The 60,948-nt window shown below is 37.4% G+C and overlaps 1 protein-coding gene across 1 annotated transcript; it reads right to left on the bottom strand.

The window, feature by feature from the left end:
* Positions 1 to 19,277: 19,277 nt before the first annotated feature.
* On the bottom strand, positions 19,278 to 22,976 carry LOC122593274 (ketol-acid reductoisomerase, chloroplastic-like). Its single transcript, XM_043765663.1, has 5 exons — positions 22,600 to 22,976; positions 20,812 to 21,480; positions 20,612 to 20,729; positions 19,910 to 20,199; positions 19,278 to 19,827 (listed from the first exon to the last, which is right to left on the bottom strand). Exons 2-5 carry the CDS (start codon positions 21,007 to 21,009, stop codon positions 19,459 to 19,461), a joined length of 975 nt encoding a protein of 324 aa, XP_043621598.1. The 5' UTR covers positions 21,010 to 21,480; positions 22,600 to 22,976; the 3' UTR covers positions 19,278 to 19,458.
* Between the last annotated feature and the right edge of the window lie 37,972 nt (positions 22,977 to 60,948).

Here is a 60,948-nt window from a genome sequence, read left to right as displayed (position 1 = left end):
CTGATGAGGGATATTTCTTAGGATATTCAGCCATTCGCAAAGCCTTCAGAGTTTACAACAAGAGACTGGAAAAGGTTCAAGAGTCAATACATCTCACATTTGATGAAACCAATGAAGCAATCAATAAAAAGCCAATCTTTACTTCTCCCCCAGAAAATCCAATTATCTTTGGTGAATCTGATCCTATCAAAGATTCATCTGAAGATGTTTCCAGTCATCCCGACTTGGAACCAGTGCAATTTGAGAAATCTCCCAGTAATACTTCATTTTATCCATCAATAAGTTTCAAACTACCCTCTGAACTTGTTATTGGATCAGATGTTCATACTACTCCTCCAATATCAGCTTCAATTGATTTTGAGCCAGTAATTCAAGAAATGCCTTTAAATGAAGAATTTCATGATGCAAATCGTGATCTTACAGATTCTGATGAAGACTTTGAAGTTGTCTGGCAAGATCCCTTTCCAGAAAATCAATTGAATTCTTGCACTAATATTGTTGTTCGTCACAATCCTGGTCAATACTCTAAATGGACTAAAGCTCACCTAATCAACCAGATTATTGGTGACTCCAGTAGAGGGGTTCAAACCAGAAGTGCCTCTAGTGAACAATGTTTATATGTCAACTTCTTATCACTGATTGAACCGAAGAAGATTGACGAGGCAATGAATGACCCAAGCTGGGTGATAGCTATGCAAGAAGAGCTTCACCAGTTCGAAAGAAATAGAGTTTGGAATCTGGTTCCTCCTCCAGTTGGCAAGAAAGAACCAATTGGAACCAGATGGGTCTTCAGGAATAAGGTTGATGAAGATGGACACGTGATAAGAAATAAGGCCAGATTAGTGGCACAAGGATATGTCCAGACAGACCTTGACTTTGAAGAATCATTTGCACCAGTAGCAAGGTTAGAAGCCATCAGAATGTTTTTAGCCTTTGCTGCTCATCATAAGTTCAAGGTCTACCAGATGGACGTAAAGAGTGCATTTTTGATTGGAGAGTTAGAAGAAGAAGTTTATCTCAAGCAACCTCCAGGCTTCATTGATGAAAAGCATCCACATTGGTATATCGTCTGGACAAGGCACTATGTGGCCTCATACAAGCCCCTCGAGCTTGGTATGATACTCTGACAAAACACTTATCTGAAAACGGTTTCATAAGAGGTGCAATTGACAATAACTTATTCATTTTTCATGAAAGAGGTAATCTTCTGTTGGTACAAGTTTATGTTGATGATATTATTTTTGGTTCTACTGATGAATCTTTGTGCAAGAAATTTTCAAAAATCATGTCTTCAAAATTTGAAATGAGTTTGATAGGTGAATTAACATTTTTTCTTGGACTCCAGACTAAACAAACCAGTGATGGTATTTTTATTAATCAAGAAAAATATGTTAGAGATATTTTAAGAAAATTCGATATGAATTCTTCACCTTCAAAATCAACCCCAATTTCTGCACCTTTAACAATAGATTCAGACCCTGATGGAAAGCCAGTAAACACCACTGCCTATAGAGACATGATTGGTTCACTAATGTATTTAACTGCCAGTAGACCGGATATAATGTTTGCAACATGTCTTTGTGCTAGATATCAATCTAACCTAAAAGAATCTCATCTGGCGGCTGTAAAGCGCATTCTGAAGTACCTTAAGGGTACTCCCAGTTTGGGTCTTTGGTATCCCAAAGGCTCAGGCTTAGATCTAATGGGTTATTCAGATTCAGATCATGCAGGTTGTAAGATAGACAGGAAATCCACTACTGGTGCAAACTGGTGAGCTGGACCAGTAAGAAGCAAACTTCAGTCTCTTTATGCACTGCTGAAGTAGAATATGTGTCTGCAGCTAGTTGTTGTGCTCTGATACTCTGGATGAAGCACCAGTTGCTTGATTATGGTATTAAGTATTCAAAGACCCCTATTTTTTGTGATAAAACCGGTGCCATTGCTATCTCAAACAATCCAGTCATGCATTCCAAGACGAAACACATTGATGTCAGGTATCATTTTATTCGTGATCATGTAATGAAAAATGGTGTTGAAATCCACTTCATCCCCACTGACAAAATACTTGCTGACATATTTAAAAAACCTTTGGATGAGAAACTTTTCAAAATCTTGTCAGTATGTTGGGAATGTTGAACCCTTAATCTGGAACCAGTAAGTTGAGAAACAATCCAGTTATGAATGCCTTTGTGACACTGTTAGGGTTCTTTGATTCCAGATTTATAAATCTATACCAGTAAAGCTATCGAACGCCTTTGGGATACTATCTTTACATTGATAGATTTATGGATCACCATTCCAGGGGGAAAGACTCAGACCACATTTTTTTTATATATCTAAGTTTCAAGGGAAATTTATTAATTTATTTTCTCACTGGACAAATTTTTCTGGAAAACGTTTCTAGTACCTTGTAAATGTGTCCCTCTCATTAATATTGGATAAGTTGATGTGCATGTTTGAAGTGACTTCAGTCGCTTTGTAAATGTGTCCCTCTCATGTGTTTATATTAGTTGATGTGTGTGTTTGAGGATTACCAGAATGGTCTAATCTGGGTACTTACTGGAGTGTCCCTCCAGTGTACCATCAATGCATATTCTACTGGCCTTATCCACCAGTGAAACTGGAGTGTCCAGTCAACCTCCAGATGCATTAAAATGAGTCTTTGTGTGTCAAGTCATAATATTTTTAATACTTGATGCTAGTGCATGCCAACCAAACAAATTTTTTATCTGGACAGTTACTGTTCACCTTATGTGGCATGACTTTTTCAACTTAAAATGATGGTTTTGTTACCTTGGGAAGACAAAAAGTGCAAGTTGGTAATTTTTGTGGGCTGTCAACCGTCATACATTTATGTGTGATGGGAAACATTAAATGCGGATGTCAAAACCGATCAAAACTATTTTGAAATTTTTAAAACTTACCGGTTTGAATTCCATTTTCTCTTTCCTCTATAAATACCCATACTTATATCACTTTTCAGTTTCATCTCGAAATCATTTACTCCCAAATCTTCAAATTCCTTCATTTATTTCCTTCTTCATTTACTCTCCAATCATCATCATCTCTCTTCTTAAATTTCTTTTATCAACTTTAAATTAATTTAGTTTCACTTTCATTAATTTCAATGGCTCCCAAACCTTCTCTTAAAAATCTTCTAGCTGCTAATTATGCTCCCTCAGACAATGTTAAAAAGGCCAATAACATCTCTCTTTCTGCCGACGCCATTAGAATCAATATGAACAATTGGATGGCCAAACTCTCAACAAATCACTCGTCAACATCTATTATTGGAAGGTTAAATACCTTTTTCCTAAGCAGTCCTTTATATGGTGCCCTAACCTTGAATCCGGGCAAAATGTACCACGATTATTTATGTGAGTTTTGGTATACTGTCGTGTATGTGGAAAGTGATGAATCCATCTACTACACACTTAAACAAGGCACCAAGAGTTTCACCATTACTGTTGATTCTCTCAGAGATGCCCTGAGGATGAACTATTTTGATGAGAATGAGATGCCCATTGAACTTCCTTCTGGCATCAATATCAGGGAAGTATGCAGGCTGATGGGGCATACTGAAATTATAGATGAAAATGGACAACTGCTCAGGAAGGGACTGTATATATGAGCAAACTCACTGACTCTTGGAGATATTTTTTCACTCATCTTGTTGAGTGCTTGGGTGACAGTTCTGGAGGCTTAGACCAGATAAACCAGACGTAGCTCCAGATTGCCTACTGTCTATGGCATGGGTATAGGGTGGATTTTGCCCAAATTTTCTTTAATGATTTGGTAGACAGATTGAAGGTCAAAAGCAGGAAAGCCTTCATTCCCTTCATTCGGTTATTGTCCATTATATTCAGAATGGATTTGAAAAATGAGTATTCAGTAAATACAACTCATTTTTCATTATGTGAATATCTGAGGGACCTCAACCAGTTGACCTCATCTCCTAATGAGGCTGACATTCCATCGGTGATGTTGTATCAATTTAGAATACAAGAAGAAGAAGTAAATGCATCATCACCAGATGGAGAGGCTGTTGGTGAGCCTCCAAACAATGAAAAGAACATTGAAGTTGTTACTGCTGAAAGGGTGCTACCCATTACTCAGGTAGCCCTTTATCCCACCAGGCCAAGGAATAGAACTCGTCTTCTTAGGAGAGACGGAGTTTTGGTGTCATCTCTTCCAGAATCTTTTCAACTGGATTCTGGAGATCTTGTTCAGGAAACTGCCCAAGCAACCACTTCCACAGTTCCTGTAGAAGGAAGTGGTGAAGAAGAAAGATGGTCTGGCTCACCTCTAGTTATACCAGTCTCAACTGCTGGAAGTAGGGACATCGTGGCTGCTGATGGGTTGTTGATTGTTGGAGAAGTTGAGGGGGACCAGGCTGGGCAGATTGACAGAGAGAATCTGGAGCAAGGGGCTCAGATTGACTTGAATAGCGTGGTGGAGAATGTACAAGTAGAGGACCAGGCAGGTGGAACCGGCCCAGATTGTTATATGGTTGATTCTCCACTGTCTGAAGACAATGACTTTTATGTGAACATGAGTTTTCTAGGAGAAGAAGAAGTTGATCGCACCATCCATTCTGTCTCCCAGTCAATTCTTTCAGATATGGCTCCTCCATCTTCTAGAAAATACACTAACACCTCCTCCAGAACAAACAACAACAACACCAACAACTTTTGAATCACCTACTGCACCAAAAACTCAATCCCTTCAAACTTCTGAACCACTGGTAGTCACCCAATCAACTGAAAATATCACAAGGGTGTTGCCAGTATCCTTTATCACCAGAATCACCAATCCTTCCAGTGGTCTCTCCTCTTCTTCTTCAACCGAGGTCCAAGGCCTTTTTGATAAGGTGGCGGACCTGGAGAGATCACTTCAGGCTTCTTCTCAAGTTATTTCTGATTTCAGATCTCTAATTTCTAACAATCTTAAGTCAGAAAAGAAAATGTTTGCTGGAAATGAGAAGATGGTCTTTGAGAAGCTGGATGAACTTGTTGTGGCAACAAATAAAAACTCTGAATCTATACAAGTTGCAGTCCAGGGAATTAAGGAGGATATGGTGACAGCTGTTCAGACTGCCATAAAAGCCGAAGTTGTTCAACCACTGGCAAGTCTGACTGGTGAGGTTCAGAATTTGACCACTAGAATAAGCTCTCTGGAAAGCAGACCAACCCTTGAGAAAAAATCTGTTGTCAGCACCCTCAGTGATGAAGTAGTTAGAAAATTTAGGGGGGATATGCTGAAAGCAATTACTGAAGAAGTTTCTAAAACACTCCTCAGAAATCTTCGTGATGCGTTGTTGCCTGAGGTAATGAAGATGATTGACACCCAGTTGCCTCGCCACTTTCCTCGGGATCTTGAAATTATCAAAAAGGAAGTGATGCAGTTGATGAAAACTATGAATAATATTGCACCAGTGTCTGGTAGAACCTTTGATTCTGCTGACAAACATAAGCTGGACCAGGTGTAGAATCATCTTCAATCTGGAGATGCTTCCAAGGGGGAAAGTCCTGGAAAGGAAAGTGTTGGTGATCTTCAAAAGAAGATTGAAGTCTGGAAGAAGGTGATTGGAAAGGATGTCACTGGTAATGATGCCAGTGGACAGGTTGAAGAAGAGGCTGCTGGTACTGAAGGTAAACCAAACAATGTTGAACTCGAAAGGAAGATTTCTGACTTAAATCATAATTCTTTTCTAAAAGGCATTGAGATTGAGAATCTTGAAAAACAAGTTGAGGAATTTAAAAAGAATATACTTTTCTATCAAGAAAAGTTATATAAAGTTGAACAAAATCCTCTCTTGGATTTCACTGCCTATTTCAACAAGTCAAAAATTGACAAAAAGGATCTTCTTTTCGGGTTGGGATTTGAGAATATCACACCATTACAAAAGGCCAAAAAAGAAATTGAACCTTTGTATGATGAAAAATTCCTTCGACTTGGTATGATACAACAATTTATTCGTCCATTGGATGACGAATTTGAGACTGATGAAGTTGAGAGAATACCAAAACATAAGTTTTTGATTAATTATGATGCAATGAATGCTTCATAATAAACTAAAGAATCTTCAATTTTCAAATTGGAAGAAATTGCATCAAATTTTCAAAACCAAGAATATGTCGGTACTCCACCTAAACCAACTAAAATGTATGTTCCAACCACACTTTTGGAAAAACAAATAAAAGGTTTACATCAAAAGGTGGAATCTCAACAAAAAGTTATTAATCACCTAAAGTCTCAAAGTCCGAATTCAAAGGATAAATATTTTGTTGTTGATACTACGAAAGTTTGTGTGAATGTTTCTACTCAAACTGACCTAAGTGCTTTAGTAGACCATTCTACCCAAACTACTTGTGATTCATCTACAAATACCTCCACTCAGACCTTGACTGATTCTCTTGAATGTATCTGTCAAAATACTGCTACCTTTATAGCTGATGATTATGTGCAATCTGATTTATCTGATGAAGAACTTGCACATAGTTTAGTTTTGATATGGTACTTCTATAGGTTTTTCACATGCAATAATGTTGATGAGTTAGTTGTTCACCCTAAGCTTAGTGCTAGTATAGGTGCTGATACTTCTACTCAATTTTCTTGTGAAACCAAAGATGTGTCAGTTCAAGTTGACCTAATTTCCGAGACTACACATGATGTGAAGTTGGACAAGATTCCTGATTTTTCAAAACTTTCAAAAGAATTTGAAACTAATCAATCTCCATTGAAATTCTCTTTTTCCAAAGATTTCAAAAAAGATGATTTTGATAAATTCATGGAGGGAGAATATGTTTTTAATTCAGAAACTAAGAAAAAGTTTGAATCTACCAAAATCAAAGTTGAAACACAAGAGGAATCTCAAAATCCATTGTCCAAAGCTCCAACTTCATATTACTCAAAGAAACGAGTTAAGTCCAAACTCGTCAAGACTGAACCAAAGACTATTAAGTTAGAACCAAAGATTCCTACCCCCGTTAAACATGTCAAAAAGGAACAAGCTGAGACCCCACCCAGATCAAAGTACACCAAAGTGAAACTTCCGAAAGACTATCCTAATGCTTCTTCATCTAGCTCTAAACCTAGTTCTTTACCTAAGGTGTCTAAGTCTAGCTCAGTTTTGCTAAATAAGGATGCATCTAATGGTACAACTAGATATAGGGATAGATATGGATGGTTCTATCATGATAAACCAAAGAAGCAAGAAGTTTCCTCACCTCCAAAAGACCCTAAAAGGATGAAAGTATTTAAAACCCCACGTTCTAATCTTCTTAGTTTCAATTCAACAGGTGGAAAGAGCATAACTAGTGATGCTAAAAGGGTTGCTAAGACATTAGTACCTAAGTTCACTAGTAATCAAAAGAATGTTGAGAAAAAGAAGAAGAGACGAAGGAGAAAGACTGGTAATAGGAAGAAGGGTGTTCCTATTAATTCAAACAATTCATCTTTGTTAAATAATGTTAAATGTGCCAAGGCAAGGCCTTGTGAGCTTGTAAACAATTTTAATTCCCGTACTCGTGTGGTTGATGTTAATGCTTGTAGACATGTTACTTTTAATTCTCATGTGAATGTTCGTACTTTTTATCCAAATGTGTTTGTTAATGATGTGCTTGTTAATGCTTATGTTGATTCAAAAACATATTTGAATGCATTTCCTAAGTTATATACCTTGCCTGTTTTAACTAACCATCAAGGACCCGTCTTCAAGTGGGTACCTAAAGTCGGTTAAATTTCGTTGATTGCAGGAAATAACCATCTGTGTTTGAAACTCGATTCCGGGTGTTCGAAGCACATGACTGGAAATAAAGCTTTGCTCAAGAATTTTGTTGAACGATTCATGGGGACAGTTCACTTTGGGAACAACAATTTCGCTCCTATCTTAGGTTATGGAGACATTGAACGAAATGGAATTGTCATCAAGAAAGTTCACTATGTTGAAGGATTAAGTCATAACTTGTTCAGTGTTGGACAATTCTGTGACAACAATCTTCAAGTTCTTTTTCGACAATCTCTTTGTAAAGTTCAAACTCTAGATGGAGTTGATATTCTTTGCGGTGATCGTGATGATAATCTTTTTACCGTCAATCTCGATGATAACCAACCAACCGATAATATTTGTCTCATTTCAAAGGCTACATCAAAGAATTCTTGGCTGTGGCATAGAAGGCTTTCTCATCTGAACTTTCAAACCATCAATACTTTGGTCAACAAGCATCTTGTTGAAGGCTTGCCTGACTATAAGTACGAAAGTGAGCATGTTTGTCCTTCTTATGCTGTTGGGAAGATTAAGAGAGCTTCCCATAAACCGAATAAATCTCCAAAATCTTTAGCACCTCTTGATTTGCTTCACATGGATCTCTGTGGGCCGATGAAAGTACAAAGCCTAAATGGGAAGAAATACATCTTGGTTATTGTTGATGATTATTCAAGATATACTTGGTTCAAGTTCCTTGCATCCAAAGATGAAATAACTCAAGTGTTGATCAATTTCATCACTTCTAGTCAAGTAAATCTTCAACTTCCAGTTCGTTACATCCGTTCGGATAACGGTACTGAGTTCAAGAATGCTGTTTTCGATGAATTTTGCAATGCCAAAGGCATTACTCATCAATTCTCAGCAGTTCGCACCCCACAACAAAACGGTGTTGTTGAGAGGAGAAATCGAACGCTAGTGGAAGCAGCATGGACAATGCTTGCTTATTGCAAATTGCCATCCAATATGTGGGCTGAAGCTGTTGACACTGCTTGTCACACTCAGAATCGGTCCATCATCAATCAGCGTTTCGAAAAGACTCCTTATGAGGTTATTAACAAGCGCAAACCCAAAATCAACTACTTTCATATATTTGGGTGTGTTTGTTACACTTTGAATGATCGGGATAATCTTGGAAAATTCGAGAAGAAAAAAGTGATGAAGGTTATTTTGTTGGTTATTCCAAAACATCGATTGCCTACCGCATCTACAATCGCCGAACAAACACAATTCAAGAAACAATGAATGTTTGGTTTGATGAGATGTCGGGCATGATCTTTGAGCAAGAAAGTTTGCTACCAACAAGTAATGATCCAAGTGCTTCAAGTACTTCAACAAGGACTTCTACCTTAGCTTCTAAATTCAAGAAGTTTCCAACTCCAACAAATGATGAATTAGATATTCTTTTTGAAGAATTCTACAATTCAAAACCGATTCATGATGAAGAATCTCAAGTCATCGTTGAACCAATTCAAAACAACGATCCAGTTCCTGACAACAATCATGAATCATCATCAAGTTCTTCTGAGCAAGGAGATTCATCCTCTAGTGATAGTTCCTCATCTTCTTCTAATGATTCTTCTCCACCATCCTCTCCTGATTATTCTTCTCAAGTGAATGTTCAAGAACAACCTTCTCGCATTACTCAGACAACAAATCCTTTGAACACTCCAAATGTGTATGTGCCACTTGACTTTGATCATCCAGCTTATGAGGAAAGAGTTCTACCAAGTTATGATTCCATCTCTCAACAAAACTCAAGTTTTAATGATGGTGATGTTGATCTTCAACAACAAGATCCTCTTCCTCATGCTCACAAGTGGACACGTATGCAGAAATACCATCCTACTGATCAAATAATTGGAGATCCACAAGCCGGAGTAACTACTCGTACTTCAGTTAACGAGTGTCTTGTTGCACTTTCTCTTAGCAATATCGAACCCAAAACAGTCTCTGAAGCTCTTCGTGATCCAGAGTGGGTAAAGGCAATGCAAGATGAACTTGTACAATTTGAAAGACTGAAGGTATGGAGATTAGTTCCAAATCCGAGAAAAGCTGAACCAATCGAAACAAAGTGGATATTCAAAAACAAAAAGGATGAGAATGGAGTGGTAGTAAGGAATAAAGCTCGACTTGTTGCAAAGGGTTATTGCCAACAACCTGGTGTTGACTTCGACGAAACTTTTGCTCCAGTAGCAAGAATGGAGGCCATTCGAATTTTCTTAGCTTATGCCGCATTCTGAAACTTTACTATGTTTCAAATGGATGTGAAGACTGCCTTTTTGAATGGTGATCTCAAAGAAGAAGTTTACGTTGATCAACCAGAAGGTTTTGTTGATCCTCAAAGGCCAAACCATGTCTACAGGTTAGACAAGGCTCTCTATGGTCTTAAGCAAGCACCCCGAGCGTGGTATGATTCCTTAACTACTTTCTAACTAAGAGGTGGCTTTACCAAAGGCACGATTGACCCTACCTTGTTCATTCGCAAATAAGGTAAGCAAGTTCTTCTTGTTCAAATATATGCTAATGACATTATCTTTGGGAGGACCAGTCAAACATTTTGCCGAAACTTTTCATCTCTTATGGTTAATCATTTTGAAATGAGCATGATTGGGGAAATGAATTACTTTTTGGGTCTTCAAATCAAACAATTACCAACTGGTATTTTTATATCACAAGGTAAATACATAAATGACATGTTGAAAAAGTTTGATATGACTTCATGTTCTTCAATTTCTACTCCAATGGCTGCTCGAACAAACATAAATGCTGATAAAAATGGGAAACCATTTGACCAAAAGAGATATCGAAGTATGATTGGTTCGTTGTTGTATCTAACAGCATCTCGCCCAGATATAATGTTTGCAACATGTATGTGTGCTAGGTATCAAGTTGCTCCAAGTGATTTACATTATCAAGCTGTGAAACGAATCTTTCGTTATCTGAAGGGTACACCCAGTTTAGGTCTCTGGTATCCTAGGGATACTGGATTCAATCTAACTGCTTATTCAAATGCAGATCATGCAGGTTGTAAGCTTGATTGCAAGAGCACTTTCGGTGCTTTACAATTTTCAGGTAATAAAATTGTGAGTTGGTCTTCCAAGAAACAGAATTGTGTGTCACTATCAACGGCTGAAGCTGAATATGTGGTTGCGGCTAGTTGTTGTGCTCAAGTTTTATGGATGAAGACACAACTAACTGATTATGGTCTGAAATATGATCTTATCCCTATCTATTGTAACTCTCAGAGTGCCATTGCTATTGTAGTCAACTCAATAAACCACTCTCGATCAAAGCATATTGATGTTAGATATCTTTTTCTCAAAGATCATATTGAGAAAGGTGACATCGAGCTCTACTTTGTGGGAACTGACTATCAACTTGCAAATTTGTTCACAAAACCATTGGATGAGAAGAGGTTTAACTTTCTTATCTCCAAGCTTGGTATGTTAAATCTTGAACCTTAACTCATTTTACCTTTGAAGGAACTCTTGACACATTTCAGAAAATCAAAATACAAAATTTGAAAAGATAAAATCAAATACAAAAATATAAAATTTTCAAAAATAAACAAAAAGATTTTGTTTTTCATAGTGGCTTGCATATACTATGTATGTAACCCGTTCTTCAATGATTTATTTATTTTAGAGTGTTTATACATTCTAAGATCCTGTTTTTATACATATAGATTGATATAAGATAACGAGGAATCGAACGCCTTTGTGTACTTCCAAGTGGTCTTATATGAATATATATGTGTAATAGCAGTTTTGAAAGCAATTAACTGGTATTAATAAAGTCTTTCAAAATAAAGTTTTTCGAACTCTCAATTGTTGATATGAGAAGCGAAGGATCGAACGCCCTTGTTGTACTCCCTAGTTGTCTCATCTTGAACAATTGATTGAGTTAAAATTTGCTTAACTGTTTTATTGCCTCCAACTTGTTGATGTAAGATGCGACGGATTGAACGCCTTGATGTACTCCCTAGCAGTCTTACTATGAACATTGTTGTTGAAGCAAAATTTTGTGTTTCTCAAGTTTTCTGAAAATATCACAACAAAGATTTTACTCATTTTGACTTTAAAAAAACAATTTTTGCTCCACCTTTCTATAGAAACCATTTTGATCTATTCTTGCATAGATTAAGGAGGAGTTTGTGATTTCAAAAACTTCCAAAACTTCAAATGTGTTTCAAACATTTTCATACACACATTTGATTTGATGTTTTTCCAATGATTTTCAATCAAAAGAAGTTCGGTGATTAGTTTGCACATGAGCGATTAAGTTTTTCTCAAAATTTACTCCATGAACTTTATCATCGCCGACGAGTTCTAACCCCAGAGTATGCACTTCTTTCATTAGATAGTGAGGATATTTTGAGTGATGATGTTTTCATGCAAATAGGATGGAGGGAGTAAAGTCGAAAAGTGAGAGGTTAAGGTGATATGTTGAGAGAAAATGGTTAAAAGAAATGATACCCTTCCCTAAATTCTCAAATCGCCGGGTAAAACACGTTTCTATCGGATGTCATTTGTTGATATCTCGATATTGAAGAAGTCTTCATGGACCCAGTGAAGCGATGCACATCTTTACCTAACCACTCAAGTGTTTCTTAACAAATACTTGTTTTATTCTCACGGAGATTTTCACATTTCTATTGACTCTTCATTTGGAAGATGTTGATATTGAAAAAGGGCGACACTCTACTCCAGTCCCCAACTTCATTTGATCACATTGTGTCTAGAGCTATCTTGATTGGTCATTAATTTGATCATTATTCATTTCTTTGGAATACAAAGACAACACACACACTGTGAAGTACCTCACTCGATGGTTTAACCCACAAGTGTAGAATACAACAAGTCAAGTAATCACTAGATAGGACTAGTATGAAAAGTCAAGTAAGAACTAGATTGGACTAGTATTACGATAAATATAAATGCAAAAATATATATAACGTAATACGTACTTAAGTAATATAAAGATAATCAAGTAAAGTAAATGGTGAGACACTATGTAATTTTCAAGTGTATTTTATTTATTGATGTTAAATAAAATACAAGGTTGTTGCGGAACAAGATATTACAAAGTAAGTATCTAAACAACCTATGAATTACAAGTGATCTAATTTTACTAAATAAACTCCTTGATCGAAATACTTAAAGTTGTAAAGTATAACTGTTTAGATCGAGAGTATTTGAGCAAAGGCACCAAATTAAAAAAGTATGTAATTTGGACGAGGAAGTGACTTGGTATTTATAGGCAAAATAAATAAATATAATATTATTTTTGCCGTACAAATATGGTTACATGTATTTTAGGAAATTACTTTAATTCCTTAAATGCATTGATTAAAGTACAAGAATAAAGTCACATGATAGTGACTTGTCTTCTAATTAACCAACCATCTTTACATGCGTGTAAGGATTTTAACAAAGGACAAATAGATTGTCCGGGTAAAGGCATGTAAAGGCAAAAAGTCAATTTCTCGTAATCAGTATTCAGACTTGTAAGGTCTAGAAAACTGATAAGGACTCCAGTCAGAAGATCTGGTAAGTCTTCCAGTGAGCTCCGCTATTTGTCAAACTTCTTTCTTCAGACTTCAATCTTCGACTTCAGTGAGAATGTTCTTCTGTAGAAAGATCTTGACTGGAGTGAAGTCCAGTGAACAAATCTGGTGGAATCCAGATTCCTGTACAAGTAAGTTGTTCACTGGTCTTCACATAATTTCTGGATAAATCTTCAGAAGGCTCCAGTAGTCACGTCTGGAGCAAGTCCAATAAATCTGAACCTAACAAATTCCCCTATTTGTTTAGAAATTATGCAAGGATTTTCAAGCTTTTATCTATACAAGTTTGTGCTTGAAAGATCCTTGAAAAATTTGACTAAGTCTAATTTGAATTACTGGAGAGCCACTTTATAGATCATCAGTGTTCCCAGTTTGTACATATTAACTTCTAGACTTAATTTGATCAAATACTTGTGAGAACATAAAGCATGCAACTTATATTTACAGACATCAACTGGTGACAAGTTATAACTTTATAAAGTAAATACAATTACAAGTAAATGATAAAAGAGTCAGGCCATTCTCTTTTCAATGTGTTTAGATGCTTCTTCAGTGGCCTTTCTCTTGGGTTGTGGTGGTGAACCTTGTTCTGTAGTCATTCCTAGATCAGCTTCCATTTGCTTCTTTTTGAGAAATTTGTTCTTGATTCTTTTCATGAAAGCTAACTCTGCCCTGGAAAATGACGTTTTACCTTTGAAAAACTCACCAATCTCCTTTAACTCTATCATTCCAAAAGCATGGATTGTACATGTTGGCCTTTCATCAGTGAAATTTTCTTCCCTGAACAACTTCACTAAAAACTTTTCAAACTTGGGATCATCAGGAATGCCTTCAATTTCTACACTTATTATTTTTCTGACATCAGCTCTCCCATATACGAAGGCTTCATATCTTTCCTTTGTCTGAGCTTGTTTGACCAAAAACTGGACATCATCAGAACCAATGCCTTGTTCAGATGTTTCCATAGGTCTGCTTTCAGTAGGAGTCTCACCAGTATTTCTTGTTACGACCTTGGTGAGAGACTTTGAAGTGTCCAGAGGAATGAATGTATTCAGATCAGCATCTCTTGAGGCCTTAGATTTTCTTCCACCCTTTCTTTTCCTAGAGTACTCCTTTTCCAGAGCTTCTACACTATTTTTGACTTGGTTCTTCAGACGAACCAGTTCTTCTTTCCTTCTTTTAATCAGCTCTAAAATAGGGTTATCATGAGTAAAGGAATCCAGCTCCTGTTCTTCCTTTAAATATGCACTTCTTAATTTGACATTATCCAGAAGATCAAGGCATTTTATGATTCTGGGGTCTTTCTTCATTTGTAAGTACATATCTAACTTCATATTTAAGGCACCAGCGTTAGCACTGTCAAATGTACCCATCTGTTTCATTTCTTCATGATGCTTGACCAGTTCCTTTTTGGCATTTTCTTTATGAATATTAATGAGGAGTTTAGTTTGATGAATTCTTTTTTATTCTTCCTTAGTAACATTCGGCCTTTCAGGAGACTGAACTTCTTCACTTGCACCAGATGTGCCCTTTAGATTTTTCTTGAGCTAGGCAACATCTTCAAACTCTTCAAACTGTGGCTCATTGGCATCAGTACCAATAGCATCACCTTCCTCCAAACGAGCAGATTCCATCTTTTGTTCCTTCAATTTTCCAACAGCAAATGCAACTAGAGCACCTGGATTAGCACTTTCCCCCTTGGAATAACCTCCAGAATTGAGGTGATTCCAGACCTGATCTAGCATTTGCCTATCAGTGGAGCCAAAAGTACGACCAGCCACTGGCAACATTGTAGACATATCTTTCTTGAGTTCCTGGACTTGGGTTTTCAGATTTTTAACTTCAGTCACCAAGTCCTTGGGAATTTCCTTAACAATCACATCAATAACCTTCGGCAACATAACCTCTTGCAATTTGATCATAACAGAGTCAGTCACATCAGTAGAGAGCTGCTTGAGTACCAGATTCTTGAGTTTAAAAGCAGTCTGGTCACTTACATTGCTGATGACTGAACTCTGATCCAGTGTTGGCCGATAATCCAACTTATCCACCACACGATGCAAATTCTGGACCTGGGTCTTCAGTTCTCCCAGAGGGGTGTCAACTACTTCTTTAACAACAGATTGGACAGAAGAAACTGAGACAGATGATATTTCTTTCATTTCCTGGACTGCCACTTTGAAAGATTCTTGGAAGTTGTTAGTGGCCAGTACCAGTTCATTCAGTTTATCAAATACTAGTTGTTCATTTCCAGAAAAGGTGTTCAACTCTGACCGAAAAGAATTAGTCATGAAAGATTTGAAGTCAGAGAGAACCTGGGAAGATGACTGGAGGGATTTCTCCAAGTCCACCACCTTGTGTAAAAGGCCTTGGACTTCGATGGAAGATGAAAAAGAGATTCCCACTGGTATAGAAGGGGTTCTAGAGGCACTTCTTTGAACAACAGATATAAATGTCTCGACTCTTTCATGTATAGGGGATTCAATTTGAACAACAGTAGAGTCTGGAGCACTTGAGACTGGAATATTAAAAACTGGAAGTCTCTCAGTTGACTGTGGAGGATTTTGAGTTGATTAAGGTGAAGGAATTGAAATAGAAGGAAGAGGATTTATGTATGGTGTGTCTGAAGAAATTGAAGGCGGTGGAGGAGGTGGCATCATAGTTTGTTCAAACTGAAGTTGAGTAAAAGATGGAGTTTCTGAAGGAATGATATCATTGGGGAGATCATTTGAAGTTGAGATAGGAGTCTGGAAATCAGCCTCCATAGACTGAGCTTCTTCACCAAATAAATCCTGAACTTGACCAGAGTTAGACAAGTCCAAGGATGATTCATCTCCATCCCAGAAGGTGGTTTGCTCTGCAGCCTGATCAGTTACATTTCTGTTTAAGTCTATTTGGGAGGAATCTGGCATGACCACATTTTCTTGGTCAGAAGGCACAACGGATGTTTGATTTTCTGCTTCTTCCATTATTGTATCCATGATCAATGTGCCATCTTCATTCATGATGTCACCTTCTGTGTTGCTTGATACTGGGATTACAAGAGGTGAAGCACCAGTAACATTTTCAGTTGGAGCAATAGGTTGAGCAGTCACTTGTTCCTCTCCAGATTCTTGTATATGAGGAATGACCAGAGTTCCTCCTCTCCTTAGTCGTCTGAAGGTATTTCTTGGTCTGATGGAGATATTTGTAAGAAAAACAAGAGTTTGTTGTTGACCAGAAATCACCTCATTTTCTGGTGACTGCTCTTCAGTAGTGAAATCCCCAGGAGTGCCTATATTGAATTGAGGGCCACCCTGGGTTTCTTCTGAAACAACTGGAGATGATGCATCAATAGTTTCCCTCCGAAAGCTTTTAGTCATTACAACTGGGATCTTAACTTCATTATTTTTGGACACTAAGTTGTTGAGATCCCTCAAGTGCTCAGCCATAGAAAAATGACTGGTGTCATAATCATACTCATTCCCAAGTGCACGCTTAAAAATCAAACACAGAAATCGAATGAAGGGGACATGAGATTTTCTTTTATGAACTTTTATTCTTTCAGCCAAATCATTCCAAAAGATTTGGGCAAAATCAACCCTGAGCCCATGCCATAGGCAATATGCAATCATAAGTTGGGTCTGCTTAATTTGATCAAGCCCTCCAAATCCACTTCCCAAACATTCTACCAGATGACTAAAAAAGAATCTCCAAGAATCAGTAAGTTTACTCATATAGATAGTACCTTTTCTTTTTAACACACCCTGCTCATCAAGAATATCAGTGTGACCCATCTGCCTACACACTTCCCTAAGATTGATGCCAGTGGAAAGTTGTAAAGGTAATTCATTTTCAGAAAAATAGTGCAAACGAAGGGCATCTCATAGAGAATCAACAATTATTATTTGAGGACGAGATCCCTTTTTCAAGGTGTAATAAATGGTGTGATCATTACCTGCCTGAAAGTGAGCAGTGTACCAAAATTCGCACAAATAACCATGGTACATTTTTCCTGGATTCATAGTAAGAGCCCCACACAATGGACAACTAAGAAAGAAAGAATTTAGTCGTCCGATGATGGATTGAGGATCATGGGTTCTAGCAAGCTTTGCCATCCAGTTGTGCATGTTAATCCTGATTTTGTCAGAATCAATGATAATGTCATGAGCTTTAGTGACACTAGCAGGAGGAGTATAGTTGTTGGTAAGAAGATTTTTGTCAGAATTTGTTGTTCTGGGTGCCATTTGAAGGATGAAATTGAAAGAATTTAGGGTTTTACAAGGAAATTTAAGAAGAAAGATAGTGATGATTGGAATTGAATGATCTAAACCCTAAATGAAAAACCCTAGAATGCTAAAAGCTACAGGAGGGGGACGTAAGTCACGGTACGCTTAAGGGTTTAGGGTTTGAAGTAGTAGGGTTAGCCAGGTAGTAGGGTTAGCCTAACGGCTAACCCTACAACTTCAAACCCTAAACCCTTAGCTACCCATTAAAAACCGATTGGAAAGATCTAAACCCTAAATGAAAAACCCTAGAATGCTAAAAGCTACAGGAGGGGGACGGAAGTTACGGTACGCTTAAGGGTTTAGGGTTTGAAGTTGTAGGGTTAGCCGGCCAACCCTACTACTTCAAACCCTAAACCCTAAGCTATCCATTAAAAACTGAATGGAAAGATCTAAACCCTACATGCAAAACCCTAGAATGCTAAAGGCTACAGGAGGGGGACGGAAGTCACAGTACGCTTAAGGGTTTAGGGTTTGAAGTAGTAGGGTTATCTTAACTGCTAACCCTAAACCCTAAGCTACCCATTAAAAACCGATTGGAAAGATCAAAACCCTAAACGCTTAACCCTAAAATGCTAAAGCTTACATATGTGGTACGGATGTATACGGTACGCTTAAGGGTTTATGGTTTGAAGCCATAGAATTAGCCTAACGGCTAACCCTACAGCTTTAAACCCCAAACCCTAAGCTACGTAGATTCTAAAACCCTAAAATGCTAAAGCCTACAGGAGGGGAACGTATGTATACGGGGTACGCTTAAGGGTTTAGGGTTTATCCTAAACCCTAAGCTACACAGTAAAATCCGAAGGGAAAGTTACATTCTAGAACCCTAAATGCTAAACCCTAAAATGCTAAAGCCTACAGATGGGGACGGATGTATACGGTACGCTTAAGGGTTTAGGGTATGAAGGTCGAGGGTTAGCCATCCTGGAAAAAATATAAACCCTAATGGCTAACATATATGGGCCAAAGGCCTAAATAGTCTTTAAATATCTAATGAAGATTACATATTTGATGGAGATTAAAATCATAGAGTAGGCCAAAGGCCCAATACGCAAGGTGTTTCTAATACAAAACACATTGTGTTTCGGTTCAGGCAGTTCCTACAATGGCCATACACAAGATGTTTCAAGTCTAAAACACATTGTGTTTTGGTTTCAAGAATTCATAAATGGCCATACACAAGATGTTTCAAATCGAAAACATATTGTGTTTTGGTTTCGAGAGTTCATAAATGGCCATACACAAGATGTTTCAAATCGAAAACACATTGTGTTTTGGTTTCGAGAATTCATAAATATGTATATGTCTGTGTCTTGTCACAGATTCTATCAAATATTCTAGATCCTAAATTTACCGTACAATTCCTTTTACTTTATCTAGAAAATGCCTACTTCATCTATGAAATGCATCGAAGATTTACCGAACATCGTTCCTTTCTAATAGAAAATGAAATGTGTCACGTCACATTCATTAATACCCAAGACATATATGACTCATCATTCTCTTTTCTTTTGCATCTTCCTCTCAAAAATACCATCACCAAAAAGACTACTACCATCAAGTCACCTGCTGACGACTTTGAGACGCCCTTAATGACTTGGTGACAAATGTAAAAAGCCACTATCAATTGCAAAGAAATCATCAAATATTGTAAAAGATGTGAGAAGCCATCGAATACTATTAAGCATAATGTAGAACGCTTTCATTTTGGCATATAAAACAACTTTAAATATTCAAAAATTACCAAATCCAACCAAATACCAACTTATCGTTTGCATAACTACATGAATACAAAACATAACAATGGGTTGTAAACTACATTCCTCAACCCAGAAATCTAATTCATTCATCATATTCTAATTGCTAGATTGACGCAGCTCAGGTCTCACAAAGTCGGCGTCTGCAGGCACTGAGATATCAACAGTAGGTGTCAACTCTGCGCATACTTTAATAAGCTCATGCACCGGATCTTCAAAGAAGTTTTTTGCTAATTCCTGGTTGATAGGGGTGCCATTATCTACAGCAACCATGGCCTGTTGGGTTAGTATGTAGTCAAAACGCGGAGCCCATTTTCTTGATCCCAACCTTGCAGTCGTCGAACACTTATCCACCATAAAAGAAACACCTCGAGCATGCATGAAAGGGTTCAAAGAATCCACAGACTCGATCAAACTTTCATTTATGATCTCAGAAAAAGAATGACCTTTCTTCCTCAGTACCTCAATCTGTGTCATTATATTTCAAAAATAAACATTTCAGAAACATGTAAATAAATTTAAATTAGTGAGTTGTGATAAGCACACTCACCTGGGCCATCATTAATGCCACATAAACACCTACAGTGAAAGGATATAGTGGCCCTAAATCACCAGCAGGTCGAGTAGCACGAACACGTTCACCGACTTTCCACATCCATGTCTGATCAATTTTTCCCAAGATAGGTGCGATTGTGCGAACCTTGGTTGATATTGTTCTTGATATAACTCCAGTGATGCACTCGACAGTGTTCTTGTAAGCCGAATCTTCGTTCATACCATTTTTAGTGTACCTTCTAAATAATGATTCCACAATACAATGCACAACACCAAGTAGAATATCTAATGTCATCATAGGAGAATGGGTATTGGTGACATTTCATTATCTTAGAAAAATGCTAGGCTTAAGAGCGACTGTAGAGGAGGCAATATTGATCCATTTAGCTATAAATGGGTCAATTTGGGTTGTATTTTTTTTTTTCCAACAGATCATTGAAGTTAGCGTAGAGGTTTACTTAAAATGGCTAAAAGGGGAGCTAACATGTCAAAACTCAAAGTGTACTCAGATGCATAAAAATTCTGTAAGTAGCTTTATCAAGAAAAAAGTTGAATCATTTTACCCAAAAAGTTTACGAGTAGGCCCGACCCAGCCTGTTTTAGAGCGTACTATACATGTTCTGCCACGAATTGACTTTAAACTGTTACCCAATCTCCCAGACCCACCGATTTTGTGGCCTCTAAGTGAGAGGCTTACCTCTCTCCCCGAATATATCACTCTTGTACTCCTGCTCTAGTGTAGTTGCAAATGTGAATGGTGAACCAAGAGCAACTGACCACCCAAGAGCAACATCGGTGGCTCTACCATCAACATCCTGCAACAAACATCTTACTAGTTATTATTCAATAATGCCCAAAGAAGAAGAAAACCGAGCAAACAAATGCCTGGCGACCAACCTGGTGAACAGCAAAACTTGCATTGATACCGGCTCCATGGATCTCCTTTCCTTGGACATACAGCCTCCTAACTGATGGACCCATTCCTTTGGGACATACAACAATGACACTGACATTCTTAGGGAAATCAAGACCAATTGATTGCAAATGGCCAAGAAGAAAACCATGGGGAAGTCCAAGTATGCTGTTAGGCTTCATGTACGAGAAGATCTTCTCATAATTATTAGCCTAAATAAACAAGTAGACTAGCAACATGTTTATTAATAAAAAGTCAATAAACCGATCCACTAATAAAGATTTAAGTTCACAACCTAAAGGCCACTTGGTAAACTAGGAACAATTAAATACAGTAAAGAAGTCACTACCTAATTTTGTTAAATGCAAATGGCATTAATCATATGTGTAGATAATAATCGTAATGCAACTGTTATGATAAACTCTTTATGGACCCAACTATGTATTAGTTAAAAGTGTATTGGTGGTACACATACACATTTGATGAACTTTTTTTGCATAAACAGTTTTGTAGCCACCACCAATGACCATCGCATTTCCACCAATACGGGTTTGCATCACATTCACAAGCCTAGTTGAATCGGCCACGTCACGTAGATAACATACATTTTCAGCATCTGATCCAGTTACACCAAACTCTTCAAGCCTCAAAGCCTATAAGAAATCCACACATATCACTGAGAAAATAAACCAACAAATACCTTTGCTATAAAACGGAAAACATGTGTAAACGTGTGATAAGCTAACTGAAAGATGGTTAACAAGGAACAGGTCAAGCGAAATGATACCTATTATCTATTTAAAAGCCAACAACAAATGTCTCTAGGCGAGTAGGCGATGCAACCAGATCCAACCTGTTACTGAACCCACCGACCTGCCTATTTTGCCACCTTTGTGGCCATCAGGAACTTATGAGATATGTGGGTTTTAGGCACTCTTATCTCTCTACCATGCGATAAATATGTTCTTATAAAATTTTATCCAGTTAATTCTGAAGCTCTTTTAAGACCGCTTTTGGCAAATCACAAAGAAAATGCTAAATTTATTCAGCTTGTTTCCACTTTCTATATAATCTTTCTACAAATTTACAAAACACATTAGAAATTTGCCTTACATTTTTTTATCGAAATTATTATACTTACCATGGTTATTTGTGTACAGAAATACATGCCCAGATTGGCTTGTCTTTTCTCTCACGTTCTCGTTGATGTCAGCAGTATTATGAGTAATCTCATTTTCTTTAACACCTCATAACAAATCAACCAACATATGTGCAAAAAAACGAGCAAAGTACAATTCTTTGACATGTTCATTTCTCTTGCCGCTTCCAAAACCGATAACCCCTAAATTCCACTAATTTAGTACTATTTCCGATCGTCAAAGAAATGATCAATTAGCATTAACAATTGCAACTAAATCCATCACTGATGAACCTCAAATCAATATAGTTATTACAATAACACTAAATAGTTTTGTTCCTAACTATACATACAAACTTCATTTCACATAACTAATGATAGCTCATACAAACTCATTTCAATAGGTAACACGCGTCTGATTAAACAAAAAAGATCGAAAGGAAGCAATATCTGCAAACTTGAAGGCTAAATCCGATACGCAAACGAAAACCGATTTCGATATCTCCATGATATTCTGTTTAGTTGTATCCAAGCACACACACACACACACAACTAGTAATCATTTACTTCATTCAAAGATAAACAAAATGGATTCAACTAAATATAAATAAAATAATATACTGTATATATATACCTTCAGATTGAGCAATAGAGATAGTGGAAAGGCGAAAACGATCACGGAGATGATTAGGGGTTTCTTCATCTTCTTTTGTTGTTTTCAATTCGATGTGACTGCCGTCTTCCATAGGATTTATTCAATTCGATTTAGTTCGATCCAATTTCTGCTAATATTTTAGGGTTCTAAGAAATTTGATAGCAAACCCTAGGTTTTGATTTGATTGAAATGGTAGATTTCGCGTGAAAATAAACGGCGGCCGGAGATAATAATCGATTAAACATTATTAATCGCGAATTCGGCCGGATAGTAGACTGTGGTCGGAGAAAAAAGGGCGGCCTGAGAAGAAAGGGACGGCGGAGAAAGAGGAAGAGCGAGAGAGAAATTAGGGTGAAAGTGGGTGAGAATGAGAAAGTAGAGAAGTAGTTGGTGTTTGGGGGGTTTTGTTCACATGGTAAAAAGACAGGTATACCCCTTCGTGTCAAATTTCTATGTAGGGATAAGTTTTAATCTCAGCCGTGGATGATGATGGATGGATGGCCAGGATCTATTTTTTGGTTTTCACAAAAAAAAGAGTTTGCAAATGATCTTTTCACTTGAAAGCAGATTTCAAACGAGGAAACCTTATAATTTAGAGGGGAAAAAGTAAATAACATTCTACAATTGATTTAAAAAAACAAATAAACAAATAAATATTTGATTTTAAAAAAAATACGTGTACCGTAGATGGTTTTTGATGTGATAAACTCATCTTAAATGATTCTTATATCATCATTCTAACTATATAACAAAAACTACTTGTTCTCAATTTTTTTAAGTCTTAAAATATTAAAAATGTCCTTAATAATATAATTAACACCATCCCTAATGTTATTGAATACCTAGTATACCTTTAATATATTAATTTACAATACGTATACATCTTTAAATCTTAAAATAACTATACTACTCTTTTTACATAAATAAGCGACATTACTCGCCACCACAACCAATTGCCACCACCTCAAATATCGTCGCCACTACCACTATCGCCATAACATCGCACAAGTATTCGTCTATTAATTCCTAATTCTTATAAATTAGGGATTTGATTTTATCAACAAAAATTCAACCATGGCCTAAATTTTAAACCTTTTTGTATTTTTTTTTATAAAATTGCCATAACGGATATACATATATATATATATATATATATATATATTTGTAAAGTTAGTTTTGATTCAGACGTGCTAGAGGTAATTTTAACTAGCGATTTGCTGGATCTCCAACACCCTCCTCATGGAAAATACCTTGAGATGAGAAACCCAAGACTCAAACTCGAGACTATGGGAAAAACTCACCTCTGGGACCCACATAGTGGATTTAGAAGATACCCATGACCAAATATTTGTTTAATTTTTTATACCATGGTAATGTGTGACACCCCGAGCTAGGCTCGAAATACCACCGAAAAGATTTAGCGTATGCATGGGATTATCATAGGACATGAACTATATGAAATAAAGGGGATTCGGTGAATCCAACCTCAACAAACAAGTACATAATGCATAATGCAAAATAGGACAAATGAATCCTGGATCCATGTAAGGCCAAGCCCAAGCTCTAGCACAAGCATCAATCAACCGACATATCTTGGATTCACTTGATTTTCTGAAAAGTGTAATAAACAAAGTTAACACTAGGTTGGTGAGTTCGTAGGAGCAAATGACAAGGAACTAATGAAAAAGCCATTCACAATATGAACAAGGGAAATGACCAAGGGACACACTTACAGTAAGTACTTAAAAGGCACAAGTACACAAGTTAGGTTGGCTCGTGGCACAACCAATCAGACATGAATCCCTTAAATGAACTATACAATAGCCAGAATGCGATAAGGAGTAAGGGTAAATAATGTTGATAACAATAAGCATCAACAAGTTATATGACATCACACATGTCCATCCATGTCTCACAATGTTCTCATGCCATCCAATTGTCATCAAGTACGTACAGTACCCGTATAATGTCATCAAGTACTTAATGTACCCGTTTATATGTCATCATGCATATCATGTCCATCAATGTTTCTCAACTAACCAAAAATGTCCACAAATGACCCACAATGTCAATCCATGACCATCAATGTCAATCACACATGTATACACAAAATGAGCTAATCACGGTAGTTGGAATATGCATAAACAAGTAATGACGATAGCAATAAGTAGCATGTAGTTCTATAATGTCAAACAAGTCCATCAATGTCCCACCAATGTCCTCATGTCATCCAAATATCATCAAGATGTCCGTCGTGAACATCATTGTCCTCAATACATCACCAAAACGCCATGTACATATACTTCATATGGTACCACATTTGAAAGGCCTTTGATGCTTATATATAGGGTCACCCGTAGCCTTCCCACCACATCTCCAACCTTTCAAAGGCATTACCGTCCTCCATATATGCACAACTAACCTATAAGATTTTAACATACATATACAATAACCATACAACAAATCACCTAATTGCACATCTACAAAACTGTTACACAACTGGTAAAACCATAAATCAAACAATCTATACATCAATCAATGTCTCGATATCAACCATGTCCATCAATGACCATCACACGTGTATTCACATAATGAACTACTCAAGGTAGTTAGGGTACGCAAAGTAAGCAAGGGCAAATAATAATGACATCCACTAATATCCCAACAAGTTTGTTAGGTCCAGTTTTGCTGAAAACTGGATCTCTCCAGTTACATCTGGAGAGCATGAAGAATTGTCCAAAATATTTGAAGTCCAGTTGCAATGTACAGTTTATGCAACTGATGACTTCCTCCAGTTGAGATCTGTAGACATATACCTGAAGACATTCTAATTGAAGTCGAAGACAACAAGTGGAAGAAAGAGAATGGCAATGGCAGCGAAGCCTAGTTGACATTCTGCCAGATCAATCAACTGGAGAATCCCTTAGTGTAAATGCCTTTACAAAGCTTTACACTGATTACGAGGAGGACCTTTTACACTACTTCCTTTTACCCGGACAATAATCTTGTCTGTGGATAAAAGTGCAAAGATGTAGAGTGGTTGAATAAAGTAACCTTTTGTCTTACTTTATTTATCACACACAAAGGATTATTTACTAATACTTTTGTGTGCTGTCAACCATATTTGTACGTCGAAGTTGAGATCCCAATGCTCATACTTCGATTATAAATAGAGGTCCTTGCCCAAGCATCTCAACAACCTTGCAAACACATACATTCTGCAATATTGGTGAACTTTAAGTGTTTCGATTGTTAGGAGAATTTTCAAGTATAGATCAATTGTATTTCATAGGTTGTTAGGATATTTACATCTTTGTATTATCTTGGTTTCACAACAACCTTGTATTTTATTTAACAATCAATAATCAAAATACACTTGAAAAATACATATTGTCTCACCATATTTACTTACTTGTCATTTACCTTATTGCATTGTATTTACTTATTCAAACTTGTCACCTTAATAAGTAACATTCCAGTTAACCTGGTACAGTACTCACTCTAAACTGGTCACATCCAGATTAAGTGATAGTGTTGCAAAGTACACTCACCATTGACATAGAGGTGTCTTCAGCACCCATCTAGTAATAGTTGGGACTTACAAGTGGTATCCGAGCAGGCAGGTTGAATTGTTTCAATTCTATAACCTAGGTCTGCTTGATGGCCGCTGAAGGTGAGAATGGTTCTGGTCCCCAAAATGAAACTAATCCTAATCCTAATATTAATGTTACAACTCCCTTGAACACCAATCCTCCTCCTCGTCCTACACCTGGAGCCAGCCACGTTCATGTACATTATTCCAATACTCCAGTTCCCAAATTCGATGGGAATGGTGAGACCTTTGGTACATGGAAAGCTAGAATGATCTTGCATTTTGGTGGGATAGAGAAGTATATGTTGAAAATCCTCAAGGATGGACCATATATACCCATGTCCAGTGGTGTTAGTCCTCTTCTAGACCCAACTGGGAGAAGAGGTACCAGGGAAAAGTCTGAGGAACATTGGTCAGACAAGGATCGCAGGCTGGTTGATCTTGATACCAGACTGAAAAACATGATCCTTGCTGCTGTTCCTGAGGAACTAATTCTAACGCTTGTGTTGTTTCCTAATGCTAAATCCATGTGGGATGAATTAGTTCTCCAGTTTGAAGGAGGAAATGACACCATTGTCACCAGAAAGGTTGCATTAAACAAGAAGTATGAATCCTTCTTTGCTATTCCCAATGAAAGTTTAACTAGTACTTACACCAGATTTACTAGCCTAATTAATCAACTTAGAGGCTTGGGAGTGGAGAAGGATAAGGATATTCTTCTTGAGAAATTTTGTGATATATTGCCATCCAAATGGGCACACATGGTTCTTGTCTTTAGACAAGGTAACACCTTGCACAGCCATACTCTTGCTTCCCTATATGGAGCTTTCAGATTCACTGAAGATAACGATGCTGGAAGGTTATTGGCTGAGCAAGATGCCTTAAACCATGCTCAGAGTTCCAAGGTCGCCAGCCTAACTGGGCAACCTTTTGCTGCTTTAATGTGTGCTGAGAATGTCCAGTTACATTCTATGAAGGAGATGTTAAACAACTTACTGAACTCTGGCCTTACCACTAATCTAAGTAATGGGTGTGAGGAAACTGACGATGATAATCTGGTAGCCATGATTGCTAAAACCTTTAACAGGTTTAAGCATAAATCTAATCGATTTAATGGGTCCAATAAGGCTTCCTGTTCAAATTCTCCGGATAAGGCCAATTTTATCTGCTATAAGTGTGGTAAGAATGGTCATTTCATGAAGGAATGCAGATCTAGTCAGATGAACAACCAAACTGGTCCTGTTGTTTCAAACTTTGTCAAATCTGATGATTATAAGGCCAAATATAAGAAACTTAAGGCCCAAATTGCTCTCATGTCTCTTGAACAAGAAAAAAAGAAAGAAAAGAACAAGTGCATGATGGCTCAAACTGAAGGGAAATGGGAACTCTCTGATGATGATGAAGAGATTAGAGATGTGTGTTTCATGGCATTAGAAAATCAACAACCAGTGGTAAAAGATGATGTTGTTTCTGGAAGATGGGTGGACATCATTTTAAAGAAGGTAAGAGATTAAGATGTTGAGTTGGATACAGAACTGAAACTGGACATTGTTAAATCATTAAATGATGACTTGTTATTTGTTGAAACTATGAGAACTGACTGTGAAAGATACTTGGAAACAATTTTAATCGAGTTTAATAACATGAAAACTGCCTGGAAATCTGGTGATCTCCAGATGGCAGCTGTTTTACCCTCTATCCACCAGATGCCTGACTCGGTTAGAATTGAGACTTCATATGACTCTTCTACCCCTGTTAAATTAGAATCTATTGAGACCACCCCTGTTGAGGTCAAAACTGGAGCCAAAAAGGCTAAAGCTCCAGTTAAAATGGAAGTTGGTGATAATCCTTTACCTCAAAAGTCCAAAGAGCCCAAGACTCCTAAGACTAAGAATTACGCTGAACCCAAGTCCAAGGTTCAGCAGCCTGAAGAAAATAATTTTTTGTTGAAACTGGAGAGTCAACTCCAAAATTTGTCAAGGAACTTCATCTTCTTCAGAATAAAAAATCTGGAAGGAGCTTCATCTTCTTCAGTTGAAAAACAAATTGTTAAAACTCCTCCTTTGAAACAAAAGCAAAAACAAAATCAATCTGCTCAAAAAGGAGCAAAATCTGAAATGAAAAAGGAGGATGTTGTTGTTCCCATCAAACCAATTGTTTTTACTCCTGAAGCTGGAAATAATCCTCCAATTCCAACCCAAGTAAATCTGTTGAGACTTCTGGACCCATCAAGAAAAGATGGGTTCACAAAAATAACTAATCATCTACTTGGGTGTGCAGGGCGATCAAAAGAAGAATATCTGGTATCTTACAGCGCTGCTGGACGGACAATGACCGGATGTAAGCCCCTGCTGGAAGAGTTCACTGTCCAAGATGGACCGGCAGTGACATTTGGTAATGATGGAAATAGGAAAACTGAAGGATTTGGTGTCATTGACAATGGACAGGTCCAGTTCACAAAAGTTGCATTTGTTAATGGTTTGAAATATAACCTGATAAGTGTCAGTCAACTTTGTGATGATGGATATAAGGTGCTGTTCGATATTGCTCAAGGTACCATATTTAACAAAGATTGGAAGGTGGTGATGATTGCACCAAAGAAAGGGAATGTGTGCATAATGGACATGGAACCTGCTCCAAAAGAGAATCGTTTCTATGCCAAGGCTGATGAGGACACCAACTGGTTGTGGCATAAAAGGTTATCCCATCTTAATTTCAAGAATATAAATAAGTTGTCAAGAAAACAACTGGTGGAAGGGATTCCTTTAATTTCCTTTAAAAAGGAAAAGCTATGTCCAGGGTGTGAGATGGGCAAAAAGAAAAGGGCCAGTTTCAAGACCAGGCAAAACTTCAGTATCACTGAACCTCTTCACATGCTTCATATGGATCTCTTCGGTCCAGTGAATGTTCAAACTAAAGCTGGTAAAGGATACACTTTGGTGGTTGTTGTTGAATACACCAGATATTGTTGGGTGGTATTCATCAGATCAAAAAGTGATGCACCTGGTGAAATCATCTCACTCATCAAAAGAATTGAACTTAAGTATACCAAGAAAGTATGTCAGTTGCGAAGTGATAATGGCACTGAATTCATCAATATAGAATTAGAGTCATTTTGCACTGATACTGGCATTTCTCAGAACTTCTCTTCAGCTCGTTCTCCAGAGCAAAATGGTGTAGTTGAAAGGAAAAATCGCACATTAATTGAAGCTACAAGAAGTATGTTGTCTGAATCAGGCCTTCCCACCAGTTTTTGGGCAGAAGCAGTGTCTACAGCTTGTCATACCCAAAATCGGTCAGTTTATGTCAAGAGACATAGGAAGACTTCCTACGAAGTCCTCAGGAATCGTAAACCAACTATTGGATATTTTCATGTATTTGGTTGTCCAGTTTATATTTTAAACGATTCTAGTCAATTGGGAAAATTTGATGCAAAAGCTGACGAAGGTGTTTTCATGGGGTATTCAGATATAAGAAAGGCCTATAGAGTTTGTAATTATAGACTCCAAAAGGTACATGAGACAATTCGTGTCACATTCGATGAATCAAATGAGGCAATCAATAAAAGACCAAGCCTTGATTTATCTCCAGTTGTCCTAGTTGATTTTGGTGTATCTGATCAAGTTCATCAATCAGTTTCTACACCAGAAGATGTTTCCAGTCATCAAGACTTGGAACCAGTTGCACAGAAGAAAATCTCCAGTGACACTCCATTTTATCCCTCCATCAGTTTCAATTTACCACATAAACTGGTGATTGGATCAAATGTTCATGCCAAGACAAAATCAAAACCAGTTCAGACTTCTCCAGTTCTTCAAAATATGCCTTTATTTGAAGATAATCATGTCAACATACCAGTTGACACTGATGATGAAGTTGAAGTAGTTTGGACTAATCCTTTTCCAGTTGCCACAACTATTGAAGATCGTCAGGTGTCTTGCACTGATGTTGTGCTATATCAACCTAGTTAATACACTAAATGGACAACAATGCTTGAACGTCACCTTCTTATCACTGATTGAACCGAAGAAGATTGATGAGGCCATGGCAGATCCAAGCTAGGTTGAGGCTATGCAAGAAGAGCTTAACCAGTTCGAAATGAACAATGTTTGGGAACTAGTTCCTTGTCCTCTAGGGTTAAAGAAAGAACCCATTGGTACGAGGTGGGTCTACCGAAACAAGATGGATGAAGATGGCAATGTTGTCAGAAACAAAGCTAGATTGGTTGCCAAGGGTTATTGTCAAGCAGAAGGTGTTGATTTCGATGAAACTTTTGCTCCAGTTGCAAGACTTGAAGGCATTAGAATTTTCTTGGCTTATGCTGCTCATTTGCAGTTCAAAGTCTTTCAGATGGATGTCAAAAGTGTGTTCCTGAATGGAACATTGGAAGAAGAAGTGTATGTTAAGCAGACTCCAGGTTTCTTGAACGAGAAGCATCCTCACTGGGTATATAGACTGAACAAAGCTTTGTATGGTCTTCGTCAAGCCCCAAGAGCCTGGTATGACACTCTAACTAAACATCTTCTTAACAATGGTTTTCAAAGAGGTGCAATAGATAATACCTTGTTTATCTTGAAGGAAAAAGGTAATATCTTGCTGGTACAAATTTATGTTGATGATATTATATTTGCGTTAACTGATGATGCAATGTGTGAAAAGTTTTCTAAAATCATGTCAACTGAGTATGAAATGAGTTTAATGGGTGAATTAACATTTTCCTTAGGTTTACAGATTAAACAAACCATGGATGGTATTTTTATTAACCAAGAAAAATATGTCAGAGATTTGTTAAGAAAATACAAATTTGATTCAGTCCCATCAAAAACTACACCCAATGCAGCTCTTTTAAATTTGGATTCTGACCCAAATGGAAAACCATTGGACCAAAAGGAATATCGTGGAATGGTTGGTTCACTGATGTATTTAACTGCTAGTCGTCCAGATATAATGTTTGCAACATGTCTATGTGCCAGATTTCAGGTTAACCCAAAAGAATCACATTTGCATGCTGTTAAGCGCATTTTCAGGTACCTGAAAGAGTGCCCTAGCCTTGGTCTTTGGTATCCCAAAGGCTCAGGGTTAGATCTAATGGATTATTCAGATTCAGATTCATGCAGGTTGTAAGATTGATAGAAGGTCTACAACTGGTGGTTGTTACTTCCTAGGGGGAAAACTGGTGAGTTGGACCAGTAAGAAGCAGACTTCGGTCTCAATGTCAACTGCTGAGGCAGAGTACATTTCTACGGCCAGTTGTTGTGCCCAGATTCTTTGGATCAAAAACCAGTTACTTGATTATGGTATGAAATACTCAAGAACCCCAATCTTTTGTGACAGCACCAGTGCAAATTGAAATACATTTCATCCCCACTGATAAACCGTTAGCTGATGTTTTTACAAAACTTCTTGATGAGAAAACGTTTAAACATCTCATCAGTGAACTGGGTATGTTAAATCCTTATTAAACTGGAGAGGCCCTCTAGTTGAGGATGATCCAGGTGATCCTTGACTGGTTGGAGATTGAATGCCTTGATGTACTCAAAGACCAGTCCTTGATCAAATGGATCACATTTTTAGGGGGAAAGACTCAAAATATTTTTCGAATTAAATTCATTTTATTTTGAAAAATGCAACTGGAGAACTTCTCAGTTGAAACTGGCATCTGGAAAATCTCTCCAGTACGCTAGTTTGGTCTTGTCTTAAACTGGTCGTCAACCAGATTTCATAACATTATGTTTTACTTGGTCAATACTTGTGACACGTGATGGTACTCGAGTGTTTGTAACGCACTTACAACCGTCACCTGACATGTCTTACGTGTCAAGACTTTTTGCTGAAAAATAATGCACTTTTTATGGGAATTGTTGAAGTTAATGGGCGAGTGGGAATACCAGCCGTCATAGCATTAAATGCTTGATGGGAGGTATTAAATGTTTTTGAATTCTCAAAATTTCTAAAAATCAAATTTATAAACGATTTCAAAAATTTGGAGATTAAAATATCTTTTCGTATATATATTAGTAATATTTTATTACCTATATATACCCCCACTAAATCATTTTCTCATTTACTTCGCACAAAATTCCTTTCATTTACTCCTCCAATCATTCACAATTCTAGATCCCTTTCTCTCTTTCTTCTTTAAATCCAAAACCCTAAATCCAAAATCTCAAATGGCTCCTAAATCTTCATCCTCTTCATCTCGTTCTCGGGATGTGAATCTACTCACTGTCAAGTATGTTCCATCCGAGAATGTTTCTAATGCCGTTGGTGCCCCAATAAATTCCAAATTAATAAAATTAAATCCAAACAATCCAATGGCATCTTTTCAAGGGCATCAGGCCGCTGATTCTCTCATTGGGAAAATCCAATCTTTCTTTCCGGATTCTCCCCTCAGCGGTGCCTTTTCTTTGAACCCAAACAAGTTATTTCATGATTACTTGTGCGAGTTCTGGTACACGGCATCAAATTCTGATGACTGCTCATCCATCTCCTTCACTTTAAAGGATGGGTCAGTCCCGTGCACCATCACCACTAAGACATTGAGGGATGCCCTTAACCTCAATTACTGAAGACAAGATGAGCGTCCAATGGTGATTTCCCCTAATATCAACTTTCGTCAGGTCTTCCTTGACATGGGCAATAAAGAAGTCTTGGAGGGTGACGTACTGAAGACCAAAGGATCAATTACAATGAGAGGGCTTTCACCATCTTGGAAGTACTTCATGGTCCATTTGGTAGAAAGTTTAGGTGGAAGTTCTGTTGGTTTGGACCAGATAAACTCCTTCCAGGCAGAAATGGCATACTGCCTGTGGAATGGACTAAGGGTAGACTTCGCAAACATCTTGTTCAGAAGCTTGGTGTTTAAATTAAAAGGTAACAGGGGTCCTTGTATCCCATTTTTGCGATTTCTATCTCTTTGTTTCAAATTAATTCTGGGCAGAGAAGAATACAACAAGACACAATCCTTATACTCTATGCCAACATTATTGAGAAATTTGGACAACCTTTTGTCCACAACTGATGAGGTCCAGATTTCTCCGAGAATGTTGTTGGCATTCTCTAAAACTGATGCACCACCACCAGGTAAGTCAGAAAGAAAACTGGGCGGGCCTCAAAATAATGAGGGACCCACCAGTTCGTCTGCAGGTGTTGTGACTGTTGCAGAACCTGGAGATCTCCCCACAGGTATCCAGGCTGTTCCAAAGGCAAAAAGATCTACCAAAAGTCGAAGAAGATCTAGATCAGAACTTGCTACATCTGGCCAGTCACAGCCTGTGATCTTGGTTTCAGAATCACAAGCCCATTATATTGCAACTGAGGAAAGGGCAGTTGTAGTTGAGGCTCCAGTTACCTCTATCTAGGGAGAAGATGCTTTGGCAACGAATCCTATAACTGATGAAACCATTGAGGAAACTCAAACTGGTCATCAGGAGTCTGAACAACTTGTTCAGCCACCCCCAACATTTATGGATCTTGGCATAAATGAGGGTGAGTTTCAGCTTGAATCTTCGGATTCATCTGAGACTGAATCTGACCAGGAGATGGCTGATGCAGCTGTACTTGATCAGCTCCCTTCTCTCCTTGGTCAGCCCCAAGAACCACAAGTTTCAGTTTCACCTCTTGACTTCTCCACCTTACAAGAAATTCCATTATTCGCCTCTCGACAATTACTTTCATCCATGAATGTGCCTAGAAATAGACACATTCTTACACCACCGTCACCGACGTTCACACCTGAGCATTCTCAGCATGAACGTCACATTGAATCTCTTCCTCAGCTAATCTAACACACCTGTTCAGGAAAAAATGGTTAGACCGAAAAGAGTTGTTTGCCGCCCTCGTGCTCAAGAAGAAGAAGTAGTAGGTGGACGTGGTGGTAGAGATGGTCGTGGTGGTAGAGGAGGTCGTAGCGGTAGAGGTGTTCGTGGTAGCCGGAGTGGTGCAAACCCTAGGGTATCAACCAAGGTTATCACTCAAGCCTTAAATGACCTCATGCCGGATCTAGTGGCCTGAATTCAAATGGCCATGGATGCTAGAGGTCCTCAAGAAGAGCCGGAAGTGGAAGAGGAGAATGTCGAGAATGAAAATGAAAACGAAAATGAAGATGTGAACGCGAATGGTGAAGGAAATAGAGAAGGATATGTTCAACAAAGAGGTTATGATGCTCACCAACAAGGGTGCTTGTTTAAAGATTTCAAACTTTGTGGAGCCCCGGAGTTTCATGGAGATGGTGGTACTACGGGTTGTTTAGAATGGTTGGAGACAATCGAATCAATCATTGCTCGAAGTGGTTGTGCTTTTCACCAAAGAATTACTTATGCCACCGGTATGTTGAAGGGTGATGCTTTTGAATGGTGGAATGAGGAGGTTGATGAATTGGGGATTGATGCGGCAAACAACCTACTTTGGGGAGAGTTTAAAGACATTATAATTGCTAAGTATTGCCCGGCACATGAGATGAGAAACTTGCAAGTAGAATTCTCTAAGCTTGCCATGAAGGGAGAAGACTATGAGGGTTACACTTGCCATTTTGGCCAACTCTCTAGGCTCATTCCCCATTATGTGAGACCCCAAGAAGTGAAAGTTGAGAAGTATGTGGCGGGGTTGCCTTATAAGGTGAGAATGCTTGTTTCCCACCCCACCATGCCATTGACATACAAAGAGGCAAACACCCGCACCGCTAGTGTGACATTGGAACTTATAAGGGGTGGTAAGTTGAGCAAAAATGATAACAAAAGGAAAGATGTGGCCGAGTCAAGCGGCACCAAGAAATATGATAGGCGTGATAATAAGCGCTATGGCCGTGGTGGAAAGGTTTTTGCAGCGGTTGTTCCGGCGGCGGGTCCTCCAAAGGGTGGTTATATCGGGACTAGTCCTTTATTCCCTAGGTGTAACCGTTATCATTGGCCTAATGTGAGATGTGATGTTTGCTTCATATGTAACCGACCGGGTCACACCTCCAAGTTTTGTCCTAATAATCGCCGAAATGCTCCTTTGATTGTTGTTCCTCTCAATGCAAGACGTCCCCCGATGACTCCGGTTACTTGCTATGAATGTGGTAGCCAAGACCACTATCGTAACCGGTGCCCAAATCTCATTGGCCAACAAGTCCAAGTGACCGTGCATCCTAATCAACTTCAAATTGCCGGTCCGAATCAAAACCGGGGAAATCAAGGCCCACAACATCAAGCTCCACAACAACAACAACTTGCTCCCCGTGGAAGAGCTTTTGCCTTGAATGCGGCCGAGGCTCGTGTTGATCCAAACGTCATGGCAGGTACTTTTCTTCTGAACAATCAATATGCCACCGTATTATTTGACTCGGGTGCCGATTTTAGTCTTGTTTCCAATGACTTCATCTCGTTGCTTGATACTAGCCTTAGTCCTTTGTCGTATTACTTTGAACTTGAAATGGTAAACGGTGGGTTAACTAAAATTGATCAAGTTGTTTGTGATTGTACCTTAGAGTTATGTGACCACCCATTCTTGATAGACTTGATTACTTTTGATATCGGTAGCTTTGATGTGATTGTGGGAATGGATTGGATGTCGGAAATGAACGTGGTTATAGATTGTGGTAGTCGGGTGGTGAGAATTCCATTAGATGACGGTGGTGTGTTAGGTCCAGATTTACTGGACTCGCTCCAGACAAGACTACTGGAGCCCTCTGAAGATTTGTCCAGAAGATATGTGAAGACCAGTGAACCATTTATTGTACAGGAATCTGGATTCCACCAGATTGGTTCACTGGACTTCACTCCAGTCAAGATCCTTCTACTGAAGAACATTCTCACTGAAGTCTGAAGAAAGAAGTCTGACAACTAGTGGAGCTCACTGACTAGAGTCCTTGACAGTGTTCTAGACCTTACAAGTCTGAACACTGATTATGAGGAATTGACTGTATGCCTTTACATGCCTTTACATGGACAATCCATTTGTCCTTTGTTAAAAGCCTTAAACGCATGTAAAAGTGGTTGGTTAGTTAGAAGACAAGTCACTATCAAGTGACTTTATTCTTGTACTTTAATCAATGCATTTAAGGAATTAAAGTAATTTTCTTAAATGCATGTAACCATATTTGTACGACAAAAAGAATATTATATTTATTCCTTTTGCCTATAAATACCAAGTCACTTCCTTCGTCCAAATCACACTTTTGCAATTTGGTGCCTTTGCTCAAATACTCTCGATCTAAATAATTATACTTCGCAACTTTAAGTATTTCGATCAAAAGAGTTTGTTTAGCAAATATTAGATCACTTGTAATTCATAGGTTGTTTAGATACTTACTTTGTAATATCTTAGTTCCGCAACAACCTTGTATTTAATTTAACATCAATAAATAAAATACACTTGAAAATTACATTGTGTCTCACCATTTACTTTACTTGCTTATCTTTATATTGCTTAAGTACGTATTACTTTATATACATTCTTGTATTTATATTTATTGTAATACTAGTCCAATCTAGTGCTTACTTGACTTGTCGCATTTATACTAGTCCAATCTAGTGCTTACTTGACTTGTTGTATTCTACACTTGTGGGTTAAACCATCAAGTGAGGGACTTCACAATTGGTATCAAAGCAGAAGGCTAATATACTTGCCTAGATCTGTATTTTCTTGATGGCCAACTCAAAGAATACACAAGGAAATCCTTTAAATAGAGGACCTCCCCCCATTATTGAAACTGTACAGACTACTGACCATGTTAACAATAATCCTCCACCACCACCTCCTATTCTTGCTTCTCCACACGTGCATGTGCACTACTCAAACACTCATGTTCCCAAATTCAGTGGGAATGGTGATGAATTTGGCACGTGGAAAGCTAGGATGATATTACATATTACTAGAATTGAGAGGAACATGATAAAAATTTTAAATGAAGGACCTTATATTCCTAGAAGTCCTCTCAATCCACTTCTTAATCCTCTTGGAGCAAGATCGGGAAGGGAAAAGAGAGAGGAACACTGGTCTGAAGAGGATAAAAGACTTGTTAATATAGATACTATTTTAAAAAATATGATCCTCGGGGTTGTTCCTGAATCTCTTATTCCCACACTAGTTCTTTATCCTAGTGCTAAAATCATGTGGGATGAACTAGTAAACCAGTATGAAGGTGGTGATGACACTATTGTTACCAGGAAAGTGTCTTTAAATAAGAAGTATGAGTCATTTTTTGCTCTGCCAATGAATCATTAACTGGTACTTACACCAGATTTATGAGTATCATAAACCAGTTGAGAGGGCTTGGAGTAGAAAAAGACAATGACATACTTCTTGAAAATTTTTGTGATATTCTTCCATCTAAATGGTCTCACATGATCGTGGTCTTGAGACAAGGTAAAACCTTGCATTCCCATACTTTGTCAACATTGTATGGAGCCTTCAGATTCACTGAAGAGAATCAAGCCCAGAGAATTGAGGCAGAAAAAGATGCTATTAATCATGCTTCCAATAGTTCCCCTGTGGTTAGTCATACTGAACCACCCTGTGCGGCATTAATGTCTTCTGAGAATGTATTTTCTATGAAGAAGATGATGTCTGAATTAATGGATTCTGGAGCCATGAATAATATCTCTTCAGATTGTGATGAAACTGACAGTGATGATCTGATGGCTATGATTGCTAAAACGTTTAACCGTTTTAAAGCAAGAGCCAACAGACCCACTGGACAACATGCACCCAGTTCTTCCATTGACAAGACCAATCTGACATACTTTAAGTGTGGAAGAAAAGGTCATTTCATGAAAGAGTGCAAGTCCAATCAGTTTGTTTCTCAATCTGGTCCATCAACTTCTTATAACAAGCCTAATGATAGCTACAAATCAAAATACAAAAAGCTTAAGGCTCATATTGCTCTCATGTCTGTAGAAAAAGATAATAATCAATGCATGGTTGCTGAAGAAGAATGGGTTCCCTCTGATGACTCATCAATTGATGATGAAGAGGAAAGAGATTGCTGTTATATGGCTCTGGCTGATCAAGAGCATCTGGTGAAGGAAGATGTCACATCTAGAAGATGGGTGGACGTTATTATTAAAAAGGTAATTGATTATGACAAGCAAACTAATCCTGAATTAAAATTGGACATTGCTGAAGCTCTAAACTCTAATTTAATCTTTGTGGAAACTGTTCGATCAGAAATGTCAAATAGTTTTGAAACAGATTTTTCTAAAATGATAAATTTACAATCGAAGTTTCCTGAATTAAAATTGGACATTGCTGAAGCTCTAAACTCTAATTTAATCTTTGTGGAAACTGTTCGATCAGAAATGTCAAATAGTTTTGAAACAGATTTTTCTAAAATGACAAATTTACAATCAAAGTTAAAAGAACTTCAAGACATTGAATTGGATTTTAAAGCACTAGTTTTGGTCACTGAACAACTGGTCCAAGAAAAGGAAGAGCTTGAAAATGCTTTAACTAAAGAAAAACATGTCATTCAGTCATGGCTTGAGACCAGAAAACCGTATGCTGCTGCAAGAAACCAGTATCCCTCCCAAAAACGAGCTTATCTGGGGGGTGATGTGACTGCTGCAACATTAATACCTGTTGTTGACCGACTACCAGAAGTGTTAAAACCAAGCACTATATATGATGAACCAACAACACCCAAAAGTTGTATTATTCCTCCTATTCAATTGCCTGAGGTCAAGACTGGAGCACACCAGATGAATGCTCCGGTCAAAAAGGTCAAGCAGAATAAACCTTTGCCTCAATCATCTTCTAAGGAGCCCCAGGTTCAGAAGAAGAAAAATGTTGTTCCACCTAAGCCAAAAGTCCAGTCATCTGGAAAGGCTCAGGTGTCATCTGAAGAAACCATTTTGTTACGATTAGAAAGCCAGTTTCAACTACTGGCTCGTCAAGTTCAAAGTTGTAATGCAAGATTAAACAATTTTGAGGGTACTTCATCTGGCCCAAAACAAAATGCAAAACCTTTTTCCAAGAAAGTTAAAATTGTTACTCCTGTTGAGAAAAAGAAAAAGGTTTCAAAACTGTCAAACCCAGTGGTCTTTTCAACTAAGACTACTGTCGAAGAAAGTGAACTCAACCAGATACCCCAGGGATCCATTTGGCAAGATCCAGAGAACCCATCAGTCGATGGGTTCTCAAAACTAACTAATCAATCTGGTGGATGTGCAGGGCGATCGAATGAAATATATTTGGTATCTTGACAGCGCTGCTGGCAGGACAATGACCGGATGTAAGACCCAGCTAGAGGAGTTCGTGGCTTCAGACGGACCCTCTATTACTTTTGGAAATGATGGTTCTGGAAAGACTGAAGGATATGGTGTCCTGAATAATGGTCAAGTCAAATTCAGACGGGTGGCTTATGTTAATGGTTTGAAATATAACCTAATAAGTGTGAGCCAACTGTGTGATGATGGTTACTAGGTGTTGTTTAACATCTCCCAGGGAATTGTATCTAATAAGGATTGGAAGGTAGTATTGATTGCCCCCAGAAAAGGTAATGTGTATGTGATGGATATGGAAAGCTCTCTTCAGAGCAGTGTTTCTATACCAAGGTTGATGAAGATACAAACTGGTTATGGCATAAAAGGTTATCCTATTTAAATTTCAAAAATATTAATCAGTTGTCCAGAAAACAACTTGCAGATGGGATACCTTCAGTTTCTTTTAAAAAAGAAAGGCCATGTCCAGGATGTGAGATGAGTAAGTTTCAAGACAAAGCAGAATTTTAGCATATCTGAACCACTTCATATGCTTCATATGTACCTTTTTTGGTCCAGTGAATGTTCAGACTCGTGCTGGTAAGAAATATACCCTGGTAGTTGTTGATGACCTGTAACATTTGTGACTTTTGACCTAAACGAAATTTAAGGTATGATTAAATGATAAATTTCGGAACGTTTTGACATGTTTTAACGTAACGTTGACTTAGATTATGTTTACAGTTTCGTTTTAGCGTTTAAATGGGTAACAAATAGCTATTGGTCGAAGTTAGCGGAGCAGGAGCCACATTTGGACCTCTATAGGCCGGCCCCCAACTCCTTTCCCCCCTTCCTTTCCCTTTTCATTTCTTTCTTCCTTTTCCTCTCCAAAAGTGAACACCAAAACACCTCTCCCTTCCCTCTAAATTCTTGGATTTTTCTATTATTGTTTGGGCTAGATTAGTGATAAATACTTCATCATCATCATCAACTAAACATCATGTCAAAGGATCAAACCTCCAAGCGCAAGAAATCTCCATCTTTGGGTCAAATTCGGATTCAAGGGCTTTTGGAAGATTTGGTAAGTGAAACCTAACTTAATTTCTCCATTTCATGTCATTAAACATGTTTCCTAGTCAAATCTTATGGGTTCTTTCTTGATTTTGGGTCAATTTAGGGTTTCATTAGGGTTTTGGTTGAATTTGAGGTGAATCCGGATTTGTATGATGTTATGAATCGAATCTACGATAGGGGTTTTGTTTGTTTATGTCAAATGATGTTGGTTTGTGCTTCAAAACATGTCTTGAACCTTCCTTGGTCGACTATGGGGTCAAAATGGGTGTTTTTGGGTCCTTTATGGTGATCAGCTGCTGTTGTTGGGTGCAGATTCTTCTCACTACGGCGCAGTGGAAAGGGTCAGACCCCACTGCGGCGCAGTGGCATCTTTCTGGTCATATGTCAATTTCAAACGCTTATAACTTTTGATCCGTAAGTCCGTTTTAGGAGTATGACCTATCGTTGGAATCGTGAGAGAGTCTACTTTATCATGGTATAATACTTATATCTTGAATCCAATGCCATTTTAAAAAATGACATGATAAAGTGTCCTTGTTCATATTCGATTGAACCAATAAGACACTTTAGGGTTGTGACATAACCGAGTTAAGTCCCAATTGTCCTCTAAGGTTGATTTGCTTTTCTAAAACCTACTTAGGGTTTGACACGTGATTTGTAATGTATATGTTTATAGGTGGTGCACGCTAAGCAATTGTTTGACGTTATTACTCGATTATAACTTGTACATAGCTTACACATCCAATCAAGGTGAGTTTCATAAACCCTCTCTACTCAATTGAGATTCGGGCTGAAAAGTGTACGTGCTTGTTATTTTTTTTAATCGATTGATTGATTGTTTGATTAACATATTGACTTGTTGCTCGGTTAATTATGCTTCCATTTATGAATACTTGTTGTGGTTTGGGTAGTTGTACTTACATGGAAGATGGTTATACTTTCAATGAATAGGAGATATGGTGGGAAGGCTGCGGGTGACCCTATATATAAGCATCAATGATTCCTTGAAATTAGAATCATAAAAAGTGTATGTGCATTGTGTTGTTGATTGATGGAAAATGTTTTGATAAGGATCGGGACATAGGATCTCGCATAATAACATTTTCCCCTTTAACGTATTATAGATTTGTGATGGTGATAATGATTAAGTCCTTGTTGATGGCATAACGATAAGCCCACGATTTGTGGCATAACTTTGTTGTTAACGATATTGTTTAACATGTATATTGAATATGAATGCTTAGTTGTAACGTAACATTGATATTACGCATTTGAAATATATGTAAGTCGTGCCGTGATATTACGCATTTGAAATATATGTAAGTCGTGCCTGGAACGTATTTTACGCATTTGAAATATATCTTAGTCGTGCCTGGAACGTAGTTTACGCATTTGAAATATATGTAAGTCGTGCCTGAAACGTATTATACGCATTGTTTATCATGTAAGTCGTGCCGGTTTATCACACATTATTTATTATGTAAGTCGTGCCATTATAATTATTATTGAACGTAAACGTTGACTTGTATTGATTTGTGAAAAACGTGAAACCCTTTAGGGTTTCCTTGGAACGTGATTAAGTACACTAATCCTCTTATATTGTTAACGGTTGATATACTGATACACTTGTTTCCTAATACTTGTTCCTACGAACTCACCAACTTTATGTTGACCTGTTTTAGTACACTTTTCAGGTGAACAGGTTAGCTCAAATATGTATTGGATGATTGATTACTTGATTATACTAGAATTGGATTTAGACTCTTCTTGGATCCATGATTCATCATTCCCGATTAGCGTTTACGCTTAGATGTGATCCGGTTACTTGCACTATTGAATGGTTCATATGGATTTACTTGATCCATTTATGCATTTAGTTTTACTCTACATAATTTCCATGTCGTGTTGTGCTTTTCTTGTGATACCCCATGATTCCGCCTTGTTGGGTTGTTACAGAATGGTATCAGAGCCGTGGTTGTAGAAATGTAGGTGGATCGACCTAGCATATCGCCATTGCACCCACTTTTCATAATTAGCATGCATGATAGGAAATTTTGTGTGCAACGTGGATTGTACGATCAATAAAACGTATTTAAACGGAGTTCGTAGGGATTTTTCGTGACTTGATGACTTGATTGTTACGTGATGGCTTGATTGACGTATGTGTTAGTGTCGGGATACACCGTGACTTGCCGAATGAACGTTGACACATATTCTTATAGTTTTATTGTTAGGTCAAAAATCGACCAAGTATAATTTGTTCAGAAATATTGAAGCTCAGAGAAAATACTTGTACAAAAATTCTGAGACATCCCTCAGAATTAGTTCTCTGAAGCTTCACCTCAGATCAAGATCAACATATCTGAAGACGTTCATTCTGAAGTCGAAGACTGAAGACTGAAGAAGGGAAACTTCTGAGGAGCAGAACTCTGAGAAGATTCCACCTGATTGAAAATCTGAAGGCCCTCAGTGAAAAAGTATTTACAACACTTTTTCACTGATTACGAGGAAGTCTTTTTGCAGGCTTTAAACTACCTTTACCCGGTTAATAACTTTATACCTGGGATTGGGATAGTTTTAGCAAAAGGTTGGGAATAAAGTATGTCAAGTCAAATCAAAGAAACTTACATACTTTACCTTAAACAAACATGTTATGGATTTGTCCTACAAATCCATAAATGCACCCAACCATATTTGTACGACATTTGCCATGTCATCAAGACATGTTTGCCTATATATATAAGACTTCTCACACTTTCAAAAATGCTTGGAACTTTGGCATTGCAACGTGTGATATTTAGTCTAAGTATTCTTACGAGTATTTCCTTGTTGTTTAGATCAATTGTATTTCTAGGTTGTTTAGATATTTTCACAAGTGTGATTATCTTTATTCCGCAACAACCTTTGTATTTTGTTTATAGCAATAAATAAAATACTTGGAAAAATACATCTTGACTCTTTGCCATAATACTTGATTATACATAGTATTTATATAGTTTCAAGCATATATTCTTATTTGTTCATATCCATATCTGGATGGTAATCTAAACTAGTCTTTATCTAGATTAGTATTACTTGCCAGTCGGGTTACTTGATATAATTGTTATTATTGTTTTCACTTATTATATTTTGTATTCGAATAACATCTTGTGTAGGTGGACTCACATTTGGTATCAGAGCCTCCCAGGTTAAATCATTAAACTGTTATACCTGTTTTAATCCTACAAGATGTCTGGAACAGAACAACCAAACCCAAACGGTAACCCTAATCTTAATCTCAATGCTACTCCACCACCACCACCACCACAACCCAGTGTCCATGTACATTTTCCAAATAATCCTGTTCCTAAATTCAATGGGGATAGTGACTCTTTTATTACATGGAAGGCTTGCATGCTCAAGTATATTGCTGGAGTTGAGAGACATTTGACCTCTATTCTCTTAGAAGGACCTTATGTACCCATAAATGCCTCGACTGTTGTTTTTAACCAAGATGGGACCCCTAGAATGACACCCAAAGAGAAAGATCACTGGTCAGAAGAAGACCATAGATTGGCTGACCTTGACTCAAAACTTCAAAATATGGTTCTCTTTGCTGTCCCTAAAAGTCTAAAACCCACTCTTGTTTTACTAGAAAATTCTAGATTGATGCGGGAAGAGTTAATGACTCAGTTTGAGGGTACTAAGGAAACTGTTGTCACAAGAAAAGTTGCTTTGAACAAAAAATATGAAGCCTTTTTTGCATTACCAAATGAAACTTTGACTAAAACATATATTAGATTTACAAACTTAGTTAATCAATTGAAAGCTTTAGGTGTTGATAAAGATAAAGAAATTTTGTTGGAAAAGTTTTGTGATATACTACCTTCTAAATGGGAAAATTTGATCATGGTTTTAAGACAAGGAAAAACCCTTCACAGCCATACTCTAGCCTCTTTATACGGTGCTTTTAGATATACTGAGGAAAATAAAGCTGAGAGAGTTGTGGCTGAGCAAGATGCCAAAAAATCATGTTTCTACCAGTTCTGCCCTGGTTCATTATTCTAAACCTAATGACTCTGCCATACTATCTTTTGAGAGTGATCATTCTGACTCTGTGAAGAAAATGGTAGCTGAATTGATGAAAGCTGGTATTTCCGATTATGCATCACATGAATGTGATGAGGATGATGATGATGATCTGGTTGCAATGATTGCCAAAACCTTTAATCGTTTTAAATTTAAATCAAAAAGAAATGGCAAACAATTTTCTTCAAATAATTCCATTGATAAGTCCAACTTGGAATGTTTTAAATGTGGAAAGAAATGACATTTTATGAAGGAATGCAGATCATCACAACCCTCCTCATCATAGACTGCCCCTAACTATTCTATCTTTCAGAAAAATGATGATGGGTACAAAGCTAAATACAAGAAGCTGAAATCCCACATCGCAGTGATGGCACAAGAAGAATCCAACAAGAATAGCTGCATGGTGGCAGACTCAGAAAAATGGGAGGATTTCGATGTGTCTTCTGATGATGAAGAAGAAGTGAGGGAGATGTGTTTCATAGCTCGTGAAGATCAAGGTCATGTTGTTAAATCTGATGTGGAATCCGGTCGATGGGTGGATATCATCATGAAGAAGATTAGTGCTTTTGGTTTTGAAAAAAATGAGGAACAAAAATTGGACCTTTTAGTTATGATAGAGGCTGATATTTCTTATGTTGAAACTGTGCGTTCAGAAAGTATTAAAATGTTTGAAATAAAATATTCTGAACTGAACGCCAGTCAAGCAAGGCTAAAAGAACTAAAAGATGTTCAACGTGCTTTAAAAAGTTATCAATCTCTAGTATCCAAACTTGAACTTGAAAAGGAAGAATTAAGGATTATTTTAGAAAAAGAACAAAAAATAATCAAATCCTGGATGAAATCACCATTTCTCGAAGCTGCCATTAAGAAAACTTTTGAAAATCAAAGAATTGCATATGGCACAGGTGATCTTCATCTTGCATCTGTAATAACTGATTTAGATGCACTTCCGAAAGAAATGAGACCAGAAATAAATTTCAAAGATCTTGGTAAAACAAAAGAGATAACTAAGAAAGCCCAGGAACAACCTGAGGGAAAATCTGAAGCACGTCAGACCAGTGCTTCAGACAAGAAAGCTAAAACCAAGAAGCTTTCCCCTCAGTCTTCGTCTAAGGTTCCTAAAAACCAGCAGAAGAAGAAAAATGTCTCCCCTGCTGAGCCTTCTACCTCAGATTCTGGTAAGGCTCAGGTGTCAAATGAAGAGTCTATTTTGTTAAGGATAGAAAATCAATTTCAAATGCTAGCCAGGCAAGTGCAAAGTTGTAATGCACGTTTAAAGAATGTTGAAAGCACTCCTGTAAATCCTAAACAAAATCCAAAACCTTTTTCAAAGAAAATCAAACAAAACAAAGAAAAATCTGAGAAGAAAAAGGTTTAAGAAATCATCAAACCAACTGTATTTATCTCATCTGAGATCATGACCGACATCCCTTTTAATCCTTCTGCTCCATATGTACCAAAGAAATTTGAGGTTGCTAAGGGAGAGCCCAATGAACCCATCAAGAGATGGGTTCCCAAAAAGAACTAATCTTTGTGTATGTGCAGGGTGACCGTAAAAAGAATATATGGTTTCTGGATAGTGCAGCTGGCAGAACCATAACTAGTCACCAGACCCTGCTTGAGGAATATAGGGTGCAAGAGGGGCCCTCAATAACTTTTGGGAATGATGAAAATGGACAAACTGAAGGATATGGTGTTGTGAATAATGGTCAAGTTAAATTCACAAAAGTTGCATATGTGAATGGTTTGAAATATAATCTGATCAGTGTCAGCCAACTTTGTTTAGGATAGTGAGGAATTCCGTTAAAAAATGGTGAAGATTTAGTGTTTCAAAGCAAGAGGACCCCTTCTGAATGTGAATCGATTATAGAGAATTAAACAAACTCACAGTGAAAAATCGTTATCTCTTTTTCCTAGAATTGGTGATCTATTTGATCAACTCCATTGTGCTCGCTTCTTTTCCAATATTGATTCGCGGTTGTATTACCACCAATTTCGTGTCCATGAAGATAATATTCCCAAGATGGCCTTTCGAACCGGTTATGGACACTTGAATTTTTGGTTATGCCTTTTGGGTTAACCAGGTGCACCGGCGGTGTTCATGGACTTGATGAGCCGGGTGTGTCGACCCTACTTCGATAAGTTTGCCATCTTCTTCATTGATGACATCCTTGTCTTCTCTAAGATGAAAGAAGATCATTCAAAATGTTGGAGGAAAGTTTTAGAATTGCTCCAGGAAGAGAAAATTGTATGCCAAGTTATCCAAGTGTGAATGTTAGCTCGAGGTGGTTCACTTTCTTGGTCACATAGTAAGCAAGGAAGGAATTCATGTAGACCCAAGTGGAATTGAAAAGGTGAAAAATTGGAGACGACATTGCACGACCCATTAAGGGATTTTTGAAGATTGCCCCTCCTCTAACTTTGTTGACTCAATGAGAAAGACGTTTGATCGGGGTGAGAAGCTAGAGCAAGCCCTACAATTGTTGAAAGACATGTGGTGTGATGCACCAATCTTAAGCTTGGCCGAAGGAACCGATGATTTTGTCATTTATTGTGATGCATCCAGGCAAAGGTTGTGTTTTGATGTAACGGGGTAAAGTGATTGCTTATGCTTCTAGACAGTTGAAGGTGCGTGGGAAGAATTACCCGACTCGTGAATCGGAGTTGGGAGCGGTCATGTCTAGCATGAAATGTTGAAGACATTATTTATATGCACAAAGAGTGTGATCTATACCAATCACGTAAGCCTTCCACACGGTTTTGGCTGAAGTGGATTGAACATAATGCAACGGAGATGGCTTCGAAGAACAATTTGATAGAAAAGAAGATGGCGGTTTATACTTGGTTGAATGATTGTGGATCCCCATTTATGGTGGGCTTCAGATGCAACTGATGAATGAAGCTCACAAGTCAGACGTCTAGGTTCACGCGGAGTCCAAAAAGATGTATTTTGACCTAAGAGACTCGTGTTGGTGGCCGGGAATAAAGAAAGACATTACAAGATACATTAGTGAATGCAACACGTGTTTGCAAGTAAAAAGCCGATCACGAGGAACCACCCGATGTACTAGTTCAGTCAATAACACCGAGTGTAAAAAGGAATGAATTGATATGAACTTCATCACGAAGTTACCTAGATCGAGTTGTGGTCGAGACACCTTTTGGGTGATAATTGACCGGGTGACTAAGTTGGCTCGTTTCTTAGCCATCCGAGAAGATGATAATTTTGACACCATGGCACGTTGTATCTCATAGTAGTAGTATCCAGAATTGGAGTGCCGATTTCCGTCAAAACCAACAGGGATACCCGATTACTTCAAAGTTTTAGAAGGCGTTCCAAAGGGAGATAGGTACTCGACTTCATGTGAGTACGACGTTCCATCCGCGAACCAACAGTCAAGGAGAATGAGCGATTCAAACGCTTGACGATACGTTAAGATGTTGTGCCATCAAAGCCTGGTGACAAATGTGGACGTGCATTTTACCGTTAGACGATTTCTCCTACAATAATAGTCATCATGCTAGTATCCAATAGCTTCATTTAAAGATTTGCATGGAAGAAGATGTAGGCCACCGTTAGCTTGGAAGGGAGTTGGTGAAAGTCAACTCATTGGGCCCGAAATTGTTATTTGAACGGCAAAGGTGATCTCACGAATCAAAGTTAAGATGAGAGTAGCCTGAGAACGACGATTGAATTATGTTAACGTGAGAAGAAGACCCCTCGAATTCGATGTGGGTGATTTTGTGATGTTGAATGTGTCCCCGTAGAAAGGGGCGTCCGTTTTGTGAAACGTAGTAGATTGGGTCCAAGGATTATTAGACCATTTAACAAAATTTAGAACGTTTTGGCCTGGTAGCGTATTGTTTAGAGCTCTCCTCAATCCTTGGATGGAGTTCATAATGTTATTCATATTTGTAATCTTTGAGAGCGTCTGGAGAATCCAACACTTCATGTGTCTCTTTGAGAAATCCGTGTTGATAAAATGTTAAAGGTCGTAAGAGAGCCGATAGAGATCTTAAATCTAGAAGCTAACAAGCTAGAGAATACTTGGTATACAAATGTTGAGATGCGACGTAAAGTTAGGCGTGAACCCGAATTTCTAGGGGAACGAGAACATTCGATAAAAGCCGAGTATCCCCAATTATTAAACGAGTCTAGGTAGAATTGAATTTCGGGACGAAATTCCTTTACCGGGGGAATGATGTAACATTCGCGACTTTTGACCTATGTTGACTTGTAATGAAACAAAATTTAAGGTATGATTAAATGATAAATTCCGGAATGTTTTGACATGTTCTAACGTAACGTTGAGTTAGATTATGTTTACGGTTTTGTTTTAGCGTTTAAATGGGTAACGAATAGCTATTAGTTGAAGTTAGCGGAGCAGGAGCCACATTTGGACCTCTATAGGTCGGCCCCCAACTCCCTTCCCCCCTTCCTTTCCCTTTTCATTTCTTTCTTCCTTTTCCTCTCCAAAAGTGAACACCAAAACACCTCTCCCTTCCCTCTAAATTCTTGGATTTTTCTATTATTGTTTGGGCTAGATTAGTGATAAATACTTCATCATCATCATCAACTAAACATCATGTCAAAGGATCAAACCTCTAAGCGCAAGAAATCTCCATCTTTGGATCAAATTCGGATTCAAGGGCTTTTGGAAGATTTGGTAAGTGAAACCTAACTTAATTTCTCTATTTCATGTCATTAAACATGTTTCCTAGTCAAATCTTATGGGTTCTTGCTTGATTTCGGGTCAAAAACGAATTTGGGTCGATTTAGGGTTTCATTAGGGTTTTGGTTGAATTTGAGGTGAATCCGGATTTGTATGATGTTATGAATCGAATCTATGATAGGGGTTTTGTTTGTTTATGTCAAATGATGTTGGATTGTGCTTCAAAACATGTCTTGAACCTTCCTTGATCGACTATCGGGTCAAAATGGGTGTTTTTGGTTCGTTTATGGTGATGAGCTGCTGCTGTTGGGTGCAGATTCTTCTCACTGCGGCGCAGTGGGAAGGGTCAGACCCCACTGCGGCGCAGTGGCATTTTTCTGGTCATATGTCAATTTCAAACGTTTATAACTTTTGATCCGTAAGTCCGTTTTAGGCGTATGACCTATCGTTGGTATCGTGAGAGAGTCTAATTTATCATGGTATAATCGTTATAGCTTGAATCCACTGCCATTTTCAAAAATGATATGATAAAGTGTCCTTGTTCATATTCAGTTAAACCAATAAGACACTTTAGGGTTGTGACGTAACCGAGTTAAGTTCCAATTGTCCTCTAAGGTTGATTTGCTTTTCTAAAACCTACTTAGGGTTTGACACGTGATTTTAAAGGTGGTGCACGCTAAGCGATTGTTGGACGTTATAACTCGATTATAACTTGTACATAGCTTGCACATCCAATCAAGGTGAGTTTCGTAAACCCTACCTACTCAATTGAGATTCGGGCTGAAAAGTGTATGTGCTTGTTATTGTTGTTTAATAGATTGATTGATTGTTTGATTAACGTATTGACTTGTTGCTAAGTTAATTATGCTTCCATTTATGAATACTTGTTGTGGTTTGGGTAGTTGTACATACATGGAATACGGTTATACTTTCAATGAATAGGAGATGTGGTGGGAAGGCTGCGGGTGACCCTATATATAAGCATCAATGATTCCTTGAAATTAGAATCGTAAGAAGTGTATGTGCATTGTGTAGTTGATTGATGGAAAACGTTTTGATAAGGATCGGGACATAGGATCTCGCATGATAACATTTTCCCCCTTAACGTATTATAGATCTGTGATGGTGATAACGATTAAGTCCATGTGGATGGCATAACGATAAGCCCACGATTTGTGGCATTACTTTGTTGTTAACCATATTGTTTAACATGTATATTGAATATGAATGCTTAGTTGTAACGTAACGTTGATATTACGCATTTAAAATATATGTAAGTCGTGTCGTGATATTACACATTTGAAATATATGTAAGTCGTGCCTGGAACGTATTTTACGCATTTGAAATATATCTAAGTCGTGCCTGGAACGTAGTTTACGCATTTGATATATATGTAAGTCGTGCCTGAAACGTATTATACGCATTGTTTATCATGTAAGTCGTGCCGGTTTATCGCACATTATTTATTATGTAAGTTGTGCCATTATAACTATAAATGAACGTAAATGTTGACTTGTATTTATTTGTGATAACGTGAAACCTTTTAGGGTTTCCTTGAAACATGATTAAGTACTCTAATCCTCGTATATCATTAACGGTTGATATCCCGACACACTTGTTTCCTATTACTTGTCCGTACGAACTCACCAACTTTATGTTGACCTGTTTTAGTACACTTTTCAGGTGGAACAGGTTAGCTCAAAGGTGTATTGGATGATTGATTGCTTGATTATGCTAGAATTGGATTTGGACTCTTCTTGGATCCATGATTCATCATTCCCGATTAGGGTTTATGCTTAGATGTGATTCGGTTACTTGCACTATTGAATGGTTTGTATGGATTTACTTGATCCTTTTATGCATTTAGTTTTACTCTACATAATTTCCATGTCGTGTTATGCTTTTCTTGTGATACCCCATGATTCCGCCTTGTTGGGGTGTTACATGAATACTCTAGATATTGTTGGGTAATATTTCTTAAATCTAAGAATGAAACTGCTGCTGAAGTCATTGCTCTTATCAAGCAAATTGAACTCAAATATAAGCGAAAAATGTGTCAGCTAAGAAGTGATAATGGAACAAGATTTCAGAATGCAACTCTGGAGAAATTCTGTACTGACACTGGCATCTCTCATAACTTCTCATCAGCATGCACTCCAGAGCAGAATGGAGTTGTAGAAAGAAAGAACAGAACGCTGATAGAAGCTGCTAGAAGTATGATTGCTGAATCTGGTCTTCCTAAAATGTACTGGGCTGAAGCAATTGCAACTGCTTGTCACACCCAGAATAGTTCAGTGTACGTGAAGCGACACAAGAAGATATCCTATGAAATATTAAGAAATAGAAAACCAAATATTGGTTATTTTCACGTTTTTGGATGTCCAGTATATATCCTGAACGACTCTAGTCAGTTAGGCAAAATTGATGCCAAAGCTGATGAGGGATATTTCTTAGGATATTCAGCCATTCGCAAAGCCTTCAGAGTTTACAACAAGAGACTGGAAAAGGTTCAAGAGTCAATACATCTCACATTTGATGAAACCAATGAAGCAATCAATAAAAAGACAATCTTTACTTCTCCCCCAGAAAATCCAATTATCTTTGGTGAATCTGATCCTATCAAAGATTCATCTGTAGATGTTTCCAGTCATCCCGACTTGGAACCAGTGCAATTTGAGAAATCTCCCAGTAATACTTCATTTTATCCATCAATAAGTTTCAAACTACCCTCTGAACTTGTTATTGGATCAGATGTTCATACTACTCCTCTAATATCAGCTTCAATTGATTTTGAGCCAGTAATTCAAGAAATGCCTTTAAATGAAGAATTTCATGATGCAAATCATGATCTTACAGATTCTGATGAAGACGTTGATGTTGTCTGGCAAGATCCAATTCCAGAAAATCAATTGAATTCTTGCACTGATATTGTTGTTCGTAATAATCCTGGTCAATACTCTAAGTGGACTAAAGCTCACCCAATCAACCAGATTATTGGTGACTCCAGTAGAGGGGTTCAAACTAGAAGTGCCTTTAGTGAACAATGTTTATATGTCAGCTTCTTATCACTGATTGAACCGAAGAAGATTGACGAGGCAATGAATGACCCAAGCTGGGTGATAGCTATGCAAGAAAGAACCAATTGGAACCAGATGGGTCTTCAGGAATAAGGTTGATGAAGATGGACACGTGATAAGAAATAAGGCCAGATTAGTTGCACAAGGGTATGTCCAGACAGATCTTGACTTTGAAGAATCATTTGCACCTGTAGCAAGGTTAGAAGTCATTAGAATGTTTTTAGCCTTTGCTGCCCATCATAAGTTCAAGGTCTACCAGATGGACGTCAAGAGTGCATTTTTGAATGGAGAATTAGAAGAAGAAGTTTACGTCAAGCAACCTCCAGGTTTCATTGATGAAAAGCATCCACATTGGGTATATCGTCTGGACAAGGCACTGTATGGCCTCAGACAAGCCCCTCGAGCCTGGTATGATACTCTGACCAAACACTTATCTGAAAACGGTTTCAAAAGAGATGCAATTGACAATACCTTATCTATTCTTCGTGAAAGAGGTAATCTTCTGTTGGTACAAGTTTATATTGATGATATTATTTTTGGCTCTACTGATGAATCTTTGTGCAAGAAATTTTCAAAAATTATGTCTTTAAAATTTGAAATGAGTTTTATGGGTGAATTAACATTTTTTCTTGGGCTCCAGATTAAACAAACCAGTGATGGTATTTTTATTAATCAAGAAAAATATGTTAGAGATATTTTAAGAAAATTCGATATGAATTCTTCACCTTCAAAATCAACTCAAATTTCTGCACCTTTAACAATAGATTCAGACCCTGATGGGAAGCCAGTGAACACCACTGCCTATAGAGGCATGATTGGTTCACTAATGTATTTAACAGCCAGTAGACAGATATAATGTTTGCAACATGTCTTTGTGCCAGATATTAGTCTAACCCAAAAGAATCTCATCTGGCGGTTGTAAAGCGCATTCTAAATTACCTTAAGGGTGCTCCCAGTTTGGGTCTTTGGTATCCCAAAGGCTCAAGCTTAGATCTAATGGGTTATTCAGATTCAGATCATGCAGGTTATAAGATAGACAGGAAATCCACTACTGGTGGATGTCATTTCCTTGGTGGCAAACTGGTGAGCTGGACCAGTAAGAAGCAAACATCAGTCTCTTTATCGACTGCTGAAGCAGAATATGTGTCTGCAGCTAGTTATTTTGCTCAGATACTCTGGATGAAGAATCAGTTGCTTGATTATGGTATTAAGTATTCAAAGACTCCTATTTTTTGTGATAATACCAGTGCCATTGCTATCTCAAACAATCCAGTCATGCACTCCAAGACGAAACACATTGATGTCAGGTATCATTTCATTCGTGATCATGTTATGAAAAATGATGTTGAAATCCACTTCATCCCCACTGACAAACAACTCGCTGACATATTTACAAAACCTTTGGATGAGAAAAATTTTCAATATCTTGTCAGTGAGTTAGGAATGTTGAACCCTTAATCTGAAACCTTGTTATGAACGCCTTTGTGACACTGGCAGGGTTCTTTGATTCCAGATTTATAAATCTATACCGGTAAAGCTATCGAACGCCGTTGTGATACTATCTTTACACTGATAGATTTATGGATCACCATTCCAGGGGGGAAGACTCAGACCACATTTTTTTTTATCTAAGTTTCTAGGGGAACTTATTAATTTATTTTCTCATTGGACAAATTTTTTGGAAAATGTTTCTGATACCTTGTAAATGTATCCCTCTCATTAATACTGGATAAGTTGACGTACATGTTTGAAGTGACCTCAGTCGCTTTGTAAATGTGTCCCTCTCATTTGTCTATATTAGTTGATGTGCGTGTTTAAGGATTACCAGAATGGTCTAATCTGGGCACGTACTGGAATGTCCCTCCAGTGTACCATCAGTGCATATTCTACTAGCCTAATCCACCAGTGATACTGGAGAGTCCAGTCAACCTCCAGATGCATTGAAATGAGTCATGGTGTGTTAAGTCAAAATATTTTAATACTTGATGCTAGTGCGTGCCATCCATACAAACTTTTTATCTGGACAGTTACTGTTCACCTTACGTGGCATGACTTTTTCAACTTACAATGATGGTTTTGTTACCTTGGGAAGACAAAAAGTGCAAGTCGGTAATTTTGTGGGCTGTCAACCGTCAAACATTTATGTGTGATGGGAAATATTAAATGCGGCTGTCAAAACCGATCAAAATTGTTTTGAAATATTTCAAACTTACCGTTTTGAATTCCATTTTCTCTTTCGTCTATAAATACCCATATTTATCTCACCTTTCAGTTTTATCTCGAAAATCATTTACTCCCAAATCTTCAAATTCCTTCATTTATTTCTTTCTTCATTTACTCTCCAATCATCATCATCTCTCTTCTTAATTTTTTCTTATCAATCCTAAATTCTTTCAGTTTCATCTTCATAAATTTCAATGGCTCCCAAACCATCTCCTAAAAATCTTTTAGCTGTCAATTATGCTCCGGTAGCCGCCGTAAAAAGGGCCAATCACATCTCTCTCACTGCCGACGCCATCAGAGTCAATATGAACAACTGGATGGCCAAACTCTCAACTAATCATTCAGCAACATCCATTATTGGAAGGTTAAATACCTTCTCCTTGAGCAGTCCTTTGTATGGTGCCCTAACCTTGAATCCGGGCAAAATGTATCATGACTATTTATGTGAGTTTTGGTACACTGCCGTGTATGTGGAAAGTGATGAATCCATCCACCACACACTTAAACATGGCACTAAGAATTTCACCATTACTGTTGATTCTCTCAAAGATGCTCTGAGAATGAATTATTTTGATGAGATTGAGATGCCTGTTGAAATTCCTTCTGGCAACAATACCAGGGAAGTGTGCAGGTTGATGGGGCACACTGAGATTGGGGATGAGAATGGCCAGCTGCTCAGGAAGGGTACTGTTTATATGAGCAGGTTGACTGATTCATGGAGATATTTTTTCACACACCTTGTTGAATGTTTGGGTGGCAGTTCTGGAAGCTTAGACCAGATAAATCAAACGCAGCATCAGATTGCCTATTGTTTGTGGCATGGGTATAGGGTGGATTTTGCCCAGATATTCTTCAATGATCTGGTGGACAGATTGAAGGTCAAGAGCAGGAAAGCCTTCATTCCTTTTATTCGATTTTTGTCTATTATTTTCAAAAGGGCTTTAAAAAATGAGTATATTGTAAATACAACTCATTTTTCATTATGTGAATATCTGAGGGACCTTAACCAGTTGACCTAATCTTCTACTGAGGTTGATATTCCATCGGTAATGTTGTACCAATTTAGAATACAAGAAGAAGAAGCGAATGCATCATCACCAGATGAATTAGAAGAGGCTGCAGGTGAGCCTCAAAATACTGAAGAACCCGATGAGGTTCCCAAAGTTGAAAGGGTGTTAACCATTTCTGCAGTAGCTGCTAATCCCACTAGACCAAGGAATAAAACTCGTCGTCTTAGGAGAGACGGAGTTTTGGTCTCATCTCTTCCAGAATCTTCTCAACGGGATTCTGGATATATTAATTAGGCAAATCCACAAGCAACCACTTCCACAGTTCTTGTAGAAGGAAGTGGTGAAGAAGAAAGAGGGTCAGGCTCGCCTCTAATAATACCAGTCTCAACTTCTGCAAGTGGGGACATCATGACTGCAGATGGATCATTAATTGTGGAAGGACCTGGAGAGATCATTCTAGTCTTCTTCTCAAGTTATTTCTGACTTTAAATCTTTAATTTCCAATAATCTTAAGTCAGAAATGAACATATTTGCTGGTAATGAGAAGATGGTCTTTGAGAAACTGGATGCACTACAAGAAAACTGACTTTCAGCGACGACAAATTTCGTCAGAAATTAGTAGGAAAATGGAATTACCGAGCAATTTCCGACGAAAATTTGTTGCCGGGAAAACCCTCCTCGGAAACAATTACTGACGAAATTTTTCGACGAATATTTTATTTTCCGACAAATGTTGTCATAGCGAGTAGTGATAAGTAGCGGCAGAGAGCAATAGTAGTAGTAGCAGCTATTAATTGTGAAGATGAGGAGCAAAGAGCAGTATAGTAATGGCGGCTGAAAAATAAAGATGATACAATTTGGGTATAAAATATTAGGGTTGGGGTATGATTTGAGAAGAACAAAAAGTGTTAGGTACAAACAAAATTGGGATCAGTACTTAAAGTTAAAACTAATATATTACATCCTCCTTATTTATTTATGTCTTAGAAATTCTTTAGCCCTTTTTTCTATTGTAAAGCACGATCTTTCAAAAAGAGATATAAAAAAATACATATGTATTTATAATAACTAGCTAAAGATAATGATAAATAAATAAAAAATATCAAAATTTAAAATAAGCTAAACTACGTGTCCAACTATATCATGTACTTCAAATTTGTCATGTTGTATATCACAACCAATTTTATAAAAATTTGTAGTGACATTTTAATATTAAAATAATAATAAATAAAATCACTTATATAATCTATATATTCTATTATTAAAAATTAATTCACTCCCATTCTTATAGATATAAATATTTTTTATAAATTTTGAAAAGAATATGTATTTAAATTTAGAGAAAATGTCACAAATGGCCTTGTGGTTGTTGGTATTCACATTTTGTCCCCTGTGCTTTTTTTTCGTTGCAAATGGTCCCTTTGTTTTTCATTCTCGTTGCCAACAGTCCCTGTCACTAACTTATGTTAGTATTAACCATTAAATCTCTCATGTGCATACCACGTGGGGGTATTTTAGTCTTTTACATCTAATACACCCTTCCTCTTTCCTCCTTCTTCCTCCTCCCTTCCTCCATGTTCTAGCCTGCTTCTCTCTCTCCACAATATCAACTTCTTTTTTTTAATCTATCTAATTTCTTTACATCATCATCTCAAAAAATACATACATTATTATATAGTAAAAAAAATTTGTTTTTGTTTTTGAATCATAATAATCATCTCAGGTACCGTCACCTTTTTATACTATGAATCTTCATCTGTAAAGTTTGACATGTTCCTCCCATTTTTCATACTTTAGGAAAAACAAAGGGACCATTTGCAACGGGAAAAAAAACACAGGGGGCAAAATGCGAATAACGGCAACCACATGGACCATTTGTGACATTTTCTCTTAAATTTAAGTATATTTTTTAAAATTTGTGAGAAATTCGTAGGAAGTAAAGTTTATTTCCGAAGACTTTCTAAGGAATTAATTTATCTTTAGTGAATATTAATAACTCGTCGGAAACTAGTTGGAAAACGTTATGTTTTCTTATGAATTTCCGACGAAAAAAATTAAAAATATTATATTTGAACTATTTTAGAAGTTTTATTGGACATTAATAGACACAACATACATATATTATCAAAATAATGCTTAAATATGCATAGACAACACAATTACATATACATTGTAGTAATAAACTATAACAACATACATACCTATGACATAGACTATCACATTAATGATCACGTATATCTCTTTATGTATATATTATATCCACACATATAAGATAATCCACACAAATTGTTTCATAAATACACATGCATCAACAAATGTATATAAACATACCTGAACTGTACACATACACAATGACGTACGTTTAAAATAACACTAATACATACACAAAGATGAAGGTGTATTTTTCTATGTTTATAAATAGTCAGGGAGAAATATGTGAAGTACCTTGTATTGTATATAATTTGCATTTTCGTCGGAAATTTATAGGAAAATATATAAATTTCCGACGAATTTTTAAGAAAATTCATTACTTTTTGGATTACATGTCGGAAATTTGTTGGAAAAAGATACGTTTTTTAACGAATTTCCGACGAACAAATATAAAAAGTACTAGATTTGAGCTATTTTAAAAGCTTTTATGGAACACAAATGCATAAATCATTAAAATAATGCTAAAATATACATAGACACCATAATACATGCAAGTATAGTTACAAACACGTATATTAGTTTATATATATATATTGATTTACTAAACTAAATCAATACAGATACCTATAAGACATATTGACACATTAATGATCACATATATCTCTTCATATAAGATATATATATATATATTAAATCAACGCAAATTGCTGTAAAAACACATACGCATCAAAATATATACCTAAATGTACTTGAATTTTACATATACATATCGACGTATGTTTATAATAACACTAATACATACACAAAGATGAATGTGTATTTTCTTATATATTTATAAATGTTCAACCTATATTGATATATTGGTGAAAAAATATGTGAAATACCTTAAATTTTATATAATTTTAATATTTTCGTCGGAAATTGGTAGGAAATTGGGAACATTTCTGATGAATTTCTAAGAAATTTAGTAGTTTTGAGAAAAGGATAGTTTTTCGTCGGAATCTAGTCGGAAACATATATAATTTACTACGAATTTCTAATAATACATAAAAAAAACTAGTATATTTTAGTTATTTAAATAAGCAAAAGTATTTCGTCGTATTTTCGTTATAAATTCACTTTGATTTCAACATATTTCCGACAAACCGATTTTATTTTTTAGTTTTTATTTTATTTTTGGTATATACATTTTTTTGTCGCAAATTTCTTAGAAATATCAAAATTTTCGTCCGTTTTCCGAAAAAAAATTTATTTTAGAATTAATTAAATTTTAAACCAAACCTTTCTCAGGAATTTCCGACGAAATTTATATTTGCCATTAAACTCTCGGTTTTTCGTCGGTAATCTTTGTATTTTAGTATCCAATTTCCAACAAAATTGTTTTTGACATAATATTGTCGGAAATGTGACAGAAAAGAACCATACTTCTGTTCACCCTATTTTCGTGAAAAATTCATCGGCAAATTGTCGAAAATATTTGGTCGTAAAAATTGTCGGTGATACCCATTTTTCTAGTAGTGATGAACTTGTTGTGGCAACAAATAAAAATTCTGAATTTATACAAGATGCAGTCCAGGGATTAAAGGAGGATATGGTGACATCAGTTCAGACTGCCCTCAAAGCCGAAATTGTTAAACCTTTGGCGAGTCTGACTGGTGAGGGTCAGAATTTGACCACCAAAATAAGCTGTCTGGAAAGCAGGCCAGCCCTTGAGAAGAATTCTATTGTCAGCACCCTCAGTGATGAAGTTGTCAGAAAATTTAAGGGGTATATTTGAAGGAAATAACAGAAGAAGTTTCTGAAACAATCATCAGAAATCCTTGTGATGGGTTGCTGCCTGAAGTAATAACGATGATTGACAACCAGGTGCGTCGCCACTTTCCTCAGGATCTAGAAATTATAAAAAGGAAGTGATGCAGTTGAGGAAGACTGCGAACAATATTTCTCCAGTGTGTGGTAAAACCTTTGATTCTGCTGATAGACATAAATTGGACCAAGTGTGGAATCATCTTCAGTCTGGAGATGCTTCCAAGGGGGAAAGTTCTTCCAAAGAAAAAGCTGGTGATCTTCAGAAGAAAATTGAAGTCTGGAAGAAGGTGATTGGAACAACAGATGTCACTGGTACTGATGCCAGTGTTCAGGTTGAAGAAGAGGCTGCTGGTACTGATGCCAGTGAGCCAGTGTTTGAAGAATTCCCAGGCATCCCAACCACAATGAAAAAGATCTGAAGAAAGAATGTGGTGTCTGGTGAAGTAACTGGAGAAGCAGAAGAAGAATATGTATCTACTGATGAGGCCAAGGCAAGAAGACTGGAGCAAGAGTGCATCATGATTGAATTTTTCAAGAAAAATATGAAGGATGACTTAATTGCTCACCAGTTAGATATGGCCAGGCATGGGACTCTGGATTCTTATAACGCTGGCAGGTTGGGCGTTCAAATTGAAGTTTATAAAAAGATGAAGGATGATCCCAGGCTCAAGAAATGTCTGGATGCCTTGGATGATGTCTATATTCGTTCCATGTATGCTCAAGATGAACAAGTTTATGATTCTAAAATTTATGGTGTAAGCATACTGGATCTCATTGCCCAGGGAAAAGAAGAATTGAAAGATCTCCATAATCAAGTAAGGAGTAATGCTACTGCTCTGGAGAAAGAATATAGAAAGAAGATCAAAGGTTTGCCCAAGGCACCAGCCAGAAAAAACAAAAGCTGCCAGAGATGCAGATCTTAGCACCTTCATTCCCTTGAACACTTGAGAAGAATTAACAAAGCAAAAATTCAACAAGCTGCTGAGCAAAGAAAGGTGTCCAGGGAAGTTGATGATATGGTAAGGAAGGCTCAGATAAAAGAAAAGTACGAGCATTTGTCAAGATTCATAGCTGATGTCCGACCAATACTGGGTGCTGAGATCCATCTAGCAGAAAATCATGATAATTTCTCAAAGTTCCATGTCAAACTCTTCAGAGAAGGGAACTTTACTGATGAAAGAAAAGATACGTCAATCAGGGCATTTGGATGGTCAGAACTTAGAGAGATTGGCCTTTCCTACAGAGGTAAAGATGTTTCCCAAGATGTAAAATACTTTATGAAGAGGATTGGCAAGGAATGGATGGGGAAGGAACTGATGGAGATGGAGTTGGGCTTAAGGACTGCACTAACTACACCATCATCTCCAGGTTCAAAGAGGAAGGCCACAGAAGAGCCATCTGGACATGCTGAAAAGAGAAGGGCCTAAATCTTTGTTTTGTACTTGTATTTTGTTTATTTTTGATGTAAA

Source organism: Erigeron canadensis, chromosome 3 (genome assembly GCF_010389155.1).
Source record: "Erigeron canadensis isolate Cc75 chromosome 3, C_canadensis_v1, whole genome shotgun sequence".
Taxonomy (NCBI): Eukaryota; Viridiplantae; Streptophyta; class Magnoliopsida; order Asterales; family Asteraceae; genus Erigeron; species Erigeron canadensis.
The sequence above is the reverse complement of the archived record's forward strand: the minus strand, read 5'-3'. Positions and strand labels throughout refer to the sequence as shown.

Coding starts and splice junctions, on each gene's coding strand:
- LOC122593274 (XM_043765663.1), bottom strand. CDS start 21,009: ATGAAGCCTAACAGCATACTTGGACTTCCCCATGGTTTTCTTCTTGGC. Junction 20,730..20,811: donor CAAGTTTTGCTGTTCACCAG/GTTGGTCGCCAG, acceptor TGTTTGTTGCAG/GATGTTGATGGTAGAGCCAC. Junction 19,828..19,909: donor TGGCATTAATGATGGCCCAG/GTGAGTGTGCTT, acceptor ATAATGACACAG/ATTGAGGTACTGAGGAAGAA.